General features: G+C 32.2%; 5 protein-coding genes across 6 annotated transcripts; all 5 read left to right on the top strand.

The window, feature by feature from the left end:
• Positions 1 to 31925: 31925 nt before the first annotated feature.
• On the top strand, positions 31926 to 33967 carry LOC108327983 (WRKY transcription factor 22). Its single transcript, XM_017561739.2, has 3 exons — positions 31926 to 32437; positions 32720 to 32830; positions 33094 to 33967. The coding sequence occupies exons 1-3, from the start codon at positions 32019 to 32021 to the stop codon at positions 33599 to 33601; spliced, it is 1038 nt and encodes a 345-aa protein (XP_017417228.1). The 5' UTR covers positions 31926 to 32018; the 3' UTR covers positions 33602 to 33967.
• Positions 33968 to 42939: 8972 nt separating this feature from the next.
• LOC108327880 (uncharacterized) lies at positions 42940 to 46713 on the top strand. The gene is made up of 10 exons (XM_017561605.2): positions 42940 to 43332; positions 44049 to 44185; positions 44279 to 44452; positions 44712 to 44948; positions 45040 to 45140; positions 45217 to 45289; positions 45378 to 45446; positions 45524 to 45631; positions 46104 to 46229; positions 46379 to 46713. Exons 1-10 carry the CDS (start codon positions 42987 to 42989, stop codon positions 46571 to 46573), a joined length of 1566 nt encoding a protein of 521 aa, XP_017417094.1. The 5' UTR covers positions 42940 to 42986; the 3' UTR covers positions 46574 to 46713.
• An 806-nt stretch (positions 46714 to 47519) lies between these two features.
• On the top strand, positions 47520 to 54226 carry LOC108329757 (sphingoid long-chain bases kinase 2, mitochondrial). The gene is made up of 12 exons (XM_017564119.2): positions 47520 to 47972; positions 48426 to 48502; positions 48630 to 48683; positions 48765 to 48824; positions 49268 to 49351; positions 49481 to 49527; positions 49626 to 49666; positions 49819 to 49903; positions 49983 to 50097; positions 50194 to 50316; positions 50453 to 50553; positions 53909 to 54226. The coding sequence occupies exons 1-12, from the start codon at positions 47834 to 47836 to the stop codon at positions 54036 to 54038; spliced, it is 1056 nt and encodes a 351-aa protein (XP_017419608.1). The 5' UTR covers positions 47520 to 47833; the 3' UTR covers positions 54039 to 54226.
• A 4529-nt stretch (positions 54227 to 58755) lies between these two features.
• LOC108328782 (probable WRKY transcription factor 43) lies at positions 58756 to 59709 on the top strand. Of its 2 annotated transcripts, XM_052873106.1 has the most exons (3): positions 58756 to 58912; positions 59018 to 59189; positions 59293 to 59709. In XM_052873106.1, the coding sequence occupies exons 1-3, from the start codon at positions 58819 to 58821 to the stop codon at positions 59468 to 59470; spliced, it is 444 nt and encodes a 147-aa protein (XP_052729066.1). In that variant the 5' UTR covers positions 58756 to 58818; the 3' UTR covers positions 59471 to 59709. The 2 variants fall into 2 exon arrangements, with proteins under 2 accessions (XP_052729066.1, XP_017418158.1); XM_017562669.2 differs by having other exon boundaries at positions 58756 to 59189.
• Positions 59710 to 65998: 6289 nt separating this feature from the next.
• Positions 65999 to 69726, top strand: LOC108328368 (desiccation protectant protein Lea14 homolog). The gene is made up of 3 exons (XM_017562227.2): positions 65999 to 66094; positions 68696 to 69057; positions 69329 to 69726. The coding sequence occupies exons 1-3, from the start codon at positions 66089 to 66091 to the stop codon at positions 69579 to 69581; spliced, it is 621 nt and encodes a 206-aa protein (XP_017417716.1). The 5' UTR covers positions 65999 to 66088; the 3' UTR covers positions 69582 to 69726.
• Positions 69727 to 72089: the final 2363 nt, after the last annotated feature.

Raw genomic sequence — 72089 nt, 5'->3', positions numbered from 1 at the left:
GTTTTATACTGATTTTTGTTTCAATAGTAGTTATAAATTCTTTTAAAGAAGGAAGATTAAAATAAAATCGTTGTTGAAAAAAAAATTCATTAAAGAAAAATACGAGTAATATCAAGTGATATCACAACAATATTGGTAACAACTACTGTGATGATAGATATAACAAAGAGCTCCACATTGGTAGGGGTTGTAGCAGTGATTGCAACATGGTATGACATTGTAAGCAATACTGTTATAAAAAAAACAAACATTAATGTTAGATATATTATATCTTTTATCTTTTAGTTAGTTTGATATTATTTCTCATTTGTATTTTGTACTTAGCCTATATTTCTTTTATTATAAATAAAGAACTCTATGAGTGTTAACACAAGAGAGATTAATCTAATATATAATTTTTACTATATTCAACATGATATCAGAGCAGGTTCTCTGATCCTCTTCTAGTGGTCTCTGCTGTCTGTCGGCGACCGACCGCCATGGCCGCTGGCAGCCCCTACAGTTTCAGTTGGCAGTCCATTTTGTCTTCTTCTCAGTGCAGCCAGTCGCCTCTGCCGTCGACCATCGGCGCTTTCTGCTGCCATCGCTGTCGCCGCCACTTTCCGCAGCCAACCACCGCCGCCGCCGCCGCCGGCCACCACCACAGTTTTAGCCGGTGACCTGCGGATCTGGACCGTCTCTTCGAGCGACGGCCAACCACGTCGGTTTCGAGAGCCAGTTCTCAGTCACGCGCTGCCATGCAACGCTTCTTTCCGGCCAGTCCGTCGCCGGTCGCTGCCGCCGTCACAGTTTCGACTGGTGACCAGCAGATCTGAAGCGTCTCCTCGAGCGACGACCAACCCCGCCGGAGACAAGACCAGACTCCTCTTCACCCGCCTCCTCTTTCCGTCAGATCTCTGGCACGTGATCTGTACGCGCCGCTTTCCCGGTGTCGGAGTTTCACCGCGACACCTCCATAGCTCTCGCCGGACCTCCCTCTCTCTGTTCAGACCTTAGAGTAGCCATTGCTGCCATCTTCATCTGTCTTCGTAACCGCCGTTGATGGTCCAGGCACCGTTTTCCGCTGTACAGGCACTATTTGTCGCTGTCCAGCCACTGTGTGCCGTTGTCCGCACCGTCTACCGTTGTCCGTGCCGTCTTTCGCTGTCCAGGCGTCGTTTGCTGCTGTTCGGTGCCGCTGTTCGGCACTGTTTGCCGTTGTTCGACACCGTATGCCGTTGTCCAGGCGCCGTATGCTTCCAACAACTGTAGGTCCCCATCACCTCGTCAATTAGTGATGGCAGTCCTTGTAGTTTTGTCGCTTCCAGCCATTACAGGCCCCATCAATCATTGATGACAATTTTGTCCCTACAGTTTTATAGCAGTCAACCGCCATTGCAGTTGCTACCGCCTCAGACAGACACCCGATCTTCTTGTGATACACTGCTAAGTATCACCACTTGGGAGTTGTCCAGTAAAGAATTTTGGACCTCCAACATATCTTTGGATCTTTGATGCCTTTGTTTCAGCGTTGTAGCTTAATATTTGGTTTTGTTTTAGTGGTCCAGCAATTGTGATATTTCACATTTCCGCCCTTCACACTAAGGGTGAGTACGTTTCCAAGACACTGCAAGTCACATAAATATGGGTGTAGTCCCTGCAGTTTTGTAGATTTTAGCTACTACTGTTGATCCCGTCACCCATCCATCATTGATGAGGATTTAGTGTAGTCCTTGCAGTTTTGTAGCTCTTAGCTTTCAGCTACCACTGTTGATCCCGTCACTCATCCATCATTGATTGGGAATCAGTCCTTGCAGTTTGTCATTGTCCACCACTGCTCTCCTCCATCCACTTTTGAAGTTGAAGTTTCACAAGCTGCTGTTAGTCCATCTATGTTTGTCTCACACTCTTGAAGACAAATCATCTAGTTGAACACTGAGTTCAACTATTCCAAGCTTAGTTCATACAATTTGTATGCTCCAGCTTGAGGGGAGTGTTAGATATATTATATCTTTTATCTTTTAGTTAGTTTGTTATTATTTCTCATTTGTATTTTGGGCTTAGCCCATATTTCTTCTATTATAAATAGAGAACCCTATGTGTGTTAACACAAGGGAGATTAATCTAATATATAATTTTTACTATATTCAACAATTAACAACGGTTAAATATAGTAAAAACGTTAAAAATTATTGATAATTTTTTTTTATGAGTTGGACTAAAATTCATTAGTAATATTTACTTGGTAAATTTTGTCGGTATTTATCAAAAAAAATATTTGTCGATAAATTTCAACGTAAATATCGTGATCTACTTCACCTTCTTTTTTCTCTCTCATTTTTTCTTTTAGTTTTTATTTGTGCATAGTGATTGAGTTCTAGTTTTTATTCCAAGCCCACATGAAATCAAATTTACCAAGTCATTGTGATTCTCCCTCATGCAGGTTTTGCGGTGTGTGAACTGGTTGTAATGATGGAGGTGTAAGTCGATGTTGTTCGAACAGTGGATCTACATTTGTGTTAGTAGCGTGATTTCGAGGTCCAGCGAATTTGTGATGACTTCTATTTGCGTTACATTGACTAAATGATTGTGTGATGGAAGCTCTCCTATAAGTGTGTGGTGTGTGATGTACTTGCATTTTGGGTTGCTCGCGTGCTGTCATTAAAGCTGTTAGTATCTAGTTGAGCTTCAATATATTGTTGTTGGTAGTTGGAGGTGTTATGGGTTGTGGTCGTGATAGGAGATTCAACAAGACTCATAGTAGGTGCATGTGCCATAGTTATTAAATACAGTGGTCTATTAAAGAAAATGAAGTATATGTTGACATTGAAAGCAATATTGAATGAAATATTTGCAACTCTTTTTTATCGATGTATCCTTTGATAAATTTGTTAACAATAAGTTATGGAATTATCAATGAATTTAGTAACAGATTTACCAATAAATGATTCCATCAGTAATATATATTTTAACTATTTACGAATTTATCAACAGAAAATTTTATCAATAAATGAAATATGTATTATCGATGAATGTATTAATGAATTTTTCATTGATAAATCCATGAATAATAAAAATTTTAAAATTTGTCAATAAAATTGATTGATAATTCAAATTTATCGATGAATTTATTTTCATCAGTAATTCTATGAATTTTTGTAATGTACAAATGATACAACAAAGACAAGACAAAGTAGTAAACAATAAAAATAACTAGAGAAAATAAGCGTCACAAGTTTTAGTGACGAAAGGAAAGAAAATGAAAATAAAATGAAAAATGACAAAATCTTATTTATTTAGAAGTTTAAAAAAAACAAGGAAAATTACAATTATGCAAAAAATTGTTGTTTTTTTTCAAAATTTTGACTTCTAACAACAATTTTTATAAGTAGTCGTCATTGTTTCTTAGCATTTTTTACTTTTTAACCATGCTTTATTTTCAAAAACACTGTCTTTATTTATAAAATTGTAATTGCATATTTTTTTTCATATAATGATTCTAAAACTGTCATTAAAATTAATTGTGAAAAATAATTTGAAATTCATGTTAAGATATGCCAAATATTCTATTAAAGGATATTGGGCAATCAAATATTGTGTTAGTTATAATTTAGATATTATTATAATTTGTGCACCTATCATTCCTTTAATAGATGAAGGATTATAGGATCCTTAAATGTATATATATGGTACTCTACTCTTTGAAATAATACATCAGAATTATTCTTTAAATCTTTTATTATGGTATCAAGAGCCAACACTGATATCCTCTACGATATAGGAATCAGTGCTTTTTTCATTCAATATTTCTGATGGCTTCTTCCGATGACAATCAATCGGAGAAACATGATTCTGGAACTTCCGCTGCTTCCAAGAGTTATATTTCTACTGCTGCCGGATTTGTGACCAAGTCAGGTATATCTAACTGTGCCCTTAATCTTTCTGTTGTTACCAAGGATAGTGATTGGATAATTGATTCGGGTGCTACTGATCATATGACTTGTGATCCTCATATATTTACTAATTTTTCCTTTAATTGTTCTAAAACTGTTATTATTAATGCCAATGGGGTCTCATCTCCTATTGAAGGTATAGGTACTATATCCCTCTCACCCTCCTTATTGATTCCTGATGTTTTATTTGTTCCTACATTAAACTGTAATCTTATCTCCGTCAGCAAGTTAACCAAATCACATTCTTGTGTTGCCTTATTTTACCCAACCCATTGTCTTTTTCAGAACATCCATTCCAAAGAGAAGATTGATAGTGGTATAGAGAGTGAAGGACTGTATTATCTTGAAAATGTCTCACAATCAAACCATAAAAAAGGATTGACTTGTCTTGCGAACGATCACATACAAGATAAAAACAAAAAAGAAATTTGGTTGTGGCATAGACGGTTGGGACATCCCTCTTTTGGTTATTTAAAAATATTATTTCCATCACTATTTCATAAATGCAATATTTCTGATTTTTTTTGTGAAACTTGTGTTTTGGCAAAAAATCATCGTGTTGTGTTTCCTTTAAGCAATAACAAAACTAATTTTCCTTTTTCATTAATTCACACAAATGTTTGGGGCCCTGCCCCGCAATCTACACATAATGGAAAAAAATGGTTTATCAGTTTTGTTGATGATTGTACTCAGGTAACCTGGGTATATTTGCTTAAATATAAAAGTGATGTGGTTCGTTCCTTCTATCATTTGATTGTTACACAATTTAACACATCTATTAAGGTCATTCGATCAGACAATGGAGGAGAATATTTTAAGACTGAAGTAATAGAGTTCATGAACTCTAAAGGCATCTTGCATCAAATTACATGTCCTTATTCACCACAATAAAATGGAGTGGCTGAGAGGAAAAATAGACATATATTAGGGGTGACAAGATCACTTTTGATAGATGGTAATGTCCCATCTCATTTATGGGGTGAGGTTGTGAGCTCTGCCGTTTATTTAATTAATCGAACTCCTTCTAGTGTGCTTAACTTTCGAAGGCCTTTTGATGTGTTGTCTGATCATTGTATCCTTCCTCCCATAGTTTATTTACCACCTCATATTTTTGGATGTGTTATATATGTTCACTTACACCCACATCAACGTACAAAGCTTGAAGAACGAGCGATCAAATGTGATTTTGTTGGGTGTGGATCAACTTAAAAAGGTTATCGTGCTTACCATCCACCATCAAGGAAATTTTATATTTCTATGGATGTGACATTTAATGAACATGAATTTTTTTATGTTGATTCTCCACTTCAGGGAGGCAATGAAAGTGAAGTGCATAATCATGATGTTGGTATGTTTGATTGTGAAGATAAATTATTGTGTGAGGATCATTCTGCAGGAAGTGAGCCAATCCTAAATATGGACCCTTCTTTTCTGGATAATACAGTGTCTTCTTATCATAACCAATTGGCTCAATCTTCTCCACAGGTTCAACTTGACTCTTCAGAGGTACCTTCTGATCCTATCTCTGATAATACTAATTTAGATGAAATTGATCATGGAATTGATTCTTGTCTGCGTGAGACCACCAGCACACCAAACACTGAGTCTACTACTGTTCAATATATTCTTCCACCTCGTTCTAACCGTGGTCAACCTCCAGTTAAATATGAACCAGACCTCAAAGCCAAAGTTAAATATCCCATTAGTAAATATGTGTCATCTCACAGGTTATCTCAATCATATGCATCATTTGTATTTCAATTATCTTCAATTTCTATTCCTAGTAATGTACAGGAAGCTTTGGCAGATCCTAGATGGACCGAAGCAATGGTTGAGGAGATGGCAGCTTTAGAAAAAAACAACACTTGGGATCTTGTGTCCTTACCAAAAGGGAAGAAAACTGTGGGCTGTAAATGGGTCTTTACAATTAAGCATAAAGCTGATGGAACTATTGAGAGGTATAAAGCACGACTTGTGGCTAAAGGTTACACTCAATCTTATGGTATAGATTACTAAGAGACGTTCGCACCAGTAGCCAAACTCAATACTGTGAAAATACTTTTGTCGCTAGCTGCAAACCAAGATTGGCCTCTTCTACAATTTGATGTGAAAAATGCTTTCCTACACGGAGAAATTTCAGAAGAAATTTATATGGATTCTCCACTAGGCATGACTGATTCAATTGGAATGAAGGTTTGCAAATTAAAGAAGGCTCTATATGGATTAAAACAATCCCCAAGAGCATGGTTTGGAAGGTTTACCAAGTCTATGAAGGCTTTTGGCTATAGAGCAAGTAACTCTGATCACACCTTATTTTTTAAGAGAGGAAAAGGAAAAATTACAGCTTTGATTATACATGTAGATGACATGATTGTTACAGGAAATGACCAAGATGAGATTTCTAGTTTACAACAATACCTTGCATCTAAATTTGAGATGAAACAGCTTGGAAACCTCAAATATTTTATGGGTATTGAAGTAGCTAGATCAAAACATGGTATTTTTCTATGCCAAAGAAAATATACTATTGATTTACTGTCGGAAACTGGGCTGCTTGGGAGTAAACCAGCTGATACACCAACTGAACAAAATCATAAACTCTTTCAATGCTTAGATTCAGCAAGCATAGACAGAGGAAGATACCAAAGGCTGGTAGGAAAATTAATTTATTTGTGCCATACACGTCCAGATATCACCTATGCAGTGAATGTTGTTAGTCAATTTATGCATGACCCACGGAAGCTTCATATGGATGTTGTTGAAAGGATTTTGAGATATTTGAAGTCCGCTCCTGGAAAAGGAATTTTGTTCTCAAATCATGAAAACTTAAAGGTAGAAGGGTACACTGATACAGATTGGGCAGGTTCAAAAGATGATAGAAGATCTACCTCTGGATACTTTACTTTTGTAGGAGAGAATCTTGTAACTTTGAGGAGTAAAAAACAACCTGTAATAGCAAGATCTAGTGCTGAAACAGAATTCAGAGGCATGACACTAGGTGTATGTGAACTTTTGTGGATTAAAAATGTGCTATCAGATTTGGGCTTTACACAAAATGAAGCTATGAGTCTGTACTGTGACAATACTTCGGCTATAGCAATTGCTCACAATCCTGTGCAACATGATAGAACAAAGCATGTGGAGATTGATAGACATTTCATCAAAGAGAAGCTTGAAGCTGGAATAATTTCATTTCTTTTTGTAAGATCAGAATTGCAGTTGGCTGATGTTCTCACCAAAGCAGTATCAAGAAGATTGTTTAATGAGTCTGTATTCAAGTTGGGAATGTGTGATATCCATGCATCAACTTGAGTCGGGGTGTTAAGATATGTCAAATATTCTATTAAAGGATATTAGACAATCAAATATTGTGTTAGTTATAATTTAAATATTATTATAATTTATGCATATTTGTGCACCTGTCATTCCTTTAATAGATGAAAGATTATAGGATCCTTAAATATATATATATATATATATATATATATATATATATATATATATATATATATATATATATATATATATATATGGTACTCTACTCTTTGAAATAATACATCAGAATTATTCTTTAAATCTTTTATTAATTCACACATAAATATAAATATTAACATGCAAATATTTATATATAATATATGATAAATAACAAACAAATATTTATATATAATATATGATAAAACAATAATTGATTTATTATTCGTAGCCAACGTCTTAAAATAAATAATAAGATTACTATTCAATTATTAAGTAACATATAAACATCTATAAAAAGGTACATTTTTAAGTATATTTATATAACGTAAAAAAAGTATTATTAAATTAATGAAATACTTTTAGTTTAAGATAATTTGGTGAGTATCTCGAAACGTCTCATACCGACAATATCTATTCAAATTGGATAGGATAAGTCACCATCTTGAAGGTCAAACAATTTAGCAAAGAGATACACATAAACACGTCATATTTGATCATTAATGGGATTCTGGGAAAGTCTTAGTATAAAACGAAAACATGAGAGAGTGAAAGTGTGACCAACTTTGTCAGAATCGGATGGCGTTGTTGTTCGCGTAGTTAGACACATAAGGAAGTAGCCATAACGCGTACAATACATATCACTTATTTCATAGTCACTTCAAGAGACACATGGAGATGGAGACATCATAACTGAGCACAACAAATAGACCACATGCTACAATGTACTTTTGTTTTGGGTTGGTTGGTTTAGTTAGCAACCATCAAACGTAAGACCCAAAAATGGTCAACGAGAGAGAGAGGGTTTGTTTCTTAAGTTAAGTAAAACCTTCCAAAGTTTCTTCTTTACGTTTTTTCCAATATTTTTTTTACATATTTTAATTTTAAATTAAATTTAAATATATTTATCTTCTTTATTTTTTTAGTAAAAATTATAATTAGTTTCTTATTGAAAATATGTTATAATTTAGTTTTCAACTATAAAATATGTAAATTTAACCATTTTAACCAAATTTTGATATATAATTATTTGAATTTTTTATACTGTTTTTTTTAATATTTTATGAAAAATACATTTAAAATTTTAAATAAATTTAACAAAATTTAGTTAAAAAATTAAATTCACGTTGTTCTTGATAAACTAAAATAATTCAAAATTTTAAAAATAAATTAATTTTAATTTTTTAAAAAAACATATTTAAGTCTTAAATTAAATAATTTAAAAATGAAAAATTATTTGAAATTTAATTTATCGCAGTTTCGATAAAAAAAAATTTATAAGCAATAATTTGTGTAGATTTGATGTTGGTGGAATAAAAGAAATAAAAGATTGAAATGGGTTGAGTGGTGTCTTGGGCCTGTCTGCGCTGAGCTTCTTTGTGACTGCCTTCAACGTTTCCTCACTAACACGTGGGCAGCCGCAGACGCACGTCGCTGTTACTCTCTCTTTTCTTCATTGTTGCCAAATTAATAGTCACGTGCCTTATTTATCATATTCATCTTCAGTCTTATTAGAACATTCTATAGTTATATCGTTAGGGTAGCACTAACAATATACTGCTTTTATTTTTCTATTATACTAAATTCATTAACTAATAGTATTGTACGAGAAAAAAAAAGTATGTATATAAAAATATATATTACTATAATTTCTTATCGACTTTGTCGTACTTAAGTTTGACTCTGTGTTTGCCTTTTCAAATATGATTGCCTTAAAATTGGTGAATAAATTATAAAAATAATTAAACAAAACATGTGCAAGAATTGACACTGAGAAATACAAGATAGTGTTCCCTTATTTTTCTTTTGTTTCGTAGATTGGAGTAGTTGAACATTCTTTGTCTCCAAATTTAAAATCCTAATAAAGTGTTTGTCTCTTTAATCGAGTAATTGTTTCTTAACTGTCTCGTAAGCGATTACGCACATTTAATTAGTTAATTAATTAACTAATTATAAAGTGATTTCTGTTTGAAATAACAAATGAAGGAGTATGACTTAAACTCTAATTTCAACCAAACTTTATCTAGTCAGAAATTATAATTCTAATCGAAATATCCATCAGTTAGGAATGTTGATTAATCAATCTAACCCAATGCAAATTATGGTAACAGAATTACACAGAAAAAAGATAACTGAATAATTATAGGAAGTTTCCTATGTTAATGTTACATGTTAAGTTGTGGCAATGAGTGAATGAACTTGAGTTCATAAGTCAAAAATTAACTTTTAAATTAATAAAAGTTGTGTCTCGTATTTTTTTTGCTCTTTGTATGGGGTGCAGGAAGAAAAAAACCTTAAGTATTTGGGCCAGCATCAAACTGATCCAGCTTGCAACATTTATTGGGCTGATAAAAAGGCCTAAATTGAAACATGCTAAGCCAAGTTACTGTACAAACCGAAGTAGGGTCTCGCTATTCCCGCCCCTTTTCCTATACTTTTTTTTTTCAAACAAGAGTTAAAACATACTCTGCACCTCTTTCATTTCCTACACCCCCTTTCCCTTGTTACACTCCCTTGTTCATTTTTCAAATCCCTTTTTTCCCTTCACAAACAGGAGAGCTTAGTCTTCAGGGACGGATCCACTAAGGACTTTGGGAGCCCCCTAGCTTTTTTGTAATTTTAATTTTTAATATTACTATAATTTAGATATTTCTTTAAATTTGTGAGTTCGGTTACGAAAATAATATCACAATTTTTATATATGTTATTTATTTTTTTGTAAATTATTCTCCCTTTATAATATTTATAAAGATATTATCATTCTTTTTCTTTTTTATATTATATTTTTATAGTATTTATTGTGGAAATTATTTCGTCATTCTCTCCTATACTTAGATAAAATGTCAAAAAAAAATTTCATAATAATAATAATGTGGTTTCATTATAAAGGCTATAAATTAGTGTATATGTAATAAACTAACAAGAGAAATGAGTATTAAGTAACTAAAATATTTTCTAACGATCAAATCAGTTTTCATAAGTATGAAAAAGTCAAAATGGTAATTAATATAAAAAAGTAAGTACAAACCTCAATTACTATTATATTTATATCATCATGTAATACTTATGGGCTCTTATCGGTATGAGCCCAATAACTCAATGAATCATATATCTTGAATAAGTTGATGATTAGTCAAATTTTTCTAAGTTACATAGCAAGTGGTACATCAACATATGTGATAGCTCGATACGTATTCGACTAGGCCGCTTAGTAGATGGTTCACTAATATCTTCGATAGGCGACATATGATAATGATAGAAGACATGCAACAATTAGACGACATCTAGTTCTGGCGAGTGACACATAGCCCTCGACAAGAGGCACACTGTCATAAACAAGTAATGCTTATTCTTTAGTAGGGAACACTCAGCCTTTGACAGGCGGCGCAAAACCTTCAACAGGTAGCTCTTGATCTTGGTAGATAATACTCGGCCTTCGACATGTAACACTTAACTTTGGTAGGTAGTAATCGACTTTCAACATGTAACTCTTAACTTTTGGTAAGTCATAATCGGTCTTTGGTAAGTAGTTCTTAACACTAGTACAAAAACAACGTACAACATCGAATATTTTGGGCCGTTCACGTCGAATTTGAGAACGACGTTAAATTTAAAAAATTCGACGTAATGTCGAATTTTATCAATAAACGACATTAATTAATTTTTTTATTTTTTTAATTAATTGTGATCTTTTTTACAACTATACGAAACTTGAAAAGCAAAAAAACAACAAATTTCAGTTTTTGGTATTTTGTAAAGCATGAATTATGAACGTGTAATATAATATCAACAACAAACAACAATAAAAACAACAACAAGTTCAATCAAACAACAACAACAAACAAGTTCAACCAAACAACAACAACAAACAAGTTCAACAAAAAATAACAACAAACAAGTTTAACAAATAAGTTCTTCAAAACGAAAATGAAAATGAAAACTAACCTTGGTTCATCGGAATAAAGTGTTGCCACAAGTGAGAGAGAACTATGAAGGACAAGAACACGAAAATAATCGGTCAAAACAAGCGAAAATCATACATAAAGTAGTAAATTAACACGCATTTGTATCAAATGAAAGAAAAATTACATGTGATGGTCGTTAAACTTCGTTCGATAAAAGTTTGAGCAGAGAAGACGGTTTCGCGTGCTAAGATAAAGTGAATGAATTTTCAATCTCCCGCTCAAACTTTTATTGAATTCACTAACCTTTTGACTTCTAACGCTGGGGTATTCGACGTTTTATATCATTTTACGTCGAATTACAATTCTAAACGACGTTTAATAATTGTATTTATTTACAAAAATGTTACCGATCATGTTGGCTATTCAGTGATTAAACATTGAACACGTGACGTTATACACTATTTTTATACTAGTGTAACTTTAATAGGTGGTAGTATTCGGTCTTCAACTTTGATAGATGATATCAACGTTGATAAAACCGAAAAACACCTGGCTATTGTACAAATATATAGACTTAAAAATATTATATAAACGAGTTATCAACTTGATGTTTAAACGACACGAGTAAATATTCTTTCTTTTTACCCCTATTTTTCGTTTATTATTTTTGTTTTTCTTTATTGTCTTTTGTTCCCCATTATCATTAATTAGCATGTTATTATTTTCCTTACTTATTTACAATATGAAAGCAATTTTAATTAAAAAATGGTTTATATATTACTGTTGTAAAAGCTTATAACATAGTTTTTTCTGAACACAGTTATTTTGACCCTTTATAAAATATCATAATTAAACTATATACAAAAGATTGTGTTATGAAGTGATGATTAGTGGCATGTGAAAACAAAGATTGTATTCCTAGGAATACCCAAAAGGATAATGATACTTTAACAACATTTTTTTGACAACATTTTAATATTATCTACGTGTCATTCTGTGATTGGTTCATGTTGGTGTTTATAATTAATATTATTAATTGTAGAGTAATTTTGGACCAATCACAGAATGATACGTGAATGATATTAAAATGCATTTAAAAAAATATTGTCAAAATATCATTATTCATACTAAAATTAACTAGAATGTGCAAGACTCAATGCCCATGTGAAGTTTTTACCTGTTCTGAAGTAAATACTATTAATTTACTCCAAACCAGAAACCTAAATTATATTATCCTACTACATAATCTACCCAAACTAGTAAACTACCATGCAATTGAATTTTATACAGTGAATTTGGATCCAAATATATTTGAACCATTTCACTATACTAAGCATTTTGAATTCAAATTATGATCCATTAATTCAAACACTCTTCTTACTGCATTCCAATCTGAAACGTATACAAGGTGTGAAACCAAAATCACTGCACAATAAACAAAAACATGGCATTAATCCATATGATTTGGTTCTATTCATTCTCCATTGATTACACATGGTAAGGGAATAAAACACAAAGCAATCGATTGAGACACATGGCATTAATTGCTCTCACATGTGGTGGGACTTTGCTATATAGTGTGACACCTTCCTTCCACCATCAAATGCTCTCTTTCTCTTTCATGAACTAGCTTAGTGGGGTGTTCTATTAACCACCTTTCTTATCCTTTCACAACATCATGCATCTTTTATCACCTCTCTTTTTTTAGTTATAGATCCTATATATATATATATATATATATATATATATATATATATATATATATATATATATATATATATATATATATATCCAAGACTAAAATAGTATATAAATGAAGGATAATAATAATTATAATTATAGCCTCCATACCTGGAAGTTTAAGATGTATCAGAAATGATCTTACTGGTTTTTATCAAACCTATCAGCATATTCATTATTGAAATCATCATAGTACATTCCATATTTAAGATGGCACATCATGTTAAAAGTATAGAATAACTCTTGTCTTTCAAGTTGCTTAATTAAACATGATCAAATTAAAACTAATTAATTTCAAAAGTGTAAAAGTTAGTTTATGTTCTTGTTTTAAAGTAAAGAATTGGAAATTAAGACAGAGATGTGTCTAATTTGAAAACTAAATGTTCCACATAAAGTTTGTCAATTTTTTCATCATTTTCATTTGTACATGGGTCACATCTTGTGCCAAACACATCATAATCATTAGTCACTGTACAGAAATATTGTGCCAGTTTCTCCTATCTTCCTTTTCCCTCTTAAGGAAGAAAATAGCAGGACCCTATGCTTGTGCATGAGGGTTCACAATCAAATTCATATTTTCTGTCTCCATCAAAGCATTACTCCGAGTCATTAACCCTGAAAATGTCCTCAAATCATGCTCCATATGAACTTCTGGTTGACAAGGAAAATAAAATCTTTGTTGTTCTAGGGTTTGTGGTTTCAGCATTGTGGAAGTTTTGTACCAACCACATGTCCCCTTCAGCTAATGACTCTATGCCCCCACCTTCCTCAAATCTCCACTTGCGCAAATAAATAAGTGCTTATGAATACATGTTGGTATAAGAATTGAAATTACATGCATATATAGCCATTGGTAGTGGCAATGAAATCCCTCCCTACTTCTAGAATGTGGTCTTTCCTCCTCATCTTCAACAATTACTATATATAACACATTACTGTGAACTTTTTGCTTATTTATTTGCTTGTAACTGAGAAACTTTTTGTTTTAATTTACCCTTTTAAGTTTCATAACCGAATGATGATAAGAGAAAAAGGGTGTTTTGATTCTGTGCACTTATATGTGGTATTGATATGATAACTCGATTTTTTAACATTAGTATATTTAGGTGGTCCAATGAAACTTTCGTTAGCAAGTCAAATGTGGTAGATGTGTCTGTTATGATTGCTTTCTGGTGTAAAATGTCGTAGATTCCCATAATGATTATTCTCTTATATTAAAACAGGTGAAATAATATTACTTATTACCAAATAATAAGATAAAGTATATAGTTTTATGTAACTTTATATAGTGTAGTTGATGGCCTCAAAGATAAACATAAACACATTATTTGAGATGTAGTTGAAATAAGCTTAAGTTCAAAATGGGCAAGGAATTTAATCATGTTGTAATTGTTTTTTAGATGGAAATTTAATAACATTGTGAAAAAACTATATAGTGGTACAAATAAAGAATGTTAAGTGAAAAGAAAGAAAAAATATATGCACATCACTTAACAATGAGAGAAAAAAACTCAATGCGGCAACAAATAATATTTAACTTTATCTAATAAGTTTCGGTTTAAAAAAAATAAAATCTTTAATAATGTGATGACATTTTTTAAAATATTTATAACGCTTTAAACTTAAGTTTTAAAATAATCGAAACCTAATATTTTAAAATTGAAACCTAAAGGGTTACAAACATTTTCAAAAATATTATCTAATTTGGAAAATCTTACCTAAGTGTTAAGGTAGGTTCTCATTCTAGGTTAAATCCAAATATAATTGTAATTAAGTATTAGGCTTCAGTTTTAGTATGACAAGACAATTAAGGAAAGATCCAAAATATGACTTTTGTAGTTAAGTCACAAGAAAATATATAGCGTTGAACACTAAAGGTGGTTATAATTAAATGGGATGCACAACTTAATTAGTGAGAAAATGGTGTTGAGCACTTAAAGCGACAAAGACATAAGAAAATCCTCTATGGAAGGAAACCTTTATGGGCTAGAATTGAACACTTGTGAAAATTTCTATAAATAAAGAGCTCATGCGTTAGTTTTAGGCATTGAGTAAACAATTAAATATGCAGTAGTAAAGTAATAATATAGTGTTAGAGGCTTAAGAGATATGATTTTATTGTAAATCCTATGTATAGATGTTATTGGAATTGCTTTGCAATATTCTATAAGTAACTAAACTTTCTCATGTTGAGGTTGAATGTAATCAATTCTCATTACTCCTACATTTGTTTATACCTTCATTCAAATGTTCGTGGTTTGATTTGTATTTATTGCTTGGATGAATTGACAACTTATTTTATTTCATTGGTTTAAGTTGAAAAACTGCTCAAACCGTGGTCAAATCATCTCATTTTTGCTAGAGACATCAATATGATTTAGAGGGTGTGTTGGATAAAATAGTCACACTCTTAAGTTAAGAATTCATTCTAAGGAGTGGAGGAATCACATTGGGTTTGAAGTTCTTAAGTTCTTGACGACAAGAATGGGCCTAAATCTATTTCAGAGTACTCCCAATACATTGAATGCATACATTGAATGATTTGCATGGTAAATAGATAAGATAATAGAAGATGAGATAAATTCCAATCATAGCTCACACTCCACTTAATCTATATAATATATATTGCTATCAATATTTTTCTAAAAAAAACCCAAAAGAAAACTATTATTATACTTGCTAAATCCATGTGGATACCATAACTCTCATTCATTTGTACTACAACTAACTTTATTCATTGTCAATAGGTCACACAATTGGATAACTCTCTTAAAACGTGATTTTGTGTGATGTTGGAGCATTGAGGCTTAAGTCCAATGGATGAAAATTCTCAACCAAAGTTTTCCATCAGTATCTAAGGAAATCTTGTGCATAATATGTTGTAAAAATGTACAATAATATGTAATTAGGAAGTCAAACATTTATCTGTTCACTATTTAAAGTTCTTTGATAAAAAAAATTATCATTTATATACTGCTGTATATGAATTATGTCCGTTGATTCTAGTTGTTTTCTTTTTTATCAGGTTAGTTAATTATGTAGGCAAAAAAAAAAACTAAAAAGGTATTTAAAAAAACATCTACACTATACTTCGGCCAAAATCAAAGTATAAAGAAGGGATTATGCTTTCGTTATAGTAAAAATCAAAACCTATTATCCTCTTTAGGTTTTAAATAATTTTTTATTATTTTTGAAAAATTGAATGATTAGGCTTCGGTTGCCCATAAGATCGAATCATAAAAGCAAATAGGTTTTGATTATTTTGAGAATCGAAGCCTCTTCTCCCCTCCATGTGTTATTAACTTTGAATTATTTTTAAAATTAGAAAGCAATTAGGCTTCGGTTAAGTCTTAAAATCAACACTTTTTTGTTTAGTTTTTTAATTTCAATATTTTTAATATTTTTATTCTTCAGTTTTGAGAGCAAATAAAACCTAATATGAATGTATTAGGTTTGAGTTGCAACCGAAGCCAAAGTCACCTTTTCTACTTCGCTTAAATATGTTTAAGTTATAAAACCAAAATACAGAGTCGAAAGAAACCAATTCTAAAAGTTTTTCCTCTGCATTAATGTTTTCTTTTTTGAGTTTGTAGATTTTGTTTGGGGTCACGAAATATTTGGAAACCTAACAAAAAATAAAAAATAGAAATAAAGTTTTAAAAGGAACCAAAAAGGGAGGGAGTGCGAGAAGATGATAATTTTTCCCATTCTAATGCAAGTTTTTTTATAAAAATAAATTAATACTTTTTTATTTAATACAACAAGATTATTTGATGCACAAATACCATATATGTATCAAATATGACATGTATATGATAAACCATATGTTTATTTTGAAAATAATATTTTGAAAATAATAGGATATGATATATGCTGGAAGATGTATAATAATTCTTAAAAATATTATAAATATATGATTGTTATTATGTGAATTCAAATTAAAATTATGTATTTAAGTTGTAAACATAAACTATCCTAAATTGTCATTATCATAAAAGTACTAATACTTCATAAATTAAATACTTCATTGGAAAAGTATTGATAAAGTATCCTAAAATATCAAGTTAAATTATTGGTGAATAATAGATTATCCCTTAAATAATCTTACAATAGTAGTTAAGGAACTGCATAGTTTATATTTATAGTAAATTTGATTTTGATAGTTTATATTTATAGTAAATTTGATTTTGAAAAAAATATTAATTTTGAAACAGCGTATAGGAATAAGAATTGTTTAATAATTATTTTAGAGGTGAGAACAGATTTTTGTTTAATTGCATACTAAATTGCTTTTCTAAAGTGTAAATGTCAACATAATTGTCATCATTTTGCAAGTTTTTTTCACCCAAAATAAATTATATTTACGAAAAAGTTGAAAATTTTAAATATCTTAAATTTTAAAGTAATTCTAGAAATTAAAGATATGTCGTTAATGATAACTCTGTTACCTAAATCGTGTAATGATAATCAAACAAAAAGGGATATGAAATTTACTCACCTTTTAGAGTTTAGTAGCGAAATCACAATCACTACAAAAAAAACATTTATTACCGACGGTCAAAATCCGTCGGAAACGTCAAAAATCTGTCGATAATGGTATTTTTTCGACGGATTACCGATGGACCTAATTCCATCGGTAATAACGTTGTCGGTAACCGTTACCGACGGCTTTTTATGGCCGTCGGTAATTACCGAAGGATAAATCCGTCGGTAATGGCAAAAAAATCCGTCGATAATTATCGAAGGAAAAAGCCGTCGGTAAGTCCGTCGGTAAATATCTCGATCTGGTTCATCTTCTTCCTCTTTCCCCTTCGTCTGTTTCCTCAAATTTTTTTTTTTATCAAACTTTCTTCATTCCTAAACCAAAACAACAATCCAATTCATTCCAAAACCAAAATCAAAGACTAAACTTAGGTTGTCCAATTGTTTTAGAAACCCTAAAATTTGGAAAATTCCTAAATTATTTTTTGAGCATCCATGGCAGCAGTGACGTTCTCCTAGGCAACGGTGGCGCTCTCCAACGACAGCGGTGGTGCTCTCCCACAGCAGCGGTGACGTTCCGTGTGGTTCATCAATGTGCTTTGGAAACTTGTTGGATGCTGCTTCTCACCATCTTCACGTGTTGGACCATGCCTATTATGCTGCAGGCCGAGACACACTCCTGGCTGTGGTAACAGTAGCTCCATGTGCGTGCAGCTTTGCTTCTTCACCGTGCACTCCATTCCTTCTCGGTGGTGGCTCCTCTTGCCTCCAGCCGTGATACATTCAGCGTGTTGTTGCTGGATGGAAGCTGCTGGATCTTGAGCTTCTTCACGTGAGATAGTTTCACCCTTGCCGTGCTGTTGTACCGTGAGAAGGTGAAAAATGCTCTTAAAACGTAGTCTTCTTCGCACAGTGAGAGAGGAAAAATGGGCGGGAATTTTGCCGCTCTTTTTATCGACGGATTTACCGACGGATTTTGATCTTCGGTAATTACCAAAGGCTTTTCCGACGGATTTTGGTCGTCGGTAATTACCGAAGGCTTTACCGACGGATTTACCGACGGATTTTGGCCGTCGGTAATTACCGAAGATCAAAAGCCGTCGGTAATCACTTTTTTTTATCTGTCGATAAAATCCGTCGGTAATACATTGTTTACCGACGAAAATGATTCCGTCGGTAAAGTTCCGTCGGTAATTCCATGTATTTTTGTAGTGAATTAACACTACATTTTTACTTTTAAGCATATGAATATCGAATTTTAATATTTCAAGAGGTACAAATTGATTTAACTACAAAAAAGAAGGACATTACCGACGACTATAATCCTTCGATAACAGCCAGAAACCGTCGATACTGACCATTTATCAACGGCTTACTGACGGTCGTGATACCGTCAGTAAATCTCTTGTCGGTAACATTTACCAAGGGCTTTTGGTTTTTGGTAATTATCGAAGGGTGGAAGTTCTCGGTAATTACCGAAGGGCAAGAACCTTCGGTAATTATCGAGGGATCAGAGGCCGTGGGTAATTACCGAAGGGCATAAGCCTTTGGTAATTATCGAAGGCTAAAAGCCCTCGATAAATTCCGAAGGACTGAAGCCTTCGGTAAAGCCTTTGGTAAGTTCCAAGCAAATCTCAAGCACAATTGTATTTCTTATCCAACCAAACAAACCTGCATAAATTGTTCACAGCAAAATAAACCTGCATAACATTTTCAGACCACATACAAACCTGCATAATGTGCATCTCAATCATCCAATCATTGATCAGAAAAACAGTATAACATCTGAATCATCCAATCACCAATAGAACATGTATTTATAAATGAAACATAACGCAATCTAACATAATGTTCTAACATCCAAATCATCCAATTGATCTAACATCCAAATGTTCTAATATCCAAATGTTTATATAACAACTATGTTCATTAAAAAAATAAAACTAATAATCTACATAGTTATCATTAGAATGGTCTTCATCATCCTGCTCCTCTAATGTCGGCTGGACTGATGTGGGTTGCTGAGGGACGGCGGGTGACCGGGAGGGTCGTGGCTGGGTCGGAGGGATAATGAACTGATCCTGTGAAGTTTCAGGCAACACTCTTATGACTAAGGCCTTAAAGTTTCTAAACTCTGCTCTCAAATCAGTGATTTCCTTGTCACGTTGCTCTAGTGCCTGCGTGAGGCGGACAACGACCTCGTCCGCAGTAGTGGTGGAAGAAGAAAGCTGGTGCTTCAGAGTACCTCCTCTCGATGTTGTATAGTTTGCAGCAAATCACTCTTGTTATAGTCAAATATGCAGCAAAATGCACCAAAAACAGCACCAGAAGTCAGATTTGAAAGAATGAAAAAGAGGATAGCAACAGCAAGGACTCTAGGAAGGCCTAATGCACTAGAGCTAACTGAAGATAATCAGCTAGAAGATTATAAGCACCTAAGACACAGTCAAAGAAAGCAAGCACGAAGAAAAAGCTTGATGGAAAAATAGTAACAGTGGTTGAAATAAGATTTCAAGCAACTCAAATAGTCAATTTTCAATTTTGTAATTATTAGGAGTTGCTATCACTTCAAAAATATGTAAAATCATCAAACAAACTTGTCTTAAGTTGTAGAACCAAGAAATGTGCACTAAAACAGAAGCTTGATATTGCACCAGCATTGAATAAGCATTCAGATTTCAGATTTCAGTTTTGCACTGTGTTGTTTGAGTTGTGTGAGTCTAATTCGAGTTTAACTCCACCTAGCTGTTGTTTTCCAGCTTGGTCTTGTGTAGTTACACATTCTACAGTAACTTTTAACATTGCCTAGTCCATTGAATCTTTTAAACTCAGTTTTGATGGTGTGATGGAGTGATTTTTCCACATTTTTGGCCATAACAAAGTCAGATTTCGAATGCTAGCATTTCTATGCTGTGTGACAATTTGAGCAAGTCTAAAATGATGTTTAAAAGTTGCTAGCAGAGTTCAATTAGTGATATAATGGTCTGAGTGCACAATAGTATACTAAACCATCAATTTTGAGTCAAAATTGGGAAGTGGCAAGGTGTTTTTGAGTAACAGTTTGGATTTGAGCCAATTCAAAGTTTGAACAAGTTTAAAATCACTAAATCAAGTTGCTGGAGTGATTAGTTTTGAGCTACAACCACTGCTGTGACATTTCGTGTCTTAAACCACCAAATTGTGACTCATTTTGTGGAAAAAATGAACCAGACAACACTTGTGTAGATAGTGGTAGCATCTTGAGGGGTGGAAACTTGTATAGCTCTCGATCTAAGTGCCTATACAGCAAGGAAAAATAGCTTCCTGGAACACCATTCTGCAGTAAGAAAAAGAGTGAAAATTTGACAACTCCACTAGCCAAATTTTGAGACACAAGCCAAATAGCTTAGGGATTGTAAGATTAAGTGTTTATCCTGTAAAAGAAACTTGCTAGACCACCCTAAGACAGTTCATAAGTGAGATTTGAATAGCCTTGATCGAGAGGAACAAGCAATCACTACATGACACATCTAAATTGTAGTTTTAAAATAAAAAAGTGAGAGATTTTGATGTTACAGAAAGAGAGAGATTTTGTTTTCTTGCATAGATATGGGACGAACAAGTGGTTGAAATATGTGAGACCCTAGGTGCATGTTGGAGGGGCATGGTCCTGGCATATGATTTTTGGGTGGAAGTTAAATGAGAAAGGAAGGAGCATGGTGGGGGGGGAGGGAGGGGGCATGGTCCTGGCAGGAGTAGAATGAAGGAGAAAGAAATAAAAGGAAAAGATGAGAAGAAGTGTACAATACACATTCTTATTGTTAGTGGCAACCCTAAAGCATGTACTTTATCTCCTTTTTCATTAGGTTTGTTATCAATTGTTATAGTTTTTGAAATTAGAGAACACAAAAGTGTCTTCAATGTATAGGCTTTTACACAGATCAATCAGCAACAAACTAAAATAAAGCATCTACATAAGTTTCCATGCTTAATTTGCAGAATTTAATTCTCATGAAGGTTATAATAAGCAAAACAGACAATTCATACATGCTCAAATTGGTCAAAATGCGAAATTAATTAAAAAATTCAATTGTAATGATGAAACTATGAACATTACGTACCTGGAAATGATGAAATCTTGGACACTTGACTTCAACTGCAGCCCTTCACCAATTGTGCCTCAGCCTCAGATCAAAACACCAAAACCTTGTATAGTAATGAACAAATTACATTACCACTCAACAATAACTTACTTTCAATGTTATTATATTCAAAACGAAAATGTGTCTAAACATTTTCTATTTCCATTCCAACTAGCCCCAGATATACCCAAACAGATTTAAACTAGCCAAGAAACTGAATCCAAACCTTTAATTACACTAAACGTAATTAAACAAAGCTTAGGACATTCCCAGATACATACAACCATATCAAACCAAATTCATTTGTAGAGAAACATGTACACTTAAAGTTATTACCAATTCTGATTAATCCCACCCAGATATATCATAACAGCCAGCTTAAAAAGACTCCCTTAGGTTCAGACATTCCATTCCAAAACCTAATGACATAGCATTCATTTCAATTCCACAAAATACAACTTCAAACATAACTAACAACTCAAAGAACTCTAATAACGTTAAAAACTACACAACATATCATTAAATTAAATTCATCTTCCCTACTACATAAGCAAATACCCCTCCATAATAGATTATCATATCAATATGTCATTACATAACTCACTACACCCTTAGAACAAAAGAATCTATACTATCGTCAATTCAAGTTGCTTAATATTTGGGTTAATTCACTTTTATGAGAACAAAGCATATTATAATTGAACTTAACCAATTCATATTAAGTTTTCCTCATTCCCATACTCTTAAGAACTACAAAGCATAATTAACAGCTTCACTGCAGCTTGGTTTACAACTTGGTCAGCAGCTTCTAATAAACCTTCTTTGCACAAAACAAATACAGAATTTAGGGACTCCCTTAGCAATTCCAGAAAACATTTCAAGACTAAATCCTTGCCACCATAAGCCACAATGAAGAGCTTGAAATAAAGGAAACTGAAAGAGAAGTAGAGAAAGTAGGATTTACATAATGATATATTATTACAACACGGGCCAAGGTTTCAAAGCAAACTAAGCTTACTCTTTAAGTTCATGAAATCATACGGGCCAAGGTTTCAAAGCAAACCTACTGCACATAATTTAAACATCATTGTTCATTCACGGAACAAAGTACCAAACTAATTCAAAGAAAAATATATAACATTGCATACATTTAACAATGACATATCAAATTCTTCATTAGCCCTTCATCAACAAAGTCTTCATCATTCACAAAATAGAGAACTCACCTCTACGACAGCGACACCCCCTAGGTGTATCAGCCGTCCAATAGCCTCCCTCACGATAGTCAAAGCCCTTCTCACGCAACGAAAGGCCCTTCGTCACAAAGCCCGTAGATTGGCCTCGTCGCGATACCAGAAACACTGGTCCCGCCGCCACACCACCCTCGTCACACCGCGACATAAACCTTGTCAAGAAACCCCTTCGAATAACCCCCTCGCAACAACCTAATCCCTCACCTCAACCACCACCCTCCTCACCGGTACTCTCCTACCACGACAAAAACCTAGCACACAACGATTAAAGACCAATTTGACAAAAATGGGGAAGGGCGAAACGAACAACAGTGGTTAGGTTTGGGGGTTCTGAATGACAGAGGAAGAGTAAGGGAAGAACTTCTCACTTGGGGGAAGCTTTCGCAAAAATAGAATTTGGCAGAATGGGAGAGAGAAATCCCAAATTGTTATTTCATTAAGTCTGAGCAATATACTGGCGGTCATATTCCTTCGCTAAAGTCACTGTGCCAATACAAACGGCCAAAAACCCTCGATAATCTACACCTAACATGATCGTCGAAAAATCCTTTGGTAATTCAGCTCTACCGAAGGCCTGTAGGCCGTCGGTATTAATCCTTCGGTAATTGACAATTTTCCTGTAGTGGGAGTATATGAGATATCAAATTAGTTTTCCTTTTATTTACAACTAATTTATAGGATTTTTGTGAAAAACCTATAAAAATAGTTAAAGAATAAAAATAGACTTTTATAAATAATATTAAGTGATTTTATTATTAAAAAGTTGAATTATAAATAAATAAAATTAATTAATCGAATTTTATCATATAAAATTCATAATCTTTAGAAATCTAATTTCTTTTTCTTTTTGTTTTTCTCTAAATTTTTTTATAAACATGTTCATCTCTTTAAATATTAGAGACTAGAATGAGAGTTCCAAGACTGATGATTCTATCTTTTTATAATCTCTAATAAAATAAGTTCATCTTTTATCTTGTTCTTGAGTCAATTTAGAAATTTGTTTCTATAAGGGGTGATAAATGATTGAATGTGACTCTTTTGGATTCAAAATGAGTCTCAATTTGTTTATGGTTATTATATTCATATGATTGATCTGAATTTTTCTTTTATGTAAGCGAGAGACTTTTATAGTTGTATTCAAGACACATGGAAGTTAGTTATTTGATTTATTTTTTTTGGTTAGATTGATTGATTTGATTATTTAAATGTATTTTATGGTGAGTTATGATAAACAATGGTGTGATGTGATGTGACATGTTTTAAAGATGTGAACATAAATGTTGGTATAATGACATGATTTGTTTGAGTGTGAGTTAAATTGATCTATCTATGAGTCAAACTAGTTCAATAAAAAGTTATTTTAGTTCAAATATATCATTTTTTTACTTGAGAAAACATTTGATTTACTCGTTTAGAACCAATTTGAAACATTGGAATTTCAGTTAAGGTTTTTGTATTATGTAGACAAGCCCACCAATCACTAAGCTAAAGCAAAAACTTTAAAATCTAGAGAGTTCAAATCAATATACTCTTTAGGCGAGCCTTATGAAAAAGGCTCCCATGGGTTTGGGCAACTAGGCAAGTAAAATTGAGAAAAAATATTATGAAAAATCCAAAGAGTATAAGATGGTTAGGTTGCTAAGGGAATATTTCTTAGTGTTTGGAGTTGCTAAAGCTCTATTCATCAAATTTGTTTTTTTTTTATAAAATTTATCAACGTTCTTTCATTTGGTGAATCAAAATTTATTTGTTGTATTGAGACCCTTTACTAAACAAATTTCAAAATATGCTTAGTTTGTTAAGAGAGAAAAATTTTAATTGAGCAAGTGTTTTATGAACTCTAAAAATTCAAGTTTTAAAATGTTAAAATGACAATATCTTTCACTTTTTTTATATATGATTTAAAAATGTTATGATTGAATATTATTAATGCAATAGAAATTAAATGATGATTTATTAGCATATACATTGAAATGAACTATATATGATAGATGAAATGTGACAAGTTTAGATCAAGGTAAGAAACATGTGTATAACATGGAGTGAAAATTTAAATTCATGAGCATGTGATGATCTTGTTTGAGATTCTAAAAATAAATGTTTTAAGATTTGAACATAAAATGGTGGTGTGTGGTTAAGTGGAACTTGAATGTTAGCCATAAATATAATCTTTTTGTGTGGATGTGATGCCAAGTAAAGCTATAACAACAACTATAATCTATTGTCTGATGTTGATTTATATGTGCATGATGTAAATGTAGTTATTTTTAATGAGAAAATACTATATTGGAATGTTGTAAGTTATGTATTGAATAATAATTCCATGTATGATATTATACTAACTCTACTAACATTCACACAATGAAGATGTTAGGTGATGAGAGACGATGAAGTTTCATGTGACCTAACCTATGATATAAAAAAGAATTGTGACTGATAGGTCATAAGAAATTTATCTTATTATATAAATGAGAGATTTAGTTCATGATATATGTGATTTTATGTGAGTAAAAAATAATATGATGTGTATATAATTTTAAATAAGGTCGAATATTTATGATGTGATTTTCAGTAAAAAATATTAGTAGTAGTTTGTGACAAATAAATTATTACTTATGTAAATTATACTTCTATATGAATATTGAATATTTATGAAGACAAAATGATGAGTGTACGATGTTTTAGAAATATCTAAATAATGTAAAAGTATTATATAACATTTTAAAAAAAATGTACGAATATAAATTAGGCTTTAACTTTGAATTCTTAAATAAATTGACTTTTTTAAGAAAATTAAATTAACTTTTCACCTTTGAATTTTGAAGTAGCGACACCCATTAATAGTTCGACTTCTGATATGCAATCCCTCAGACTTATTATAATTTATATTTCATATTATTTATTAATTAATTAACTTATTAATCACAAAAACAATGAACCAAAATATATAAACTAATTAAGAATAAATAAGAATTATACTTTGATCTCACTCAGCAACAAGCGTCAATGGATCCAGCCAAATGGGTGGCGACATGCATGATGCATGCATTCATGTCACGACCCATGACATGACCCCACACGCTATTCATACCTCGTGCCACCCACGTTTTCTATTCCTAACGCGTATAGTCTGCACTCACGTGCTCCACCTCTGCCACGTCATCCAATCAGCACCGTTATATCGTTGACCGTCAAACTGTTTCTGGCCGTTTGATCACTCACCATAGGATTCTTATACTGTCGAAACGTTGAGATTTGTTATCTTGCTTTTTCCGTAAAAGAGGTGGGACCCGCAGAAGACAATTGTGTGAACTGCAGAACTGTATCAGCCAGCCGCACCTCACCGTTGATTTGAGTAACACATATTTATTAAATCATTCGAATTAGTTTTTATTAATTACAAAAATTATTCTATTTTATTAATATTTTAAATTGTTGTTATTACTTACATATTCATCTTTTTTTAAATATTTATAATATTCCATTAATAGATGATGATATTATATTATTAAATTAATATATGAAGTAAATTTATATTTATGAAGTTATATTAATCTAGAATTTATTTATTCTTATAAATAATTATTTACAATTAAAAAATAATAATTAAGAAGATAAAACTAAAAAAAAAGATGTATATAGTTATAGATAAAATTAAATTTAATTATTAAAATAAAAAATATTATAAAAATTATTGTGTAAATAATTTTTTTATTTTGAGTAATAATTTAAATTTTAAAAAATAATTATTAAAATATAAAATTGTAAATAATTATTTTATAATAAGTATAGATATAAAGATAAAATCAATTCTCAAATAAATAAATAAATATATATATATATATATATATATATATATATATATATATATATATATATATATATAATCATGTTCGTCTTAAAATAAAACCATTAAAACCATCGTTATAATATTTATTTAAAATTTTGATTATAAAGTTTTGCAAGTTAATTATTATGTAAAATATGTTAACAAAATTAGCTTATAATTTTGGGTGGTTAGTTTGACTTTGACTTTTATTTATAAAAAATAAGGTGTAACATTTAAAATATAGCAATTAACCATATCATAGTCGTCACATGATTAATAAGATAGAACATTTATAGTATATAATATAAAGTATAAAATTATAGTTATTCAAAAACAATCATAAATTTTAACTTTATAAACATATTAAATAATAAAACTATGTACAATTCTAATCTAAAGAAATATAAACTAAAACATCTCCATTATCCTGTTCTAGAGAGACCTCATTTCCCTTTGCTCACACTCACAGGATGATCATTGCAAAGAAAAGAATACTGCAACATACAACATACAAACACAAACAAAAGAAGAAGGGTAAGCTAGATTACAATAATTTATTATATATATATATATATATATATATATATATATATATATATATATATATATATATATATATATATATATATATATATATATATATATATATATATATATATAATATAAGAATCACCATAGTAACACTCACATCACAACTCTAACACATCCAACCAAACAACCACTTATTATGCATGACGACCTTTTTTACTTGATCATCCGGAATAATATGAATATGTAGCTATGACAGTTCGTACACTTGTTGTGGTGAAACAGCTGGCCCACTCTAAGCTACCACACAAAGTTAGTTCGTTATCACTCACCTTAGACCAAGGTAAAACCCCTAGACTAGGACCTCCTGCTATTCTCACCACATGCCTCACCCTTCTCTACTTGATAATAGGTGACCATTAGAATGTCAAGATGAACTCTAAGACTAAGCTTCCCATATTCATACCCACAAAACTTAAAACCACCACTAAAAAATTCCTCCTTGAAATTCTCTTTCATACCATTTTGAAACCAGGATTGAAACCATATATTTTCCCTTTTTGAATTAGAATACGTAATATATGTAATCAAGAAAAATCTCATAAGCACTTACACATCATTCACAATGAATCAAAACATAACTCAAATCAATCAATAATAAAGAATGAAAGAGTAAACCAAAACTTGGACCAGTCGCTCAGCGACCCCTCTTGCTGGGCGACCACAAACTTCTCTCGCTCAGTGAACCCGCTCGTTATGCGAGTACATAGATAGTGTTTTCCAAACCTCAACCTTTTGCTTGGCGACCCAGCTCGCTGTGCGAATAAAATGACATTAATCCCATACCGCAACCTTTCGCGCAACAATCCTACTCGCTAGGTGAGACCAGAAACAGTGGTTCAGACCATTCAACCACTCGCCCAACGACCCAACTCGCTAGGCAAATCCAGAGACAGTAGTCCAAACCCCTCAATCACTCGCTCAGTGACCTAACTCGCTAGGCGAATCCAGAGACAATTGTCTAGACCTCTGAACTACTCGCCCAACGACCCAACTCGCTAGGCGAATCCATAGACAATGGTCCAGACTCCTGACCTCTCGCTGAGTGACATCCACTCGCTCAACGAGTCTGCATAATTGTATAGCATGAAAACTACAAAATTTTTACCCTAAACCACTCTTTACCAATTTGATATAATTTTTCCAACTTCTAACCCTCCTAGATTGTGTTATACACTCAATTATACTTAACCAATTGTTTCTAAACCATCTTAAACTCATTTTAAACAAGTGACTTCAAGATTTCAATCAGAAACTTACAAAACTTCAACTTAGAGAGTCAAATTGAATTCCACCACTTATAGCTCACTTTTGGACCATTTAGTGACTTCAATAAGTCACAAATGACTTATCCAAACCTTAGAAGTTGACTCTTTATGCACATAACCACAAACTCAAAATTTCACTATGCAACAACTCTAATTCAACTAAAAACAAGTAAAAACTCAACCTAAAATCAACACTAACCCATCTTACCTATTCCATAATAGACTTCTAGCTATATAACCAGATTTACCAATAAAAATGACTTCAAAACACATTCAACCAGTTATACTCATCCAAATCATCCAATTTCATCATCATAACAAAAAATAATCAAATTCTCAACATTATCATACAACCAAGCATATACATTTCCCAATATTTAATCACAACACATACATATAAGATTTCCCCCAACATAATCACTATATAGAACAAAATTTCTAGCTTCCCTTACCTCACTAACACTTTCACTGCACTAAAAGTCTTCGACAGTTGCTTCCTCCGCAAGGAAACTCTAGAAAAACCTATAAATCACCGATTGATTATTAGAGACAAACCTTAGAATGTAAGTTGAGCCAATAATTGAAGAAAGAAACCACTTGATACATGTAAACAAATTTATTTTCATGATCAAGGATCAAGAGGATACCAAGAAAAGGGGATAAAACTTACTTGCTATAATCAACAAATTAATCGATCAGATAGGTAGCCCTTGTCGCAAGGACCGCCTAGACACCTCCTGATCGTCGAATAGATGATTTAGGAGTAAGAAATTTTAAGAAGAAGTGAGAGGAAACAAAGAGAAAAAAAGTTTTAGAGAGATAAACAGTATTTTAAACAATGAGACGAGTTAAAAAAATTATATTTATATATAAAGTTATTTTATAATAAAATACTCAGTCTAATTATTTTAATACACCTATCAACTATAATATTCTATTCTTTTTTAGGTTTTTACATAAAGCACATTAAAATAAAGTGGATTAACTTAGGTTACTTTCTATATAATAATCTCATGATTATCTCATAACCATAAATAATGATTAAAGGATGACTAAAAAGATGAAAAATAAACTAAGAAAATAAAATAAAAAATTATTAGGTACAAATATAAATACTATAATAAAAATATAATGCAAAAGTTATGTCAATTTTAATTTAAATAATCATAACATGTCGTTATTAAATCTTTATGAAAATATTGATTGGATTGAAAAATTCAATAAAATGTAGATTAGAATTAATAGATTTCTAAATTATCATAGTAATCTACAATTAATAAAATGTGGATTAAAAATTATGTTTTCAATAGGTCAATTTAACTATCACTCTCAATTCTTTCTATTACTTTTACAATATTTTTTATTTATATAATTTTAAAAACTGTAAATAATAACTGTTTTCTTAATAATTTAATTAGAATATACCAGCCATATAAAATAATTTTAGATATTGATATTGTTATAATTGTTAATTTTTGCAATAATTAATTAAATCAATCTAGTTAGAATCTCAAGGTTTCATAGTGACGTTATTTAAAGTAAAATTTTAATAAAAAATAATTAAAAGTCAACTATATTAATAAATAATATAAAAAAATTATACAAATAATAAATAGTAAAATTTAAATTTATATTCTAATTATATTCCCATATTTACATTGCTCAAGAAAGAGATAGAAACTGTATAACACATAATTTTCTATAATAAAAGAAGAACGTTTAATGTGGATGATATCCATAACACTCGATTTTCTACCACTTTTTATTTAACTTTGTATATTTTATAAGCACAAATGACAATCAAACAATAAAAATCAAATTAATTATAGTTTTGTTTCGTATTTAGTTCAAACTTAGACAATGTTGTTAAGAAAAATAGCATAATTGATTTTTGTGAACAAATAGATAAATATTTCAAGAAGTTTAATGTGATTAGTGATCATTAATTATAATTAAAATTTTATAAAATAATGAATACTATGAATTAAAGCATTATTAGTTCATTTAAACTAAGTGCAGGTTACATTATAAGTAGTTTGAAATGGATAAATATTTATTATACAAGTGATTGCAGTTTAGGTTCATAATTAGGTTTTAATTTTATTTAGAAAACTCAAATCGAAATGGAATAAATTATGTTCATAAAAAGTAAAATGATTAAAAAAACATTTACACCTTAGGATAATTAAATGCAATGATGCAAAGATAAAGTGAATGTGTATTGTCGTTGCCAGGTCAAAATACTATAATAAATAAGAAATATGTTTAATAGCATTAAATTTATTATTAATCTACAATGCTTTAATATTAAATCTATCAACATATTTTTCAAAGAAGATAAATACTTTCTAGAATGGACACATCGTTATTTAAGGACAATGGGGGAAAAATATAATTAACGAGAAAGAAAATTTAATGAGATATTAATTAACATGAATAAAGAGGCAAAAAGTTAAATATTTTTATCTCAGTTATTTCTGTACATTCTGTAGCCTATTTTGTCGTTTCTGTGTCATTTTCATTCGTTTTTGCTCCTTACCTATTTAGTTATCTGTTTTAAATAAACAAAATAAAAATTAGGAAATATTGTTTAAGTATTTACAGAAGTATTAATTTAAACATGAATGTTTAAATTTGAAATTAAGAAATTGAGAAAAAGACACTCTGAAGGTCCATAAATGATCCAACTATTTGTGGCATTATTGTATTACATATCCTGTCGGCAAAACTTACAAAGAAATCCTCATAAAGTGCGTGTGGACTTTCACACCCTCCTCCATCAAATCCAGACCCTTTGACATTTTCAAAAGTCAACTCCATTAAACACAAAAAATAAAAAATATAAATAAATAAAATATATTAAAAAGTAAATAGATAAGCATAGAGATGCCAAAATGACATCCACACACTCTCTCTCCCTTCAAAATAAAGCAACTTTTCCTGTTTTTCTATTTTCTTTATTACTTTTTTTTAATAACAATTTTATTCAACTCTGATACCACTATCGTAATAAACAACAAAACCTCAATAACCTGGGCCAATGTTTTTTGATCGGAACACAGTTCAAAATCAACCTTCAGAACCAATTTTTGTATTTAATTTTTAACAGTAAAATTTATTGTATATGAGAAATCATTAAACTGTAATAATTATAAAATTATGGAGCACTGTCATAGTTTTAAGAAAGTTAATTATCTGCTAATTATCCTAATTTTGATTAACAGAAGTGGAACTAGTGAAGGCATTTTCTGTCTGTCTTTCTCTCTCTCTCACTAGACTTTGTGCAAAACTCGCTCTTTTCTCTTTCTATAAATACAAGTCCATCCCCACTCATTGCACCTTATCATTTCTCTCTCTGGTGAAAAGTCAGCGCCTTCTTTTGTCTTTTCTCTCTCTCAACAAAGGGCATACACTGCAGAGTTTGTCTCCATGGCCGAAGATTGGGATCTACATGCGGTGGTCAGAGGTTGCTCCACCGTCACATCATCCTCTGTGTCGTCTTCTTCTTCCTCCTCCTCTGGTTTTGCCTCTTGTTACTTCCACCCTGAAGGAGTTTCCTCCTCCTCCTCTTCTTCTGGCTTTTCCATCTTCAGAGGTGAACAAGGAAGCCAGGTTCTGTCGCTTTCTGCGTACCCCTTTGAGGCAAGGAGCCCCATTGAGGAGCTGCATGAGCTTTGCAGGCCTTTCTTCTGCAAATCTCAGCCTCTCTCGTTGCAAGCCTCTTCCCCCTTGTCCTCACTCTCTTCCTATTCTTCTGCGCCTCCCAAAACGGTTTCATCTCAAGAGAAGCAACAACAACAGCGAAACAAGCAGCCGCTCTCTGTCACCACCCCACGATCTAAAAGAAGGTACAAAACTTCGTGCCTGCTTTGTTTTGATACCCCAAAGAGGAAAAAAAAAACGATCTTGAACTGTGCTATGTCGTAAAACTCATGTCTTTGGTTGAAAATTCTGCGTGTCTTAAGGGTTTAGATTGCGGCTGTGGTTGTAGTTCTGTTAACATGTGGATAATTATAGATAAACGTGACTGATGAGACTGCGATTGTGTTTGCAGACAGTGTTTTGAAATCTTGGTATGTGAGTGTGATTGTTTGTGAGATGTGCTTATGACTGTTCTTGGTCTTTTACAGGAAGAACCAGCTTAAGAAAGTTTGTCAAGTGCCTTTTGAAAATCTCTCCTCGGACATATGGGCATGGAGGAAATATGGCCAGAAACCCATAAAGGGGTCTCCTTATCCAAGGTTTGCTTTGAAGATCTTTTTCACTTGCAATTTTCCAAAAATGTGTTGAAAGTTCATGATTTGGTTCTTTTCTAATTTGGTCACCGTCGATTTAAAGGTTTATAACCCATATGTGCATGGGTTATAAAGGTTTTTGAGATCTCAATAGTGAATTTTGTAATTAATTATCACATGAAAATCCTGCTTTATACTTTAAGTAATCAAATCCTAGTTTCTAAAGATGGGTACTTTAGGGTCTAATTGAGGTTGCTTTGTTTTTGTAGGGGGTACTACAGATGTAGCAGCTCAAAGGGGTGTTTGGCAAGGAAACAGGTTGAGAGGAACAGATCAGACCCAACCATGTTCATAGTGACTTACACTGCCGAGCACAACCATCCTGCTCCTACTCACAGAAACTCCCTTGCTGGCTCCACACGCCAGAAGCCACTGGCCCCTCAAACTGCCACCACCGAACAAGACTCTGACAAGATCAAGAGCCTCACAAAACCCTCCTCCCCTGCCACCTCAGGGGCAGAGGAAGAGGTTCCAGCACAAGTGGAAAAGTCTGAGAGCAGAGAAGAGAAAGAGGATGTGATGGATGATGAGGAAGAAGATGATTTTGTTTTGTCTGACATGGTGCTAACAGATGATTTCTTTGAGAGCTTGGATGAGCTGAGTCAGCTCACTGCCCCTTCTGTTGTCACAGGAGACTGCTTCAGTGACCCCTTTTCAGCTATGGCAATCCCTTCTTGGGTGGCCAGTGGTGCTGCTACTGCCGGTGGATGCATATGATTCTTTTGGTGACAATTGTTTCATGCTTTTCATTGATGACAATAGGGACCTTTTTTTATCTTTGTTTTTTGTTCTTAGAGGAAATGGAACGTTTTGGAGGAATCTTTACTAACAATGGTTCGTGAAGGGGAGGAAAATTTTTCCCGAGTAGAGAGTAGTAAGGTAGATCAAGCATTTGTATCTATCTCTGTTAATCTTACCATCATCAGAGATTCATAGTTTTATGCATTACCTATGTTAATGTAAAAACAGTTCTAGTTTTTGTTGTTGTATGGGTATGGTCCTTGAGTTGTGATTGAGTTCAATGTATTTGAATTTTGACATTGGTTGTGGTATAAATTGGAAAAGCACTTTTGGGTTGACTTATAGTTTTTCTTGAAGGTAATGATTATAATTGTGTGAGTGTGACAAAGGGGTTCATGGTTGTTGCTTGTTGGGTATATATTCCAGTAGTACTGTGGAAGAGCACCAATTGTAGTGAAGCTTTTTTTGGGACACGAGGGGTTAAGGTAATTGAGGAATTAGATTCCATGAAGCATATGCGTTTTTTATTTATATGTTATCTGCCTCCTCTCTGTTTTATTCACATAGAAGCAAAGTATTTCACGTCAGCTACATGCCTTCTCCAAATGAGAGACACGTTTGCTTGAAGTTAACATGTTAGGCTCACCATTTCTATGGTATCTGCCTTTTGTTTGGCTCCCAATAACATTGCATCTCATCCCTAGTGGAAGCTGTCCATTTACCAAACTTGCATAACCTTTAAAAAGGAAATAAATATGATAATTAGGTTTTATCATCTTCTCAAGATCTATGGAAGTATATAATTATATATACACTTAACTATATGTTCAAAATTTTATGGTGAAATCATTAACTATTTGTTAACGCGTATTATTTTAGACAGTGAGATCGAGAGTTATTCCATCACATTTTATGTTGTCTTTTTCTATTTATCGTTTTTCTTGCAATGTTTTTTTCTTTCTTACTTTTTCAAAGTCCGAACCGAGTAGGTGGGCACCCGACGCTCAAATTAGTTAATTATATCGATCAGTTAAGTTTTAAATGTCCAATAAATACAATCACTTATCTCTTTACCTTATCTTTGTGTTTATATATATTTTGGAGTGAGTTTTTGGTTAAGGCTTACCCAATTGGGATCCAATAGTCATAAGTATACTTTATTTTGTTAATCATATTGAGTTTATGCTGATGACTTTAATATATACGTTACCGAACGATCATCTATAGAGATGACGACTGATCAATGAATGTGATCTCCAAGGTCACTAGAAAATATTCATTCTTATGAGAGTTGATCGATCAGTCATGCAAGAGATACGTTGACCGAACGATCTATACTGTACATGTATATTCATATATTTATAATAAATATGTGAAATTATTGTATATTTTTTCTATTTTATTATATTTTATGTTTATTTTTCTTAAACTTAAAAGTATTTTAAGAGAATTGATACGTGAGAAATCAATGAAAAATGTTTTTAATTTGATATCTCTTAAGTGTCTAACACGTTATTTAAAGGTCAAAAACGTGTTTTATACCATGACATCTAAAGTGATAGAAAGTTTTGCTAATTTATAGATTCATATTAGTAAAGATAAACCCGCGTTATTTATATTTTAGAGGATTTTGGATTTTCCGTTGTTTGCCCTAGAAAAATATTTATTTCATACAATTGGAAGGAAAGGGAAAGGACAAGTCGAATTTGGTGATGTATATATATGCAATTAAAGGTAGAATTTTTGTAGGAGCCGTGTGGGGTGAAAATGTGAATAAGGTGATTGTTGGAGCATTTTGCAAATTGTTAACCAAGTATTTGGATAGTGGTATAATAGCCAAAACTATCTCATGAACAACGATCCTTATCCTTCTACTAATGTAGATGGAAAAAAAATTTAGATAGCATAAATTCGTTTCTTACATGAAACACAACAACTTGGTTCTCTGTCTCTTTTAGAAATCAATATGGAAGTTCTACTCAATCCAACACCCCATTTGAAAAGTTTGGTGGGAATTTCTTTCAAACTTTTTAAAACACTGAAATTCAACTATGTCGGTAATGGGGCAAAGAATTTACCAAAAAAACATCATCATAATCATGTCTTTTACTTGCCGGAAATTTATGAATTTTGTACAACACCTAAACAATATAACTGATAAACTAACACATGGTTCTTTAAAAGCCAAACTTGATGGAAGAACCTTCAGCTGAAATAACCAAACTTTACATGTTGCAATTAAAAAAAGAAAGAAAGAAATACACCATTTTTTGTAGAAAAGAAACTAAATCACTTAAATTCCTTTAATACTCAATTAGGGGCATCCTATGGTTAAGGAAGGATCTTGTATTGTAGTGGGAAAATCGAACTTTAGCAGACAAAACTGTTTGAGCAATTCACCATCCACAAGCATGGGTGGTAAAGAATGAAGGCCTCAAAAGTTGACATTTACTGAAGCGCATTTAGGATCACATCAAGATAAGCTTTTATATGAACACAACACATAACAAAATTATACACTCAACCTAAAACCTTGTCTGAAACATGCATTATGTCTGAGTTGGATACATGTGTCCAGGTTCAATATGCCATATAATATTACTGTATTCTATTTATTATCATCATTGCATAATTAAGACATGTTTTCTCTCTCTTTCTCTCAAGGGACCTATCAAATCGCTTCCCTAATGACACTTCAAAAGGACTTAAGAGTATCAGAGATGCAGAGTTCCTCCAGTTTAACAAGTCATTTCAAGTTGTTTTGAATATACAACTAACTTGAATAGTATGAGGAAAACTATTGATAGCAGATTCTATCCGATTTTCTTAGGTCATTAGTAAATTTGATTTGTACTATTTCAAGAGTTTATGAGTTGTTGATGAGGTAAAGTTGGTAAGATGGTTTTATACTTTTACTGATAGAAACATTTGTTAAGCCAGATTTAGAGCACAACACAGATTATTCACTTAGCAGATAAAAATCATGGTTTTGTTACTGAAAGATGAAAAAGAAAAGCAAGCAATTTAATCCCTTTTTAAGATTTATTTATGGCATCCTCATTTTCTTCCTTTGCATCTCAACTAATCAAATAGAACAATTAAAACCACTGCTTTCTGAAATACCACTGTTTATTTTGTCTGTCATTTTGGGTCTACTCTTGTCTCCTAACACTCTGTCATGTTTCAGTTCTAGTAAGTACAAAGCAGTAACAAAAATATTTCCCTCACAATTAGAAACATAGCATCAAAATCAAGGTTTTAACTCACATTTTAAACTTCAGATGCCACAATGGTCAAACGCAACCAAATTTTATCCCTTCTACCTAACGGCTAGAATACGACAATTTATAGTTTTAATTTATCATTATAATCAAGAATACATTATGGCCTTTGTTGAGTTAAAAAGATATTTTCATAAATTTTTCAGAATTTAACTCTTTTTTGTTTTTTTTGTTTTTATAAAAGGGTATTGTCCTCTTTTTAATTCAATTTTTCTTTATAATTCTTACCAAAATTTGGTGTTTAGACTTTTTGACAAATGATCATATCCAAGTGAGTATAAGAATTTTATAATTTATGTAAGTATATTGAAGGCAGTATGAGAATGTGTATGGATCTTATGAATTTTGTTATAAAATAAAAAGTAAATTCTTTTTGCCATTTTTATGATAATTTAGTCTGATCTTATCTTGTGTTATATTTTGTTTATATATGACATAAAAAAAAATATTATAGAATCAAATTGTGGATATTTGACCATATATTTTATTAATACACGGTAAACTACACTAGTAAAAAAAATAGCGTACAACGTCGAATATTTTGGGTCTTTCACGTCGAAATCAAAGTCAACGTCACATCGAGAGACGTTAAATTGATGTCGAATTTAAAAAATTCGACGTTAATCAATTTTTTTGTATTTTTTAATTAATTGATCATGTTTTACAATTTTACGATGCCTGAAAAACAGAAAAATAACAAATTTCAGTTTTTGGTATTTTATAAGGCATGAACTATGAACGTGTAGTGTAGTATCAACAACAAACAAACAACAATAACCAACCACAAACAAGTTCAATCAAACAACAATAACAACAAACAAGTTCAACCAAACAACAACAACAAACAAGTTCAACAAAAAAACAACAAACAAGTTCAACAATTAAGTTCTTCAAAACGAAAACGAAAACTAACTTTCAAAAGCTGGATTCGTCGGAATAAAGTGTCTTGTGAGAGAGAAAGCAGAATTCGCCTATGAAAGACAAGAACACGAAAATAATCGGTCAAAACAAACGAAAATCATACATAAAGTAGTTAATTAACATGCATTTGTATCAAATGAAAGAAATATTATATGTGATGGTCGTCAAACTTCGTTCAAGAAAAGTTTGAGAAGAGAAGAGAGTCTCATGTGTTAAGATAAAATGAATGAATTTTCAATCTCGCACTGTTTTATATCCTTTTACGTCAAATTACAATTCTAATCGACGTCTAATAATTGCATTTATTTACAAAACTGTCACCGGTCATTTTTAACATTACTATTCAGTAGTTAGACGTTAAACACACGATGTTTTTGCATTAGTGCTAACTTCAGATGATAATATTATTGAACTAATCTAAATTAATAAATGAGTCTTTTTAATCACATTCTTTAATATGTTTGTTGAACTGAATATGTATAATTATATTTTTGTCTTTAGGATGATGAAAAATAAATAAATTGCTTTTAATTTGTATTTTTAAGCCACGTGAATTTATTAAATATACAAAAAGAAAAGTATACAGCATTTGAGATTTTTTTATGAAAAAATAATAACATAATAGTAAAAAAAAAAATATTATGAAGAGCAATAAGCATGACAATAATAGTCACATAAAAGATACTAAAAGAAAAAAATCTACAAACATAGATTAGTTAATCAAGTTTCACTGGGATAAAATATGAGTATATAAGATAATTAAATAAAAAAAAGCACGAACAATTATCTAGAACTAGCCAATATATGAAATCAATAATGCTATTAAATTTGAAGAGAAAAATAATAACAACCTGAAATAGAGCAAAAGTGTCATGATTTTTTTCTATTTTGAATTGACGATCGCAACTTTCAAACTAAAGCACTATATGGTCATGAAATTTCTGTCAAAATTTCAGTTTAATCAAATAATGAATAAAGTAAGAACCATTTCTTTAGCGAAAAAACTAAGTGAATGTATCAACAATTTTTTTCTCTTTTTTTCTCTCCCAAAGACTGAAAATAACTCATCTTTTTAACTTAGAAGACACTTTTCACTTAAGATAAGTGAGACAAAATGAATTTGATTAAGTTGGACTTTTTAAATCCATAATTCAAAACCTAACCCACTATCTATTTTTTTTTTCTTACAACTAATTATGTGGAGGTAACTACCAATTTGACGATCATATAAAAGTTTCAAATTTTACCTTGACTCATTGAAATCAATACTACTTATTTGCTTAAAACCTTTATAATCAATGATATGAGTGAATTATTTGTTTTGGTAACCAATTTATACGAGTATGTGAAGAATCCCATGTAAAGATTTTTTGTGCTAAAAGTATGTCTAAGATGTCTCTTGTTGTTGTGTAAAGTACATGTAATAATACTATTAAGGTGAATGCTTCCATTTGATAAAAAAAATACAATGTGAAAGAGATACACCATTAAAAAATGGTTGAAAATTTAAGTATTAATCTAAATTTCACATTAAATTAAATTTGGTTGAGATTTTATTATAACTCTTCAAAAGACATCAATTTTTTAAGATAAAAAAATATGATATATTTAAAGAAATTACAATATATTAAATAAATAATTATTACTCATCAAATAATAAATCATATATGAAAAAAAAACCTGAAGGCACTTATATGATCGCCAAAAAGGCACAATAGTTTTTAAAAAACACTTTTCATAATAAGTGTATATAAATTACTAAGATCATATTAATATATTGACCAAAATATGGATCAATCGATAGAAAATAGTTTTAGTTTGATAAATATCTTGTACTTTATTTTTACAGAAATAGTGTTTAGTATGAATGTTGAAAATTGTCTTTGATATAATTTATTCCACTCTAAGCTTTTTAATACTGTATCTCTAAAAAATAACTAGACTATTTGGGTAATACTTATTATAACATATGTGGGTTTTTTTGTCTCGGTTAAGGTCACAATCGAGACATATTTTTCTGTTTTTTTTAAGAACAGGTTTGTTTCTACAACAGTCCCAACTGCAGAAACAGACCTGTATATAATTTTACAGCTAGAACAGTCCAGAACAATTCAGAAACATGTTTTGAATAAAAATTATATTAAAACATAAATACATTCAATGTAATCATAAATCAACTTCTTAAAGCATAAATCAATCCAATGTAATCATAAATCAATCCAATTTACAAAGTTAAACTAATAATAATGTACAAAAGCATTAAACAACTTAGAAGCATAAACTTAGAACTTACTATATCTAATATCTACTACATACTATTATATAATTGAATTACATATTTAGCTAGTGCTTTCCTCACGAGTTTAAGTGATTTCTCTGGAATTGGAGCAGTAATATTGAATCTCTGCATAAAACACAATGATTTCAATTAGTGTATATGAAATCTAAACTATAGAGAAAATAAAATTCAAACCAAAATATTATCATTTGCCATCCACTAGTGTAATGTGCACGAATAGTGGTCATCATCCAAAACATGACGTAGTAACCACATTCATATGACCCCATTTGTCTATTACACTACAATATATCATCATAATTATAAAATGTTAAGTAACATCTTGGAATGGAACAAAATGTAACAAAGTATGGACTAAAATACCAAACCTTAAGGGGAACTTATGCAAGCTTTTTAGCTGTAGCAGTAGATTTCCCAGATAACATCATATGTGTTGCAAGGCAATGTTAAAAAAAATTACTTTAGCATACATTTATATAACAAAGAAAGTTGAAACATTGAGGTTCTTACCAATCTACTACATGTCTAAGAGGGCTGGGAGGGAACTTGTGCAATGAACAAAACCAGACAGCAGTGTTCTCCGGTATGGAGATCATAAGTAGCTGCCAATGACGCCTGAAATTAGTAATAACTTAATTGTCATATACCAAAATTAATAAATGAAACTTTAAAGTTAACAAACTTCACTTACCCAAGTATATAAGGGATAAAATATATCATCAACAAACATTTGATGATACATTTGGCTAATTATATAAGGGAGATAAGGGAGAAATTATTCACCTAATTTTAGTATACTTAATACATTTGGCTAAACCCTCTATCTCCCCTTCCATGGATTATCATCAACAAACACTACCATTGCTATTATAATCAATTTAAAAATGAAAACCAAAATAAAATGGTGGCAGCAAAGACAACTTACCACGGGTAGGAGGAGAACCGTGGTTGCCACAACAGAGGCGCGACGACAAAGGTGGAGGCACTACGAGTGAGGCGAAGGTGGAGGCGTAGGCACGACGATGAAGATGTTGGCAGCAACGAGGAGGTAGAGGCGCGAGGTGGCGACAATGGCCCACGAGGAAAACGTAGCGGCAATGGCAATGGCCCGTAAGGAAGACGAAGTAGCAATGGCCTCAAGAAGATGAAAACAGTTCTTGCACAAGGAAAAAGAAGGAGAACGCAAGAAAGAAGAAGAAGAATGTCCGAAGAAGCAGAAGAACGCGAGTCTGCGAAGGAGAGAATGCACAGTGTAGGTTAAACTGAAGATAAATAAGTGGTACTACCTCGGTTCATCTAATAACTGAGGCAATACACACCTTATTGCCTCGGTTATCAGTCCAACCGATGCCCAAGGTTCTCAAAGAAAAATAAAATAAAAAAGTAAATGGCACTTTTGATATTATTTTCAACTCATATGCTTCGGTTTACGCTATAACCGAAGCCTAAGAAGCTTTTGACAACGGCTCCAAAGGACCCGAGGCAATAATGGTTAATTAAAATCTCCAACGTTCAAAAAAGAAGAAAAGTCAGGGGTATAGCAGTGGTTGCAGAGAGATTTGGCAGACTTTTATGTCTCGGTTCCCCCTCTGAATCGAGGCAGTAGGTCGTTTCCAGAAAAGGTGTGTAAGACGAAAGGTTTGAGTTGCAGAAAATGGTGGATTTGGCAGGCTTTTATGCCTCGGTTGCTTTTATAACTGAGGTAACATATCATTTCTGCTTCGGTTGCCATGGAACCAAGGCATACAATTTCCCTATTATTACAAAAATGACACCGTGTTTTTATATGCTTTAGTTTCGGTAGAACCGAAGCCTATATATCCCGTTAAAAGTTAAAAGACAAATTTTGTACTAATGCTTGTTCAATCAAAATTGTTCACTTCTGAGATAAGCTTTTTATTTTCTTGAAAAAAAAAATATAAATTAACATCGTAAGTTTTGGACCATGCACGATTCAATCTTTAAACTTTAAAGAGATGTATTTAAACCCAATGTACAAAATAGTTTCTTGACTAATTTTCCATTAAGAATTTATAGTGTAAATATCTATTTCTTTTATAATAAAAGCACTTTTTCCGTCTCCAAAATAAATTTCCAAATAAACTTTTTGCTATGAATTTGTTATAACCTACCAAAACAAATTTATCTTTCAAATACTACTAAATAGTAAAAAAGGATTTTCAGTTAATCTAAATTTAAAAGCAAATGTAGAAACTAGCAACACTATCAAATTTGCCACCGAAATTTAAAAATAGTTGTAAATATTAAAAATAGACAAATATTTATTTATTCTATATAAATAAAATATATATTTATAAAGTATATCTTTTGTTTTTAATAATTATAAATATAAAGTATTTATTAATTTTATTTTATCAGCAATTTATTAATTTTGTTGGTAACTAAATTTTATTAAAAATTGAATAAATGATTTTTGGTAAATTATGTCTTAGTTATATTTTTCCCTTTCATAATAATGTAATTAAAACATTTTACTTTGAATTTTTTAGTTGATTTTTACTTAAACTAATATAATGTTTAGTTGCTTAACTTTTTATTGACAATTATTAAAAATTAGATTAATTCATAAGTCATTACTTAAAGATATTTGAATAAACGAGAAATCGTTATTTAAATATTTAAGGATAATTTTATATTTAATTGGATAATTAATTTAATGAAAATTTAACTTTATGTTAAGCCTCAGATAACAAGATTAACTACTAATAGATGGCTTAGATGAACTTTGTTTCTCTGCAATCAAATCCAAGCCGTCCATATAAATCAGTCAAAGTTAGAAAACCGTTAAAATTTTATCCACCTTCACCTACGCTCACTTCGTTTCACTCGCCTCCCAACAATGCTGTTACTCCACGCGCCACCATCACCTTTTCTGAGAACGTTGCTTCGTTACAACAATCATAATCATCACTCTTCTCGCGTTTTCTTCTTCTCATTATCTCACTTCACAAAGCCCTTTTCCATTGCCACCCGTTTCTTCTCACGCTCTCGCTTGAGTTCACTTCTCCCGATGGATGGACAACGGCTCGCCGCCGGTGGCTCCTCACCGGAGCACTTTACCGGCGACTGGTACTCCGTGCCGGAACTCCGCCTGCGTGATCACCGGTTCACGGTCCCTCTCGATCACTCTCAGGGACCCTATTCTTCTCCCAAGATCACTGTTTTTGCCCGTGAAGTCGTCGCAGGTAACGCTAGTCAAAGTGAACTATGCTATTCAATGATTTTCAGGGGTTTTGATTGATTGCATTCATTGTTTCCTCGTTGCCTTTGATTTGTTCATGAACAGAAGTTCAGTGATACTATAAAGTTTTGTTTTTTTTAGTTTTTTAATTTGTGGGAAAAAAATGGAATTTTGATGGTGGCTAATGATTCACTGAGCGAAGTGATGGAAAACCCAGATGGGGTTTTTGGGATGATGTAATCAGCTTAATGTTGTTTAATTATTGTATTGAAAACATACATGAAGTATCAGCCTTTTGTCAATGGAGTATCTGGTATTGAGGCAGAATATAGTTGTTGTTTTTTAGATTATATAATGGTTTTGAATCCTTTATTAGTTGTGTTTGAATTGATGAAAGAATATGGAATGGATTTAGGGTCCATTGTTTGGATCGAAAAATGAGAGTAGAAAACGGAAGGTGATGTTTTGTTTGTATCATTGTATTACTATATTTTTAAAAGCTGGTGGTGTGGAAACTACTCGAGCTTTCTGAAATTATAAAAAAGAACTAGGCTAGTGGTTCCTTTGAGTGTTTTATTATCAGATGCTCAGATTCTTTTTAATTTTGTGATCGATTACTATTGTGTTTTGCCCAGAACGGATAACTCATGCCCACTCTTCTACATCACCCCTTTCATTATCTTTGCGTATTTTTATTCAAAACTCAGTATTTTGTTGCAGCTGGGAAAGAAGAGCAAAAGTTGCCATACTTGTTATATTTGCAAGGTGGACCTGGGTTTGAATGTCGGCAACCAACCGAATCTAGTGGATGGGTTCAAAAAGTTTGTGAAGAATTCCGTCTCATCTTAATGGATCAGGCATGATTTACTCGGCATTTGTGTAATCATCTTTGTGGTACTGTAAGAACTTTCATGTATAATCTTTTCTGTTGCTTATGTGCATTTCTACAGCGAGGAACAGGCTTATCAACTCCCTTGACTGTGTCATCAATGTTGCAATTCAAGTCTGCTGAGGAGTTGGCTGACTTCTTAAAACATTTTCGAGCTGATAATATTGTGAATGATGCAGAATTTATTCGAGTTCGTCTTGTTCCAGATGCTGGTCCTTGGACAATTTTGGGGCAGGTATTCAAGTTATTTTTTTTTTAAGTATTTGTATGAGCTGCTGGTTTTGATGTCCAACCAGTCTGGCTTTACGGCCTCTAACTCCTTCCTTTTCTTTCTTTTCCCTATACTTTTCCCTGTCTAATTGAAAATTGATATTTATGAGTTTTGCTTTTGGTATAATCTAATTTTGGTTAGAATGAGTTGTACCTTTGAAACCAATACAACCTTGAAATTCCATGTTTGCTTATTCTTCTTCTGTTCCTTTTAATTGCTCTAGAGCTATGGTGGATTTTGTGCAGTCACATATTTGAGTTTTGCACCACAAGGGCTGAAGCAAGCACTTATAACTGGAGGAATTCCTCCGATTGGAGGTGGATGTCCTGCTGATTCAGTGTACAAAGCAGGCTTTAAGCAAGCTATAAATCAAAATGAGAAGTACTACAAGAGATTCCCTCAAGATGTTAAAATTGTTCAAGAACTTGTTAATTATTTAGCTGAACAAGAAGGAGGAGGAGTAATGATCTGTCTCAAAATTTTCTTCTTGTTAAACAAGAAAAAATGAGCTATTTTCTGTCAGATCCTTATTTCCTTCTCTCTTTGCGTAGGTGGCCCTTCCATCTGGGGGCTTCCTAACCCCAAGAGGGTTGCAGACTCTTGGTCTATCTGGCTTAGGATCCAGCGCAGGTTTTGAGAGCTTGCACTATTTGTAAGCATTATTACCTTGTGTGTTTAAAACTATTTTCAATTCAATTTTTTGAATAATTTTGTACTGACCTTTCTAGGTTTCAGAGAGTGTGGGATCCTACTTTAGTTCCAGGGGCACCAAAGAAAATAAGCTATAACTTCCTAAGTTCTGTAAGAAAAATGTCTGCTGTTCCGTGATTATGAATACATAATTTCAAGTTTCCTTCTGGAATATCTAATGCTAATTTTCACTCCGCAGTTTGAGAAGTGGTTATCTTTTGATACCAATCCACTCTATGCCCTTATGCATGAATCCATCTATTGTCAGGTATTATTATTTTTGCTTCCTTGTTTATGCATTATGTATGCTTCTCCTTCAACTCTGGTACCTCGATCTCTCTGTAGGGTTCTGCTAGTAAATGGTCTGCCAATAGTATAAGGAGTGAAGTTGAAGATAGGTTTGATGCAATTAGAGCTGCCAAAGAAGGACTCCCTGTGCTTTTTACAGGAGAGGTAGGGTGTAAAGAATCTCTCTTTTTAACTTTAATTACCTAACTAATATTGAACTGATGCTATTGAGAGACTAACGCTGCTGTATATTAGAGATTTCACAATGACCGGTGATATGATTAAAATGAGATTGTGCATCTTGTTTTGATTCTTCCATGAAAGAAAAAACTCTGGGACAAAGGTTAAAAAATAGAGACCAGTAACCAAATATAGGATTCTGTAAGTTCATCGATGTTTGATGTGAATAATTCAAGCCTTTAGTTCATCTGTAATTATCAATTGCCACCAATATATATGCATTCTTAACATTCATTGAATGAGAAGATTTGGTTAGAATTGGCATTCTATTTAGATGTGGAACATCGTGCATGACATTGCATTTCCTTCATAAGTAAATTGAATGCTAATCTACTCATTATGTTTGCTTTCCTATTACAAGGAGAAGATGCTTACCTTGCTCCTTTTGCTTTTATAGATGATTTTCCCATGGATGTTTGATGAGATTCATGCATTGAAGCCATTCAAAGATGCAGCTCATATATTGGCAGAGAAGAAAGACTGGCCCCCTCTATATGACGTTCAGGTTCTGAATAACAATAAGGTAGTTTACTCAGTTTTCTTTTATACTTAAAATTTCTTGTGAGATATGAATTGTGAATGGTACATCCGTAATAGTTGAATATGTTTATCAAGATGAAGTTGAGTCTCTCAAGTTTTTGTTGGTGGTTAACTTTGATCCATTGCTGGCAGGTACCTGTTGCTGCAGCTGTTTACTATGAAGACTTGTACGTGAGTTTTAAGTTGGCAATGGAAACCGCTTCTCAAATAGCAGGGATTAGGCTATGGATAACTAATGAATTCATGCATTCTGGATTACGTGATGATGGGAATAAAGTTATTGATCATTTGTTGGGAATGCTAAATGGAAAGAAACCTCTATTTTGATCATCGTTACCATTACAAGCATGTTTGAAAACCTGTTGAGAAATAAGAAATGGAGCTAGGGATGTGAAAGTTATAATTATTAGCTTCTCCAAAAATTTGAAAAACTGCATCTAATATGGAATCAATGATTCTATACATCTTTTCTCTGCCTCCTACTACGTTGTATGCTTTTGGCTCCTTGGTATTTGAATTTTTAACTTATATTTTCTTTTGAAGTGGTGAATCTTCCTCACACACTCTCTATATATAACTTTTGATATTCATGTGCAAATTTGAAAACTAACATTTTTAAAAGTGAAATGGAAAGAAATTTTACTTAATTTTGAAATACTTTCCATTCATTCAGTTATTAATTTGATTTTTAGTTTAAAAAATATATATTTTTGTTATATTTGATAATGACTTTTTCCATCATCACCACAATCTACTACCAACCACAATCAATGCCACCATTATGGACTATTAGCTACTAATATTACACCATTAGTTTGAATATTGATGTTGTCACAATAACTACCTATACTTCAACAACCACTAGTAATACTATGACTATTGTTAAGAAGACTCTCAGGATCATACAATCATACTTTTAAACGAATTTTAAAGCAATTTACTTGAAACTAATTAGTAGAAAACTTATTTTTCAAAACTAAAAATACCTGAAGTAAAAGCTAAAAACTAATTATTAAAACTAACTGTTCTTTTTAAGAATTTTGAATCTGACAACTTAAAACCATCACGAACATAGTCTAAATTTTCTTTCTATGATTTTAAATATTACTTAAATTAAAATATAGTCAACGACCTAATACATAATGATTATTTTTAGAATAATTTCTACTTTATTCAGTATTTTAAGGTCATGTAAATTCTTAAAAAAATAATATAAGAGATAACTTTTGAAGGGATATATAATATGTTTTCTACAAAATTATTGACTTTTTTGTTTGTAGTGTGAGAATTTTCTCATCTCTCTTCTTCTATCCATATAAACATCAGAAGAGCGCGCTAACTAAAGGATTAGCACAGAAGACACAATTTATTGCAGTTTCGGTGGGGATTGGCATTGAAGTATTGAACAACTGTTGAAGAGAGAAAAGGCATTTAACAAACTCAGAGCGATGAAAACGACGAGTAGTTTCAAGATGAGTGACAACGTCTTCTGCGGATAGAATCAAAATTCCTTTCTTCTTCGTTCTTCTTTTCGGTTTTTCCAAATTCGGCAAAAGATTGCGTGCAATAGTTATCACCAACGTCATCATGATGGCATTGGGAAGTGGAATATACGTTGCTCACTCCGTGGCTTTCAGATCAGAGCTTCAACGGATGGCACCTGACCACATTGGTTCTTCCACTTCTTCTCGTCAAAGGGACATTGTTTTCATCGTCAATCCTCTAGGTCTGTTGAAAAACCATAAAAATATTACATTTTTCTTCTCTTTGAGCTAAATTTAATGGTTCGGTGTTTGAATTCGGTGACCCATTATGAAAATGTTCCGTTAGCTAGAAAAGCCTAATAACCCTTATTTTTTGGGGATAAAGATTAATTTTTTAGGAAAATTTGGACCGCAATTTGAACTCATTAACAGTTGGTTTACTGATGTCGAATTTAAGTTTGGGACATAATGTATCTGTATTCGGCTCTGGTCCAAACATGATTACTTTCTGTAAAGGATAGCTGTGATTGTAAAACTAAATCAACCTTTTGTTCTAAAAAGGAAAAAAACAAAAACTTTAGAGATGCAGGATTTGTATAGCCTTACACATGTTAACTGGTGATGTGAGTGCTTATGTGAAGTAGTGTTTACTTATGAATTTTTCTAAATTTTAGCACTGGAAACTTGGGTTGCAGGTGCTAATGGGAGGACGGGTAAAGAATGGAGGAAGCTAGTTCCGTATCTCCGGTCTCGCCTCGGTAAAGATTGCAATGTGAGCGAGCCTTGTTGCTGATTTGTTGCGAGTGTTTTCCTTCTTTTTGGAATGAACTGTGCAAATTTATTTGCTTTGAGTGTTGTGTTTATTTGCAAATTCATTATGTTTATTTGTTTTTGGGTAGATATGTGAATCCATAACATCAGGTCCTTGTCATGCTATTGACATAACGAGAGAGGTTAGTTTGAAGTGTTTGTGATGAGTTGGTTTTGTCTCAATTGCTCCCAACATCATGTTGAATTGTTTGTCCATTATGTAGGCTATAAGGGAGGGGGCTGATGCTGTCATTGCTGTTGGAGGTGACGGAACCCTTCATGAGGTGAACACTGCTTGGTTTTTCAAAAAAATATTTATTGTTGGAAGTGGTGATATTATTTGATGGATTATTGTACATAAAGTTCCCCAGGGAATTTCTTGAGAAGCCTCTACCTTATCAGAAAAGGTTCAACAAAACCCTTTAATGCCTGTTATAAAGATAAAATGCTCGCAGTATAATTTTTCAACACATTTCTTTATTGGTTGAAACTCATGCTAGGTTCAGTGAACTGGGAGTAGGACCTATAAATTAGGATTGATATTTTACAGTGACTAAGATTACTTTTAATTAATACTAACAGGAGTGTTTTAAAGAGTGTATCGGGGAGTTTGTTGCCAGCATTTTCCTGGCTATAAAGTACATGTATTTGATGATACAAGTAAACTTGTTGATGAATCTCAACATTCTTTCTTAATTATTCTCCTAATGCACCTCAATTAAAGCAGGTTGTTAATGGATTTTTCTGGGCTGGAAAACCTGTTGTTAGTCAAGTGAAAGACTCTACGCGTTCACGTTCAACTGCTCTTGGTGTGAGTACCTGCCACCATTGCAATACTCTCAGTTTTTATTCAATGCCTGACATCTTAGATTCTGTCATCTGTAATACATCCTGGATGAAATACTTATAAAAAAATATACCCTGTTATGGCTTTATACAGCTCATCCCCTTGGGAACTGGTTCTGATTTCGCAAGAACATTTGAGTGGTTAGTTTTTGCTTTTATCTTCATTGTCTTTGTGTATCTTATTTAAATGACGCTTGTTATAATTGAAGTGAACGGAAACATCTTTGAGTCTTTTCCAGGAAAAATGATCCCCATGAGGCTATTGAACGTGTTGCTAGAGGTTTTTTTCTTTTTCTTAATTTCTAATTGCTTTACTATTCTATTGTAGCTGTGTGATAACTGAAGTATGTTTATAATGGCCTCATCAAATCTTACGTGTCCAGATGTGCTTTTAGTTTTCTCTTACTACATTGTAATTTAGGTTTTCTTTAGGGTTGAGATCAAGTATAGATGTAGGTGTTATCACCGGGGAGGATTGCGATCATCACTACTTCATAAATGTTGCTGACGTTCACTTGTAAGGCTAAATGAGAAATTTCAGAATTAGTGTAATGTATATGGATCATATCTAAATCATTCCTGACCAAATTTTATAGGAGTGCAAAGGCGGGTTTTTATGCTTCTAGGTACAAGAGATTTGGCAACCTGTGCTACATCATTGGTGCCTTGCAAGCCTTCATTGGGCATCAGAACCAGGATCTCAGAATCAGGGTCAGTGTTAGTTTGAGGTCCTGATAATTTTAGTTTTTTCATGGTCTATGTTGTGCACCAGAAGTGTCACCAAGTTCTAAAACATGAAAAGTGCAGTTCAATGATGGTCCGTGGGAGACATGTTCTGAAGTGACAGCCCTTTGCATTGGAAATGCAAAATACTTTGGTGGAGGCATGAAAATTACACCAAATGCTGATCCGTTCAGTAGAAATTTAGAGGTGAAATACAATTCTTTCAAATGCCATAGATGAAATCTATCATCTATTTTGAATAATCTACTGGCTAAGCCTCATCCTATATCCTGGCCAACTTTTTTTTTTTCTAAAGTACATTTTTTTTCAATTAATTCTACAGGTTGTGATTCTTCAGAACTTCAAGTGGTATGATTTTGTGTTGAAATTACATAGGCTATACAGTGGGACACATCTCTCGGTTAAAAATGTATCTGATAGAAGGTATAATCTTTTCCAACAAGTCAATCTACCATTCTTAATGTTACCTTTCGTTGCTTCTTTCTAACTATTGATGTTAAATATCAATTAATAAACTTTGATGACTAATGCAATTTGATTACACGGTCTAGTGAGGTTAGGCTATATGGATTGCACAACTGCCATTAGAAATATGTCGTGAATTAGTCTTGGATTTAAGTTTTAAATTTGCTGCAATTCAGACAAAATTGTCTTGGATTTATTACTGTGTATCATTGTTTTAGTTTGATATAACTTTGTGTATGGATGTGCCTTAACTGCACTGAAGGCTGTAGACAACAAATCTCTCTTGTGAATAAACTTAATAAACTTATTCACTTTCTGTGTTGTTTCGTTCATGCAATCAACAATACAATTTATAGATTCAGATTTTTTTTAATGTTGTTGGAACAATTTTCCAATAACTTAGGGAAACAAGATGAATAACAATGTAGACTTGATATAATCTTCTAGGCGTGAATACACACTTTCCTAAAAGCAATATTTCGTCCCTTATAAGAGTGAAGGGGACCACGAAATCCGCTTTTGAGATACAAAGAAGAAATACAACGATGATAGACACTCTTAGTATTAACATTAAACAAGAATATGATTATCAGGAATTGATTTGTGTGTTAAGAGAATGAGCGAATTAAATTTCAGTAGAGCACAAGATCCCTTTATATAGATGTTGATCAGGCATCTTTCAAATCCAAGAGATACCAGATTCTGATTAGTTACATTTCTTGATTGTAACTTTTCATGAATGGTTGTAACTCTTCTTGAATATTGTAACTCTTCATGAATCTGAAAACTGTCTCTAATACTCTTAAATTCCAACAATCCTCCACCATTTGAGAGTATTGTATAATTACTTAACAAAAACATCAATTTAATAATTGCAATCTTACACAAATGAAAGTGTACATAGACTTGAACTTTCACTTAGTAGAACACACATTCCAGAAATTCGAATTTTATTGGTGTCGAAACGATTGAACCAACATAATACATAATGAAATCTTGAAGATACTCTACATATAAGATAAATTACATATTCTTGTTATACTTGACACAATAGGGCCATGCGTCCATATCTATTCATAAGTGCAACAAAGTCATGCCCTCTTGACTTCTTGAAGCGGCCAAACTTCGCACTTACATAGGTTGATTTCTTAGGTAAACATGTTTCTATGACAAAACATAAATTCAAAAAATCAATTAAGAATTACTCAACCTCCTAAGCATCACAGATCTAAAGCACTCTTGAAATAATTATTTGTGCTTTCAATCATCAAATAAGAGATTTAATCTTATTGAACTTAAGACTCAATGTCATATTAAGCGTTAAGTTAAGATTCCCTTACTTGTGATTAATTGTGGGCTCCATTCCTATTCCAATTGTCATTCTGAAAATGGAATCTTTAGCCAATGCCTTAGTAAATCCATCAGCTAAATTTAACTTTGTTTGTACGAAATCTACTGTAATAACTCCATCTTTGATGAGTCCTTGGACATAACTATGTCTCACACCAATATGTCTTGATTTGTCATTGTATACTTGACTATAAGCCTTTGCCAATGTTGCAGCATTGTCACAATGTATTTCTATTGGTGATATTGGTTTTGGTAACAATGGTATTTCGAACATGAGATTCCTCAACCATTCGGCTTCCTTTCCTGCCGAGGCTAGAGCTATAAACTCTGAAGCCATAGTGGAATCTGTAATGCAAGTTTGTTTCTTGGACGACCAAGAAATTGCACCTCCCCCAAGGAAGAAAATCCAACCACTAGTTGAAGAGTGATCTTCTGTATTTGTAATCCAACTTGCATCAGAATATCCTTCCAAAACTGAAGGATAACCACTATATGTTAATCCATAATTAATAGTTTTCTTTAAATACTTAAGTACTCGACGTACTGCTTGCCAATGTGATATACTAGGGTTACTAGTATATCTACTCAATTTGCTTACTGCAAAAGCAATATCTGGCCTTGTACTTGTCATTGCATACATTAAACATCCTATTACCCTTGCATATTCCAGTTGTGAAACTGCTTTACTACCATTAGGTAATATCTTTAAACTAGGATCCATAGGGGTTGAAGCAAAAGAGCATTCATAATTGTTAAATTTCTTGAGTACTTTCTCAATGTAATGAGATTGAGACAAAATTAATTTCTCATTTTCTCTCTTAATCTTTATACCCAGTATAACATCTGCTTCTCCCATATCCAGGAATTTCTTGCTTGATGCATCTTCAGAAATGTATTTGCTTTCAAGTTGATCCCAAAGTTCTTTTGCAGAATCCACATATTGATATATGTCAAATAAAGGATCAGACATACCGTTCAGAATGTGACCACGACAAACATAATCATCATTCTCCCATTTGTTCCTTTTTCGTTGTTCCTCCAATGTCTCGTTTTCGCTTTCTTTGGGTTGGGGAGAACTTAGAACATATGCCACGTTTAGAGCCGAGAGAAGGAAATGCATCTTCTTTTGCCATCGTCGGAAACCAACGCCTTCAAACTTGTCTAATTTGTGAAAGTTTGCAGACATCTCACGAATTGTTGTCATCTTAGAGAAAATATTGCTTTTAGACTGTTGGAACAATTTTCCAATAACTTAGGGAAACAAGATGAACAACAATGTAGACTTGATATAATTTTCTAGGCGTGAATACACACTTTCCTAAAAGCAATATTCCGTCCCTTATAAGAGTGAAGGGGACCACGAAATCTGCTTTTGAGATACAAAGAAGAAATACAACGATGATACACACTCTTAGTATTAACATTAAACAAGAATATGATTCTCAGGAATTGATTTGTGTGTTAAGAGAATGAGCGAATTAATTTCAGTAGAGCACAAGATCCCTTTATATAGATGTTGATCAGACATCTTTCAAATCCAAGAGATACCAGATTCTGATTAGTTACATTTTTTGATTGTAACTTTTCATGAATGGTTGTAACTCTTCATGAATATTGTAACTCTTCATGAATATGAAAACTGTCTCTAATACTCTTAAATTCCAACAAATGTTGTAATCAAAACAGGCAAAAACAGTTATAAACAACTAATACATTAACTATTCATAAGACTTCAACGATGAATACATTAACTATCCTTAAGACTTCAACGGCTAATTCTTTAACTACCTCTATAAGACTTCACAGCTAATTCATTTAAGTTTATTCTAAACTAAGTACCGAGCAACGGGATTTTGTGGCGAACTTTGACAATTAACCTAATGTGCTACATTTTTCTGCTCATGGAAGCTTAGGATTGGATCATTGTGGTGGTACTAATCCCAGAGTGTTTTTTATATTGCAGTGTACTTTCTATTGAGGTGGAGGACATATCAGGCAAGGGTGGTATTTATATTCAATCTGATGGGGAGCATTTGGGGTTCCTTCCAAAAAAGATTAGTGTTCTGCCTGCTGCCATTGAGATGATACTGTGATTTGACTGGAGAATGACTAAATCTATGAAATAGAGATGATGTTGTTCATTCCTTGTAATTTGCCAGATTTAGTATGGCAGAAAGAGTTTGTTTTTATCAGAGTAGGCTTCTGACATGTTTTGCTGTGGTATGAGGAGACTAATTGTAATTTTGAATCAGCAATGTATTGTCACAGAATTTACTTTCAAGCTGTACAATGTATCTACAGTTATAGAATGTCAAATAAAGGTACAAATATATTAGAAATTCAATAAAGTGCATGTTTGATATCCCTCACAGGCACAGTTCTCCACAAATCCGTGTCAAAGTAGCTTCTGGAGTTACATCTGCTATTATCATATTGGGAAATTTATTATTATTACTATTATTATTATTATTATATTGAGAAATGCGTGCCTTTGTTATATTAGGTTACTTAAGAGAACTTAGGAATTTCAGCTATCTAACCATGAACTTTAAGCTTTCACAAGCTATTCCTTTTTGCTCATTATAGCAAGCTATCTCAACAACTGGGTTCATAGCTTTTTTATCTTCCTTTTCCTACCCAAAATGCGAAACAAAAAATTTCCTTTCCTCTTATTTTAAAGCATAATTTATCCTTTTGGAAATATAACTATATTATGTATTTGAAATCATTTTAGTACAGATGAGTCTTTTAGTATAAATTTATGTCTCCCTCTTCACGCAATTAATTGTTTGTTTTGAATATTTGTTATCAATTTCGTCACTTTATATAGGACAAAACAAAGATTTTAGATGAAGTTCTAAAAAGGATAATAGAGATATTTAAAACTTCATTCTCCATTCTAAAACAGCAATAATTAATATTGGAGTGTTTAAAATTAGTTATTGGTGATGTAGTTGTAAAAGAGAGACATTTCATTATTTAAGAGATACATTTTAATTAATCTCTACTAAAGAATTTTGAAAATAAAAATGAGGAGAAATGTAATTTAAAAACATTTAATGGAGAAATATATAATTACTGAAAATTTCCACAGATTAATACATTATCCGGTTTACTAATAATGTTTGTAACATCCAAAATATATAGTATAGACTATATTAAAGAGAAATTACATGCATGATAAAATAGTACAGTTATCCATCTAAAGTATAAAGTGATATCTTTACAGTCATCCAAAAACAACTATAAATTTAAAACTTTATATACAGACTGAAGACTAATCAAAACTATACACAAGACTCTACTGAACTAAATCAACTACTCAGCAGCATCACCTCCATCCAATGCTTGCTCCAGAGAGACCTCTTCTTCCGCTGCTTACATCCAAAGGATGGTCATTGTAGAAAAGAACAACAGAACATACAAAATACAAGCACACCAGGGGTAAGCTAGTTTAAACAAAGATTAATCATACATCGAATTAGTTAACTTCATACAAGCATATTATTCATTCACATCACTTAAACCATTCACACATAACACCACACTGACTTTGACTGTCCGGACTTAGAATGATTGTCGAGTTATGGCGGGTCGTGCACTCGTGGTGGCTTCTACTGCTTTGCAAAGTCGTTGCCAATGGGTTTCACCCTACCACACTCACGAGGTTAGTCCGTTATCAATCACCTTGGGCCATACTGGAAGCACCCAAGACTAGGACCTCCTGCTACTCCTCACGACATGGATCGATCCTCTCTACTTGAGAATGAAAGACCATTGGAGTTTCAGGATAACCCCCAAGACTAAGCTCCTGCATCCATTCTAAACTTACTTGAATCTCAACTAGAAATTTTACTTTGAATCACAACATAGGGCACCACCATGTCTCCTCTTCTTGAGGATCATGGAATTACGTTCATTAACCATACTTGAACTTTACACTTTTAAATACAACATACATCAATAACCACTGATATTACATGATACAACTTCAACTTACTTCATACCACTCAATGTTTCATTTAAAACAACTTAAGATCACAAGAAAAATTGAAATAGAACTGAACCACTCGCATAGCGCACACCTTCGCATAGCGAAACCATAAGCTTCTCGTACAACGACCTAACTCTCCTTGCGAAAATACTTAGACAGAGACCAACTCCTCATAACCACTCGCATAGCGACTAAACTCGCTATGTGAATAAACTGTGAAATGTAACAGACCCCAACCCCTCGCATAGCGTCCTAACTCGCTATGCGAGAACCTCAAGCAGAGACTCTGACTTCCTAAACACTCGCAGAGCGAGACCCACTCGTTGTTCGAATAAAATGAATAATGGTTCCAGACCCCAACTAGTCGCATAGCGATTTGATTCGCTATGCAGATTGACAAACAAAGAGCAACCCTCTCACTTCACTCGCACAACGCACCCATCGCTATGCGAGTGCCTTGGCAGAGAGCACCTCGCCAAGGTGACTCGCTATGCGAATCCATTCGCACAACAAGTCTGCATAATTTGCAGAACAAAATTCTGCAGAATTATGCAACTCAACCCCTCTTTACCAATTCTACTCAACTTTGCCAACTTCTAACACTCCTAATCCGTTGTATATACTTAATTAGACTTGACTAAATGATTCTAGACCTTCCTAACCTCAATCTAAAGTATTTATGCATCAAATCCTACTCTAAAACCTCAATTTCATCAACTTAGAGACCCAAATCCTAATTGACCACTTTGAACCTGATTTTAACCATTTTGATGACTCAAACAAGTCACAAATGACCTGTCTAAACTACCCCAGCAGCCTCTAACAACACTTGACCTCTAATACTCAAATTCACTACCTCACTTCCTCTAAAATACACTAAACACATTCAAATCACTTCACATTTACTTAATCACCACAATACCAGATTTCACACCTGAATATATATTCAATTACAGCAGCACACAACATCCAATTCAGTTCATAATCATCATTCCACAGTCTCCACAATTTAACATTTTAAGAACATACATTCATCAGCTAAATTTTCAACCAAACAACACAATAACACGGAATTATCCCATACAACACAAACTGATAACTGAAACACAACCTAGCTTCCCTTACCTCAGAGATAAACAGCCCCACTCACAGAAATGCTCCAACCGTACCTTGCACTGTAAGGAAACTCAACAGAAACCTACAACTCACCAATTGGTGATAGAGAACAACACTTAGAATCTAATTTGAGCTAGAAAAATGGAAGGAAGAACTGTTAACCACATGCAATACAGAAACCTTGCATGCTCACAGTTTAGTGAAGAACGAACAACAATGGAAACCACTTACCAGTTGAAGAACACGGAATTGATCGGTCCAAAACGAAGCTCTCAACGCCAGGATCGCCTAGGCACCTCCTAATCGTCGAACAGATAACTCAGCGGAGAGAAAAAGTAGAAAGAAGTCAGAGAATTCTGAGGAATAGTAGAGAGATGAAGTGTTCTTAGAATAATGAGAAGTGTTTATAAAATTTTAATTATATTATAAGATTATTTTTAAGTAAAATAATCTGTCTCATTATTTTAACATACGGCATTAGCAATTTAAGAGCTTAGTTAGGATGGATGGAACTACCTCGAACTGGCTCGATAAAGTCCGGGAGATTAGATAAGCTGGCTAGGTTATATATATTCTTTTTACTTAAAATCCACCGAAGGTGCTGGACCTGGTTGTTAAAAAGATTTTTTGCTATCCCGTGTTATTTCGACACCTTGGACTTCGGCATCTTTACTTAGGGATTCCCTGGGGAAATCATCTTTCCCTGCGAGAACAGCTCTTCTTCAGCCACCCAAGCTTGCAGGTGTATAGCTTTTGAATTCGGGTTCCCGCATATTGATTGATGCTTCCTTGGAATACCTTTCCATAGGAGTGGTAGAGTCCTAATAAGAGGCCAATTCCTGATACGCCCCTATGAATCTCCCTGGATATCTTCACTTTCTTCGGACGAGCATCCCTGACATAGCTGCCCTTGATAGAAATCCCCTGGCTTTCCTTACTCAATTCTAAATCAATCCTCTATTTCTCATGTCTTTACAATGTTTATGTTTTTCTTATTAAGATTTTTTGTTTAATTAACCATTAACAATACAAGAAAATCATTAAATAATAATAAAATTTAGAGATAAAAATAATTAATGACTAATTTAATACCATTTTATAAATTAAAAATTATTAATATTTAAAATAGTTTATATTACGGTTATAATTGATTTGTTAATTAAAATCTAGAATGGTTTCTAACATTAATTATTATGATTTTAACTACTTACTATATATTATTGATTATAAATTAATTTAAAATTTCAAACTAAAAGTTAATTTAGACACCAATTTCTTGAAAGCTAATATTAAATATTAATTTAGACTTATTATTATATAGGTGGTGGGAATTCAGACATAGGTTGCACATAATTAGGTTTAAATTTAGACTACTATTATTCAAACATAGTTAACAAAATCATAAAATCAGTTAATGGCATAAAAGTTACAACGTTTGACTTAATCAAATTGTACATTACATAAGTGCAAGTTTTATTGGTAGGTAAACAGTATATATTATCTGAAGTTTTGAACTAGTGTGGGAAGAATGATTATATAATATCCTAAGAGAAGTGCAAAAGGATTATGAAAGAAGCTTGTTCTCTACTTGCACCCAATGCTATAAATTATCAACCAAATCCAACTACTTCTGTTCAACTGCCCTTTCAAGTTCATACCATTTGCACGAACTTTTCGTTATCTTCAATGCATGCAAATCCTCTTTATAAGTTTCAACGCCAAAACATTCTCATTTTCTCTTCAGTTCGTGGAATCAAGAGCTGATGGAAAGCCATGATCTACCACCCCGAAACAACCCTTTTCTGTTCAACCCTTTGGAACCTCAAGAGCAAGGGCTATGCGACTTTGACTCATGGGGTAACCTTTTCTCTGCCCAGAACAGCTTGTTGTTGCTTAATGGTGATGCCAAGGAAACTATTCAACGTGCTTCTTCTTCCTCTTTAATGGCTCAAAATAAGGTAGTTTGCGAGGAGGAAAAGGGTAGCAAGGAGAAAAGGAAAGGTGTGAGAGTGAAGAAAACAACACGAGTGCCGAGGTTTGCTTTTCAAACGAGAAGTGCAGATGATGTTTTGGATGATGGTTATCGCTGGAGGAAATATGGACAGAAATCTGTGAAGAACAGCACATATCCAAGGTAAATGTTTATGCGTGTGGGCTTTTGTTTACGTTGCATATATATATATATGCATGCATGCATATGACTGTTCGTTATGATTTTGCATTAATGGATAATGAAGAAGTTACTACCGGTGCACGCACCACACGTGCAATGTGAAGAAACAAGTGCAAAGGCTGTCAAAAGACACAAGCATTGTGGTGACAACGTACGAGGGAATTCACAACCATCCATGCGAGAAGCTGATGGAAACTCTAACCCCTCTGCTGAAGCAAATACAGTTTCTTGCTAGCTTGTAACGTGAAAATGTTTCTCTGCAGCTGCATGCAAACTCGCGTACATATCAAGCACTATATTGTAAAAGTTAACTTACTTATGTGCTCTCTATCAGTTATAATAAGTTACTGGTTTGTTTGTGAACTTATTTTTGTGTCTATATGTGATCATGATACCTGTGTCTGTCTGTGTAATCAAGCTTCTGTCAATTTTACAGTGTATATCAAGCTTTACTTTTCAACTTTAGTTTTTTCTAAGGATTTTTTTTCTTCACCCAGAATATTGTGTAAAGTTTCACACATTATGTTAAAAAAAAACTTGCTACTTTTGTGGTTAGCTAATGAGTAGTAGTGTTGTACTTCTAAATGGTAAAATACAACAAATATTGGTTTTAATGAGATGAATTATGATTATATATAGGAATTATAGTATTAATTTAATCTAAATATTGTTTGCTATATGCATGAAATAATGAAAGGTTGGAAGAAATTTTTATTTTTCTTAAAATCTGAAGTTTGACTGTGAAAAGGATGTTGTTGACGTTTGATTTACCTTGTAGAAAATAGCATTCAAAACCATATTTTTTCACAAAAGAGTTTTAACCAAATTTCTTATCATTCTAGTGTGAAAATATAACTTATCGTGTCAAAACAATTTTTTTACTTAAAAAACATATTATTTCTATTAAATTATTTCATTAATTAATATATTATTTTTTAATGACAATAACACAATACTCTTTACTCTTTTTTTTTCTTTTAAATATTATATAAATACATTTCCTTTATGTTACCTTTAGTTAGTGACATAATTAAAATTATAGAAAGCAGACGGGGCCTCAACATATTGAGTGGAAGTATTAATGCTCAAATCTATATGCAAATTTATACTTTTATATTTTAATTTTATTTTCATCCTTTTCTTATTTAAGTTTTTGTTTCAAAAATATCAAATCAATATATCTATTCGTACTCTTTAATTTATTTTATTATAATTCATCATATTTATTTTTAAACAAAAAATAAAAACCAGAGAAGTTTACTTCCTTTATTCATGTATTACCAACTAACAAAACGAAAAAAATAAATATATTTAACTTATATATCACAAAATTTAAAAATATAAATATGGTAGATTAATTTGAATGATAACATATCTACTAAATGAATATTATGTTTGATGAAAATATTGTAAAAAATATTTATTATAAATTTACTATAAATACTAAATGTTAATCATAAAAAAAATGTATCTAGTCAAACAAATTGTAATATAAAGACTATGGATTGGAAAAAAAAAGACTAAAATATTTTCTTCATGTTATTTTGTAAAAATTGTGGATTAAAAAATTATTATAACCATTAAAAACGCACCCAAAAACCCTCTGAACGGACACCAGGTGTCAATCGGAGGGGAGTCGGAAATCAGATAGTGGAATGCAGGTGTCAGCAGATGAGTGGACGTTCGTTTTAAGCAAAACTAAGTTTTTTGAAAGTTTACATCACACTCTCTGCATGCATCTTCTTCCCCAAAACTCTGAAATTCTCATTTCTCCTCCTTCTCTCTAAAAGCTCTCCCTTCTCTCTACCAAAACTCACCCTTTCTCTTCTCCGATTTCCGTTCAGACACGGTAGAAGCATTCCCGGCGTCAAGAGCTTCAGTTTGAACCGATCAGTTTCGAGTTCTGAACTGGTAAGTTCTTTTCTAGTTAGTCGTTCGTTCTTTGGTACATGCAAACCAAGTTCCGGTTGCATGGGTTCATATTCTCATTCTGAACCATTTTGGTTTGTTGTTTGATTTTAGTTCGAAGAGTTGTTGAGCGTTAAGAGTAGAAGGATTTGTAGTCTGAACGAACCGTACTTCTGTCTCTAGGACGTTCGTTCACGCTCTGAGGTAAGAGAAGCTTATCTAATTTAATTGTATGTTCGTTTGTACGTTCGTTGATAATGAATGTATGTTGCTGAGTGGTTGAATGTATATAAAGTATGAATGCTGATATGCTTGTTTATATGGAATATGAATATTTACTATGATATGGATTGTATGAAGCATGAAAATTTATTATGATATGAATTTATAAAGTTATGAAATTATGTATTATGAAATGAGTTGAAGATAAATGAGTCCTGGATATGAAATTTTCCTATGATAATGTACGTTCGTCATTGAACGGTCATTGACCGTTCGGTAATACTAGTAACCCTGGTTAAAATTGGATTCTTTCATTTGGAAAGAACCCTAGTTGAGGACGAGTGTCTTCGTGTGGTAATACTATGCTTGAGCGTTCGGCCAAGCGTAGTTGTATCTGAGTATTATGTGATAAACTTAAATTTTGTAAATATATGTATTTGTATATTTTAGTTATTATTAAACACTATTCCAATAGTATCTTATTATATTTATCAATCTTTCTATTATAAGTTTAGTAGTGCTCGGTCTCACACCAAGCGCTCGTAATGAGTAGTGCTCGGTCTTATACCAAGCGCTCGTACTCGTTTCTTGTATGATCTATATCTTGATGAAAATAGCGTTCGTCCAACTTCAATAGAATTTTCCCTTTACCGTGTTCGGTCATTGACTGACATTAGGCTTCTTTATGTGAATTCTTCTAAGTATGGTTCTTTAAATGTCTTGACGTGTCTACATTCATTGGTTCCGGCCTAGAGTCTTAGTACTTGACATGTTCTTTGAGGTGTTTGGTTTGAGCTCACGAGAGTCAGTTCATTCAACTGACTCATTTTGTAAGTACCATTCGTTCTAGTCGTTCTTGTGACATATAGTTGTACTCGGTTTCTTTCTCAACTTGACAGTAACCCTCTCGGTCTTATTCTATATTGGAACGGGAGACTTCTCTGTCTCGTTCCAAGTGTTCGTCCTCGTTTTGAGTGGGGATTGAACGTTCGGTATCGGGTGTCCTTAAGAATCCTTAAACAAAGATGGAATTTAACTGATTGGAAATGAAAGATGAATTTGAGAAGATTGATAATGAAAGATGAAGAAAATATGAGATGAATGGAATGTTGTGGATTTGAACGAGCGTTCCAGGGCGGAACGACTCATGGATGATTATTGAATTGGTAAAGTATGACTGTGAGCATGCTAAGCTGGTGGTTCATCCTGATGTTCCGTGAGTACTCGTCCTCACGTAGAGGAGGGTAGGTCATGTGTGGGAATAGTAGGAGGTCCTAGTCCTTAGGGGTACTTTGGACAGATAGGACTAACCTCGGGTGGCAGCTGTTGAGGGCATCCCAGTTACTACATCACCCAAGTGCACGAACGCCTGTAGCTACACAGATTTCATACAGTCCGGACAGTCAGTCTAGTATTATGATTTATATGGTATGATGAAATATATCTTGTGTGTTTGATTGAGTGAAATGTATGTTTATACATGAATTAAATTACATAAGCTTATCCTGTGTTTCCTGTCTTGTCTTGTTTTGTACGTCCGTCTTTGTCATTGCAATGATCATCCGTTGTGGATGTGAGCAGAAGGAGACATACTTCTAGAAGAGACGCTGGAGGAAGATAACCTAGTTGAGATTGAAGTTAAAACCGAAGAGTAAGACGTTCGGCCAGTAGTCTAGTTATAGTAAGGTGGCCGTTCAATCACCTTCTCCTTCTGTTTTTGTTTGATCATTCGATATAAGTTTTTGTAAACCGTTTGGTCTGAATTACTTAAGGCGTTAGATTTAATTTCTGCTCATCTTTAGGCCGTTCGGCCATAACCGTACGCTCCTCTTAGTGTAAGACTGATCTAAATTATTATTAAATATAATTATTCTATTATATAATTTATACTGTATTTTTAGGATGTTACAAAAATGGTCACTTTGAATCACTACAACAAAATAATCATTCAGCGTTAATGCTAACAAGTAAAAGTAAATGCTAGGTAATAAAAAATGTCGGATTTATATCCTGTAACATTTAATCTTTTTTAAGACTAACTTTAAGTAATTAGTTAAATTGACATTAATTTATTATTAATTTTTTAAATTAAAGTAGTTTAGTGTTGTATTTTAAAATTTATTTTAATATTAATTTAATTTGTATCGTTTGACTGACGTTAATGATAATAATTTAAATATATAATTTCTTCAACAATTTTTCATTTTTAATAGAATAGAATATAAAAAAATAGAGAAAGTGATTATAGTAGATGAAGAAGAAGATAGAAGTGAATGGAGAAAATATATGTGAGAGAAAACTATGAATGAAAGAGATGAGAATAAGAATGTGAAAAAAAGAGATGTGTGTGTGTGAAAATTGATTTTTCATTGTGAATGAAAAATATGAGTGTAAGAAGTTTTATAAAGAAAGTAAAAGAAAACAATTGTGAGTAGAAAGATTTTGTATTTTTAAATTTTGAATATTAAATTAAAAATAATCTACCGTTTATATATGTTGTGATAAATATACACAAATTTATATATATTAATAAGAGTCAGCTTAACCGATATTAAAAAAATAAATATAAATATACTAAAATTAAATAATTATGGTTGCTATAGTTGGTTAAATGGATTTTATTAACATCCAACATTAATCTAATTAGACACTAACAAAACTATTTACGTTAATTATTTGTATTTGTTAACAAAATTAACATTTTACATTTCATTAAAGTTTATAACCAACCTATAACTTAACATTATTTATTAAAAAAAGTTAAAAATAATTTTGTACTTTTATTTAAAAAATTTACATTAAATTGTTATTTTTAAACTAACAAGCATTTATATAGAAATTATTGAATTCTAAATATTTTAAAAATATACAATGATTTAAAAGGATTGAAAAAGTTGATAAATTTATTTTATTTTAATGAAATGAAATTGATAAACAAGTTCAGTATATTTTTGTTAGTTGAAATCAATTTTCTTTTTCTATTAACATTACTTTTTGTTAATAACTTTAAAAAAATTTAAATAAAATTCAATGCAAAATATAAATATAAATAAATTTAATTTTGTTAAAATTATTTAATAAAAAAATAAATTTTAATAAAAATATTTACATAATATTTATATAAAAATGAAATTTCTTTCAATTATTTAATTTTAAAACAAATTATGATTGAATTGAGACAAAATAAAAAAACAAAATCAAATTGAAAGTAAGCTACACGAATAAGTGATACGCCACATTGACACAAAATCAATTTGACACGTAACAAATTTTTATTATTTTAAAATTTAAAAATAATTAAAAAAAATAAAAAAATTATGAATTGATACATTACATCTCTTTAATAATGTTAACACAGTACTAATAGAAAGAATCTAATTACATAAAATAATTTAAAATAAAATCTAAATTGAAAGGAATAAAAATAAGGTGACTGATTTGAAATTTTACTAAAAAATAAAAACAAATGAAATGATATATATAGCCTTTCTTTTAAAAGCGTTAGCTTTATGTTTGCATTAGACATTAGTCTACTTTAAACCTAATTTGATTTTTTGTTGTAGTATGTAAATATCGATAATGAACTTGAAATTTTACTTGAGAAATTAATGAAGAAAGGTATGCTACTTACGTTAAAAAACAAAAATATCTTCCTTCTTGATTTTATGGATATGGAATAGTGTTGGGGAAAAGGATTTGAATTGGATGAATGGTTTGATGGAAATGCCAACAACAAAATTGACGAAAGGAAAACTATATTGAAGTACAAGATTGATGATGGTAACCGGAAGAAACAAGGTTAAATCAATTAAGTACTAATATATAGAGTACTAAATATACATAAATGATTTGAATATTGATTTTGATGTTTTGCTAGAAATAATTTATGAACTGACTTACCTTCTCTTTAAATGGAATTAGATTAGTTTGAAATAAGTTTTGAGATACGAATAGACTATGTAACTATAATCTCCTTCGCACGATATAAAAATTTTAAAGATCTAAAATAAATTTAAAAATAATTTTATTTTATTTACTAATAAAATAATTTATATTAAAATGTATTATAATTTTACTTAAAATTTATTTTTTAAGATTTTTTTTCTTGAAAATCTAAAGTAATTAGTAAAAAAAAAGTTTTTTTAATATTCTTTTTGAGACCTAAAATATGAATTTTATCTGCTTAGACCTTGAGAGCTAACCCTGGTTATATATCTATGAATGCTCTAAATAGGCTATCACAACTTAGAAACCATATATATATATATATATATTTATATATATATATACCCAGATAATGCCAAAGAAAAAATTGTTTTCAAAAAACAAAGTCAGATTTTTTTTAGTGCATAATTTTATTTTTCTAAAATTTCAAATGGGTATTCAAAAGTCTTGCATAAACCTCTTTAATAAAAACTATTTTTCTCCTTTTTTTGTTGTTGATTTTTTTAGTGGATGGGTATGATTTATTGAATGTTACTCTTTATAATTATAGTAGTGACAAATTAGTATTACCTAAAATGAATTTCAAAAAGAGTTACATTTTGTCCACTTGAAAAGGAAAGAAGGAATCTTTATAATAAAATAAAAATAAAGAGAGAAAGTGTTGTTCCCTCGTTACAAATAGTCACCACATTTCATTCGATCACAGTCTGTATTACCTTCAATTACAAGATTCACTTTCACCTCTCCACTCAAGAACGTGATAACACTCATCATCATCTTCAATAATGGAGGTCAGATTTCTCATTCTTCTTTCTTTTTGGTGATGCTTATTCCTCCATATTCCATGTTTAGTGATTAATTAACAATTCATTTTACACTTTTACATCTCTATTCAAGGGTATATGGTTCTTCATCTTTAAAGCAAACCAATGAATGCATGCACATGGATCGGATTTATGTGTGTTCACCACAAATAAAATAATAGTTTATTGACTGAGGAAGGAAGGATAAAGCACTAATAATGCACCAACTACTTCAAAGAAAAGTCCATTTTCCAAAAAAGGAAAATAAAAAGTAAAGGTGTGTTTTTTTAACTGGTTACTGAATGATTTTATAAGAAATATTAAAAACTTATTTTTGGAAAGAAGATACAAAATCAGAGAGTACTTGCTGATCGTTGGGCGAAGTAAAAGTTAGAGTTTATTGATTTTACAGTAGAAAGGTGAGAAAAGTGTCGTTGGACGACTTTTGAAAAAAAAAAATTAAGTTTGTAAGTTTTAATGATAATTTTATTGAACAAGCTATCTAGTATTTAGGTGAATTATTTGGTCGTTGAGTAAGTAGACATTCAAGCACTACTAGCTGAGCGAGTAGATGTTTTTGTTAAGCGAAATTATCAGAGTCTAATATTATTTTATGTCCTTTTTTGGTATGTTTAATGTAGGACTATGTGATGTTAAAATAATAGTTGATTTATAATGTTTATCTGAGAATGATTGATAGATTTATGGATAAATATGGATGTGAATAATGATGTATAAATTTTTGGTGATGCTGATGAGCTTGTTAATGAATATGAGCCTTGTATGTGTTTAGCATAATTCTTATTGGGAATCCAAGTGTGAGTCTAAGTCTCACATTAGATATAAATGAGAAAGTAAAATATTATATAAAGATGAAAGACTCATTAATCCATTGCCTTAAGGTTTTGGGTAGAGAGTGGTGTTAATCCCTTATATGGTGTTTGTGTCTTCCCGGTAAACCTCATCCTTAATAGACCCAACAATGGTATCAAAGTCGAAGGTTTGTCTTGTGACCGGCTCAAACGAGTATAATGATCCCTACACCAAAAGTCTCCATGGCAAAGGGTATTCAGATAAGCAAGTCCCGTTAAGATGCAGTTGGAAAAGATTACTCGTGGTTGTAGTTGGTTGGGAATGCTTCCGCTGAAGGGTTGAATGACCTATTAACGAGTGTCTCTCCCTTATATGGTTGGGCTTAGATCTCATTGGTGTTTATATCTCCCCGATGAACCTCCTCCTTGATAGACCCAACAATTCTAAGAATCTCATGAGGATATTTTATGATGACATTTCTTTAGTGTGTGCATTGAGATAAGCATTGTTCCTTCCTGTGAAGCTATTTTGAACTCTACTAACCCTTCATTCTCATATAGAGGAGAATGATTAATTGGTGAAAGTGGTAAGAGGTACTGTCATAAAGATGACCCTAGGGTTCTTATGATCGTGACAAGAACTAACTTTGTGAGTGGAAGCTCGGTAGAGAAGTGCATTACTACCATAAGTGCATAGCTTAACAAGTCTTACTCAAGTGCGTGTATTCGGATAAATTAAGTCTAGAAAAGCCTGATTTCGTATATGAATGTGTGAAAGCTGTGTGAAGAAATTTAACAAGTTATTGAGTGTTTTGGTACTATGTATATTTTTAGATAACTTACCTTATGTGTATTTAGATGGTTTAATTATTTATGAAAACTCTTTTGCACATTAGCTTATCATTTCTTTTGTGTTGTTTTGTTTATATATTTCTTTCTTTTTGTGATGATAACTTTATTGACATGATCAGATGAGGAATAAATATTGAAGCATCTTTGGTGAAAAATTATGATGTTACAAGATATTTTTTCTTATAGTCTATAAGTTTTTAGTAGGTATTTTAAATATATTATTATTAATTTTTTTAAAATAATTGTATTAATACTATATATTTATATATTGAAACAATATATTTTATTTATAAGTAATAAAATGTCTTATTTTATTTGGTTATAAGTTGCTAAAATTATAATTTTACAAATAACAAAGGATTGAAAGTTAAAAATAAAAATTTATTAGCAATGTTCTGATTTTTTGAAAAGAAATTTTAAATTTTATATTCATTAAACATCTTGTTTAATTTTTTAAACACAAATTAATTTTCAAGAATAAGAATTAAGCAAACTCTTACCCAAAAGAACAATTATTCGTTATTTTTTCCGAAATATGTTGCTCAATCAAATAAAAAAAAGAAAACATAAAGAGAAAAAGAATTGTTTCATCATCAGTACACCCAATCACTATTAATTTTGAAAAAAAAAACGAGTGTATTTTTGTATTATTTTTTGTTTTTAGATATATTTGCATACGTATCTTTAAAAAATAGAGAGGCTCTAAGTTTTTATTTTATAATGTAAAAGTAAACTTTGCTCTAAAATAATCCAAACGAATTGCAAGAAAATTAACAACACGCGTATCGTATGCACACTTAACCTACACGGTTACACGGCATCAAAGGAAACAAAAACGACAGCGATAATCAGCATTAGTTCCTTAATCTTTTTATCATCAGATTTTCGGATCTAATTCTATTCCCTTGTGCCTCCGAAAGTCCAGATCCGCGAACACGGAAGGGGCCACGTTCGACCAAAAGTCGTCACGTGTCGGCATCCCGTTTGTCTGGTTTTGCCGTTTATAAGTATGCGAGCGAGTTTGGGTGTTAAGGTGTCGTTTGGTGTTATCGGTGTGAGTGTGATATTTGCAGTGCTGAAAATGTCGCAGTTGTTGGACAAAGCTAAAACTTACGTCGCGGACAAAGTGGCGAACATGCCGAAGCCAGAGGCGACGGTGGCCGACGTGGATTTCCAAAAGGTCAGCCGCGAGAGCGTCCAGTACTTGGCCAAGGTTTCCGTCTCTAATCCTTATGCCACTCCGCTTCCTATTTGTGAGATCAAGTACTCCTTCAAAAGTGCAGACAGGTTCGTATCTTTCTCTCAGCGTCAATCGATCGGTTTTGCTTGCATGTTTCTGAGTCGTGAAACAACGATCATGGTGGTTGGATTTTGCAGGATCTATTGTTATTATTATTTGTTTGAATTAAATTTGAACAGTGGATTTATGATTTTCAAACTAGTATTTCGGTGTTTTAATTCGTTTAGATGGGAGGCAGATTGTTGAAAAATTAGCATCCAACAATGGAGAAGAGTGATAGTTATATGATTTGTTGTTATTGTGTTGTGTGGTGAAAAGGGAGGTAGCATCAGGGACGATACCAGACCCAGGGTCGTTGAAGGCGAAGGATTCAACAATGTTGGATGTGCCAGTGAAGGTGCCACACACGGTGTTACTGAGCTTGGCAAGGGACATTGGTGCAGATTGGGACATTGATTATCAGTTGGATATTTGGCTCATCATTGACCTTCCTGTCATCGGCAACATTACCATTCCTCTTTCTCAGAAGGGAGAGATCAAGCTCCCAACCCTCAGAGACATGTTTGCCTAATCGCTATTCCAACAAATTACTTTTCTGTTTCAGTACTTCACTCTGCATTTTCTTCTTTTCCTCAATGAATGCTATAACAAACGTCATGGTATTTCAAAATACAGATAATTATCCCCTTTACAAGTAATATCAACAATTCTACTCCAACTACAACCTTAGTATTTTACCTTGTTTAGTATTATTTTGATTTTTCCTTTACTTTGTAGTAAAAGTAGATGATTTTAAATAAATTTTTAGTGGAGTAGACAATGTGGTCGTAAGAGTATTCTAAATTTGTTGTAAGAATTTGTCTTACATTAAATATTTTTCTTGGTTGAAACATCTTTTATACGTTGTTTGGATCTACCTAAGAACTGACAATGCGAACTAGGTTCGTCTTGTTCTTGGTCAGCAAAATGCAGACTGGACAAACATCTTTTATACCTTGTTTGTATAAGTTCTGGTTTGCGGGCTGGACCACATAATTTATGTTCGTCGTGATGTATAAGTACCCACATCGCGAGAAACACTAGAAGTGTTAGGCCGTGAGAAACATGCTAAACGGATTTAGAGACTTTCCTTGTCTCTAAAAATTCTGCATTTTTATCAATTTCACCTTCCAATCCCATGTTTCATGAAATTTTCGAACGCATTTGTTGATTCAAAAGGTGCTGCCCGTGACTTCGATTGACCTTTAATGGCAGAAGTGAATCCTAACTTCTCTCTTTGCTCCAAGTGATTGCCCTTTCTTCTCACAGGATCATCTCTATCGTGAAGCACATAACAAATACAATTATTATCATACAACCCAAATCACTTGATATTAAAAAGATGAAAGGAGATAAAAGGTCAACCTCAAAAAACAACTGGGGCAGTTATCGCGCGGTCTTTTTGGGTTTCCATGTTTTGAAAAAGGACCATGATATTTGAAAAAGGACCATGCCACCAAGACTTTCCAAAAGTTTTTCTCCATTTAAATACATCAACGAACCAGTCAAAAGAGAAAATAACAAGTACGATACCAAGTCAAGTTTTTGCACGAATAAAAGATGGGTGTTTCATTCTCCACTTCTAAGTGTTTCATTCAGCATCTTTAATTTTTTTTAAATGATTATTATGCTTGACAATAAAAACACACTAACAGATTTTGAAATCTCATCAAGTCTTTATTGAATTTTGAAATTTACCAAGATTTAATCAGATTTTGAAATTTCATGCATGTTTAGTTAAATTTTAAAATCTGATTCGAATTTTGATATTGATTAAATATGCTTTTAGTCCCTAAAATGAGTTTTATTTCTCTTTGAAAGGTTTGTTCATTTTCATCCTCTTAGTTAAGAAACATATATTTTTAGTCCTTAAAAAGTAACGGCGTTAGATTTTTTGAGGTGGCTAATAGTGAGCCACGTGTGATGTCAGCTTCCATGTTAAGTGTGTGTCACGTATTTATTCTTTCTTTTCTTCATATTAAGGTTTTTTTACTTGAAAAAAAATTAGGGTTCTCTCAGCAGGTGTGGATGTTATTGCAATTGATGATGCTCGATGTTTTGCAATTGATGTTTCATTGATTAAGCAAGGTGGACATGTTGTGGATGATGCAGTGGTGGTTGCATTATGCATTGGTGTTGTTCTCTCAGCATCAAGTGGCATAGAGGGTGGCAGTTTCATAGTTGTTCAATCTTCTTCAACCTCTCAAACACAAGCTTTCGACATGAGAGAAACTACTCCTGCAACTTTTTCACTCATTAAGAAAACATAAAAAAAATGTTATGATGGTAAGGTATGGAGATATTTAAATGAACCACTCTTTAAAAGGGGTTAAGATTCTGCCACCAAATCTTTTAATTTCCCCAAATTCTTCCATTCTTTCCTCGCACTTCCTCCCATATTCCCAATTTCAATTCCCCCTCTCTTCTCTCTACATTATGGACATACCCATTAATCATTTATGTTTAGGGTTCATCGGACACGCCTACTTATGTTTCAGATGACAAATCAGTGGTTTTTGATTGCGAGAGCGGGGTTTCTGGTGACGAGGGAACATTTTCCAGAGCCTTTGTGTTGGCGCCCCAAGACAACCTTCTAGATTCCTTCGAAGCTTATGTTTATTTATACATATTAACTTTAACTAGTCAAAGCTACTAGGTGTGCTTATTTATTCGGATCTGCAAAACAATATTAGTGTTGCTGGAATGAGCATTGTTGTTGCTCTTACCATGAATTTCAAAAATATATTAAAGATCCCAACTTCGTTTGATTGAAGATAAGGAAAGAACCCTAATTTTTCAAGAAACACCTAATTTGATTTCAGAAAAAAAATTTAAAGTCATGGCAGACACTTAACATAGAAGTTGGCATCAGACATGACACACCGTTAACCATCTTAGAGAAAATCTAATGCCATTGTTTTTTCAGGACTAAAAATTTTCGAGTTTCCCACCTAAGAGGATGAAAATGAACAAACCTTTTGAAGAGAGACGAAGCCCAACATAACATGATACTTCAGGAACTAAAAACATATTTAACCCT

Source organism: Vigna angularis, chromosome 2 (genome assembly GCF_016808095.1).
Source record: "Vigna angularis cultivar LongXiaoDou No.4 chromosome 2, ASM1680809v1, whole genome shotgun sequence".
Classification (NCBI taxonomy): domain Eukaryota; kingdom Viridiplantae; phylum Streptophyta; class Magnoliopsida; order Fabales; family Fabaceae; genus Vigna; species Vigna angularis.
This window is presented reverse-complemented; position numbering and strand designations above follow the sequence as displayed.

Coding starts and splice junctions, on each gene's coding strand:
- LOC108327983 (XM_017561739.2), top strand. CDS start 32,019: ATGGCCGAAGATTGGGATCTACATGCGGTGGTCAGAGGTTGCTCCACC. Junction 32,438..32,719: donor ACCCCACGATCTAAAAGAAG/GTACAAAACTTC, acceptor GGTCTTTTACAG/GAAGAACCAGCTTAAGAAAG. Junction 32,831..33,093: donor AAGGGGTCTCCTTATCCAAG/GTTTGCTTTGAA, acceptor TTGTTTTTGTAG/GGGGTACTACAGATGTAGCA.
- LOC108327880 (XM_017561605.2), top strand. CDS start 42,987: ATGCTGTTACTCCACGCGCCACCATCACCTTTTCTGAGAACGTTGCTT. Junction 44,186..44,278: donor GTCTCATCTTAATGGATCAG/GCATGATTTACT, acceptor GCATTTCTACAG/CGAGGAACAGGCTTATCAAC. Junction 44,949..45,039: donor CTGAACAAGAAGGAGGAGGA/GTAATGATCTGT, acceptor CTCTTTGCGTAG/GTGGCCCTTCCATCTGGGGG.
- LOC108328368 (XM_017562227.2), top strand. Junction 69,058..69,328: donor TCCTTCAAAAGTGCAGACAG/GTTCGTATCTTT, acceptor TGTGGTGAAAAG/GGAGGTAGCATCAGGGACGA.
- LOC108329757 (XM_017564119.2), top strand. CDS start 47,834: ATGATGGCATTGGGAAGTGGAATATACGTTGCTCACTCCGTGGCTTTC. Junction 47,973..48,425: donor TTTCATCGTCAATCCTCTAG/GTCTGTTGAAAA, acceptor CTTGGGTTGCAG/GTGCTAATGGGAGGACGGGT. Junction 50,317..50,452: donor CGTTCAGTAGAAATTTAGAG/GTGAAATACAAT, acceptor TTAATTCTACAG/GTTGTGATTCTTCAGAACTT.
- LOC108328782 (XM_017562669.2), top strand. CDS start 58,819: ATGGAAAGCCATGATCTACCACCCCGAAACAACCCTTTTCTGTTCAAC. Junction 59,190..59,292: donor AAGAACAGCACATATCCAAG/GTAAATGTTTAT, acceptor TGGATAATGAAG/AAGTTACTACCGGTGCACGC.